We start from the raw sequence: 72,089 nt of genomic DNA, 5'->3' as shown, positions 1-72,089 counted from the left end.
TGCATAAAAAGAATTATTATTTAAGAAAAACAAAGGTTATTTAGAATTCATAATTAAAAAACGGTCATTTTATGAATATCCCAAAGATGGAACTCAGAAAATTAGCCAAAATTTTATCTTTGCCGACACTTCCTCTTTCACAAGAGAAAATTGCAAGAATGGTCCATGTGGTTACGTCGAAATTGTCACTTTAGGTCAAACATGTTTGGACTAGCACTCATGGTTCAAAAGTTTTCATTTTCTTTCAACTTTGGTCTAATTCACTTTAAACTTTTTGGTAATGATGATTTTGCCCTTGGTTTTCCTTTTTCAGTTTATTTATTTATTTATATAGTTTAATAATTAAAAAAAAATACCTCTCTCTCTCTCTCTCTCTCTCTCTCTCTCTCTCTCTCTTAACCCAGCCCACCTCTTATCATTTGCAAGAACAAAGACATCCATGCATACCAGAAGGGCTCGAGAAGCATTTTCTGATACCAACAACCACCTTGGTGATAGTGGGAACTCTCTATTGTTCAAACTCACAAAGATTTGTATGTTTTATTGCCTCACCCTCGTAACCAGCAACCACCAATGCCTCCGCTGTAGAATTTGCTACCTCCAGCACCCTTTGTCTTCACTGCCTCACATCGTCAAGATCGATCAACTGCCCTCATCATCTTCTACTTTTATTTTGAACATACAAACCATGCACAAACTACCCCTTTTAGTCACTACATGAAGCAAACCTTATTTCCATTCATCCTCTTTCACCATCACTGTAAAAATATGATTTCTGCAACATTATCTTAATCTTGGTCGATTTCGGATGTGAAAGCCCTATGTCTTTCCATCTCTATCACCCTCACTGAATCTCTCCATTTCTCTCGTTTCTCTTCAACTTACGATTGGAAGAATAGCGAACTAGGTATCGAATGATTTTGTTCTTTCCGATGAAAAGTGTGGTTTAGGGCTTTTTATGATTTGGGATTTATTCCCAATTTGTCCTCTATATTTCTTTCAGGTAATTTAGTATATCCCAATCTAGGTACATGATCGAAAAATTTCATTACTACTCTGTTTTATTCTTATTTCATTGCATATCTATAAATATGAATTTTATATGGGTTCCATTCTAAACCTTTTTAACTCTCTGGTTAATGTGTCTCTGGATTTGTGTATGATTTATTTATGTCTTGTAAACTAGGTTGAACTTCCATATAAGGTTATGAACAAAGCAAAATGGGTGATATTAGCAGCCATGCAAGTTTGGAAGTCGATGGAGGGGGTTGTTAGGGTTTAGCATCTAGAGAGAGAAAGAGAGAATTTTCTTTTAATTATTAAAGTATATAAATAAATAAATAAACTGAAAAAGAAAAACCAAGGGCAAAATTGTCATTATTGAAAAGTTTAAAGTAAATTGGACCAAACTGGCAAGAAAATGAAAACCTTTGGACCATGAGTGCTAGTCCAAACCTATTTGGCCCAAAGTGGCAATTTTGACCTAACCACAGGGACCATTCTTGCAATTTTGTCCTTTCATAATCAAGCCATCAAAAACTAATAGAAAAAAAAAGTGATGGCAATCAACCAATCACACATCTAAACCAATGACAATCACGTAACCTAGTTTATGCATAGTCGCAAAAAACCTCGAAGTATAAAACAAAATTGGGATGACGACTTAATAGTTTAGTAGTGTAAGACCGGATGGAGCCGGTTCACGAAGGAGGGGCGCGGAGTTTTCCACTCCGATGAACACCACATTAGGGGTGCGGGAAGCGTTGTGCTGGGAGGATGTGGGGGAGGGTTCGCCACGTTCTCGCTGTGCTGGGAGGATGTGCAGGAAGCTCCTAAGGTGATTGGTTAGATTTTTTTAAACAACCATTAAAAAATGGTAAATTTTGATTGCTTTTTCTTTTTTTATTTCCAAAGATTATATCATTTAAAATGTAATTTTTTTTACTCTCTACAACCTCTATAAATACACATACTCATTTACCTTCAATCAAAACCCAACCTCTAGTTTTTTTTTTTTTTTTAAATCCTGGCAATCAAACCACAACCTCCGATAGAAGGAAAATAATTCGTGTTTCGAGTTTAAGCACCCCTACTTGAAACATTTTTTGTATCGATTTATCATCACAAGGAGTTTATCGGCCTCAACTCAATACTCCCATTCAATGTCCACTATAATTGCAATACCAAAATGTTTGACAATATTACCTGGTCCAAGTTCCAAATGTTACTCCGCAAATGTTTTCAAACTTTGTTGTTTTTCTCAGTCAACATTCGCCAAATCAACCTCAAAACCAAACCCAAACCCAAACTCAAACCTAAACCCAACAACAATTCCAACTTGTCGATGAGTTGGATGACTTAGAAGAAGAAGAGATGGTTTGCGAAACTCAACCCACATCACCCCCACAACGACATAAATGAAAACAACAAGCGTGCGAGGGTGTCGCACAACCAGGAGGACAAAGGTCGATACCATGGCCTCCATAAAAAGAGCTAGTTTTGGTAAAAGTTTAGGTTGACATTTCTGAGGATTCGAAAACGGGAAATGCACAACCGGAAGATCGTTTTTGGCTTCGCATTTTAGAATGGTTTCTGGAGGAGCTAGGAAAATGTGGCGATTATCGTACGAAACACCAAATGAATTCGAAGTTTCGAGAAATAGCAAGGAGGGTTTCAAAAATAAACGGGTTGTACAACAACCTAAAAACCCAATGAAGAAGCGGCCAAGGCGACGAAGAAATACTTCAAGAAGCTTTGTAATTTTATCTTGAGGAAGTCGGAAAACCATTCAAGTGGCACGATTGTTGGAAATTATTGGTTAAAAGTCCTAGGTGGAAAAAATACGAGAAAAAATTTATTTTTGGAGTACAACAATCAAAGTGAACGAAAATGGGCTCTAGTGGTTACACAATTTCCTCCGATGCTCGGGTCGGTCTACATTTAAGTAGGAGGACAAATTTGAACTAGTAGAAATTGTCCGACCGATGGGTTGGAACAAAGTAAAGAGGAAGGGAAAAGGAACTTCTTCAACATGGAACTTGACGAAATGCGGAAAATAACAGTGTCGTTTGATCGATATAATCTTAATTTCGCTGAACATTTGGTGTTCGACAAAGAAAAAGAAGAAGCAATGCAGAAGGATTGTGCGGAGTGAGAATAAATGGAGGATATGAAGTTTTTGATGGAAAACATCGACCAGCTCTTGAGCTCGTGATGAAAAAGATGGAAAAAATTATGAAAAAATAATTTTCATAGGTTGTTGTTGGTTTGTTTGATTTTTTGTTTGTGTTTTTGTTTAATATTACACTTTTTTAAATCTTAGGTTTATTGTAATTTTTATTTTAATTAATGAAATGCATTTTCTTTTTAATTAAATTTTATGTTTATTATTAATTTAAAAATTAAAAATCATAAAAATGAATTTATTTTATTTAAAAAAAAACAAATAGTAAGGGAAGTTTCTCACTCATTCATTGGGTTTAGGTGAAGGAAAGGAAAGTGAAGGAAAGGGTGTTGTGCCCCAAAAAAAGTAAGAGAAGTTTTTCACCCACACCTTCAGTCTAACGTAATTTTCATTTTGTATATAGTAGTCAATGATTTTTTTTGTCATTATTTCACCATTTAAATTGTTTTTTTTGTCCACATTAAGTGTTTATAACAGGCTATTCCAGATTAAATCGAAAAAATGATTCAAAAGAGTAATATAATTTTCAGTTTGTACACATTTACTCATTAATGTTTTTGTATATATTTAGTCGTTATGGCCGGTTTGTTTAGGTTTTGTTAACATCATCCTACATGGGACAATCATTAATGAGGTGTTTTCCTATGTGGTTCGTCCCCCACTTATATCAATAACCTAATTCATGAATTGATCAAATGATGTTGGTGTCTTAGTTTTCTCCAAGCATAAGATGTATTCGGGTTCTATTTCATCTATCTCCATAGCAGACAACGAAATTCTTTGTGATTTCTTCCTTACAACTCGAATTTGCATTCCAAAAGAAAAGAATTAATGAAGACGCTAAAATAATTTGCATTCCAAAAGAAAAGAATTAAGGAAGCGCTGTACTGGGAGGATGTGCGGGATGCTCCTAAGGTGCTTGGTTAGATTTTTTTTAAACAACCGTTAAAAATGGTAAATTTTGATTGTTTTTTCTTTTTTATTTCCAAAGACTGTATCATTTAAAATGTAATTTTTTTACTCTCTACAACCTCTATATATACACATACTCATTTACCTTCAATCAAACCCCAACCTCTATTTAAAAATATATATATATATATATAAAAATAAAATAAAAATACTGGCAATCAAACCCCTTCCTCCGATAGAAGGAAAATAATTCATGTTTCGAGGTTAATTAAGCACCCCTGCTCGAAACATTTTTTGTATCGATTTATCATCACAGGGAGTTTATCGGCCTCAACTCAATACTCCCATTCAATGTCCACTATAATTTCAATACCAAAATGTTTGACAATATTACCTGGTCCAAGTTCTAAATGTTACTCCTCAAATGTTTTCAAACTTTGTTGTTTTTCTCAGTCAACATTCGCCAAATCAACCTCAAAACCAAAACCAAACCCAAACCCAAACTCAAACCTAAACCCAACAACAATTCCAACTTGTCGATGAGTTGGATGACTTAGAAGAAGAAGAGATGGTTCGCGAAACTCAACCCACATCACCCCCACAACGACATAAAGGAAAACAACAAGCGCGCGAGGATGTCGCACAACCAGGAGGACAAAGGCCGATACCATGGCCTCCATAAAAGGAGATAGTTTTGGTAAAAGGTTGGGTTGACATTTCTGAGGATTCGAAAACGGGAAATGCACAACCGGAAGATCATTTTTGGCTTCGCATTTTAGAATGGAATCTGGAGGAGCTAGGAAAATGTGGCGATTATCGTACGAAACACCAAATGAAATCGAAGTTTCGAGAAATAGCAAGGGTGGTTTCAAAAATAAACTGGTTGTACAACAACCTAAAAACCCAATGAAAAAGCGGCCAAGGCGGCGAAGAAATACTTCAAGAAGCTTTGCAATTTTATCTTGAGGAAGTCGGAAAACCATTCAAGTGGCACGAATGTTGGAAATTATTGGTTAAAAGTCCTAGGTGGAAAAAATACGAGAAAAAATTTAATTTTGGAGTACAACAATCAAAGTGAACGAAAATGGGCTCTAGTGGTTACACAATTTCCTCCGATGCTCGGGTCGGTCTACATTTAAGTAGGAGGACAAATTTGAACTAGAAGAAATTGTCCGACCAATGGGTTGGAACAAAGTAACGAGGAAGGGAAAAGGGACTTCTTCAACCTGGAACTTGACGAAATGCGGAAAATAACAGTGTCGTTTGATCGATATAATCTTAATTTCGCTGAACATTTAGCGTTCGAAAAAAGAAAAAGAAGAAGCAATGAAGGAGTGTGCGGAGTGAGAATAAATGGAGGATATGAAGTTTTTGATGGAAAATATCGACCATCTCTCGGGACCAGCTCTCCAGCTCATGATGAAGAAGAGGGAAAAAATTATGAAAAAAATAATTTTCATAGGTTGTTATTGGTTTGTTTGATTTTTTGTTTGTGTTTTTGTTTAATATTCTACTTTTTTAAATCTTAGGTTTCTTGTAATTTTTATTTTAATTAATGAAATGCATTTTCTTTTTAGTTAAATTTTATGTTTATTATTAATTTAAAAATTAATAATAATAAAAGAGAATTTATTTTATTTAAAAAAAAAACAAATAGTAAGGGAAGTTTCTCACTCATTCCATGGATTTAGGTGAATGAAAGGAAAGTGAAGGAAAGGGTGTTGTGCCCCAAAAAAAGTAAGAGAAGTTTCTCACCCACACCTTTCAGTATAATGTAATTTTGATTTTGTATATAGTAGTCAATGATTTTTTTTGTCAATATTTCACATTTAACTTGTTTTTGTCCACATTAAGTCCTTATAACAGGCTATTCCAGATTAAATCGAAAAAATGATTCAAAAGAGTAATATAATTTTCAGTTTGTACACATTTACTCATTAGTGTTTTTGTATATATTTAATCGTTATGGCCGGTTTGTTTAGGTTTTGTTAACATCATCCTACATGGGACAATCATTAATGAGGTGTTTTCCTATGTGGTTCGTCCCCCACTTATATCAATAACCTAATTCATGAATTGATCAAATGATGTTGGTGTCTTAGTTTTCTCCAAGCATAAGATGTATTCGGCTTCGATTTCATCTATCTCCATAGCAGACAACGAAATTCTTTGTGATTTCTTCCTTACAACTCGAATTTGCATTCCAAAAGAAAAGAATTAATGAAGACGCTAAAATAATTTGCATTCCAAAAGAAAAGAATTAAGGAAGCGTTGTACTGGGAGGATGTGCGGGAAGCTCCTAAGGTGATTGGTTAGATTTTTTTTAAAACAGCCGTTAAGAAATGGTAAATTTAGATTGTATTTTCTTTTTTATTTCCAAAGACTATATCATTTAAAATGTAATTTTTTTACTCTCTACAACCTCTATAAATACACATACTCATTTACCTTCAATCAAACCCCAACCTTTATTTTTTTTTTTAAATCCTAGCAATCAAACCGCAACCTCCGATAGAAGGAAAATAATTCATGTTTCGAGTTTAAGCACCCATACTCGAAACATTTTTTGTATCGATTTATAATCACAAGGAGTTTATCGGCCTCAACTCAATACTCCCATTCAATGTCCACTATAATTTTAATACCAAAATGTTTGACAATATTACCCGGTCCAAGTTCCAAATGTTACTCCACAAATGTTTTCAAACTTTGTTGTTTTTCTCAGTCAACATTCGCCAAATCAACCTCAAAACCAAACCCAAACCCAACAACAATTCCAACTTGTCGATGAGTTGGATGACTCAGAAGAAGAAGAGATGGTTCGCGAAACTCAACCCACATCACCCCCACAACGACACAAAGGAAAACAACAAGTGCACGAGGGTGTCGCACAACCAGGAGGACAAAGGCCGATACCATGGCCTCCATAAAAAGAGCTAGTTTTGGTAAAAGTTTAGGTTGACATTTCTGAGGATTCGAAAATGGGAAATGCACAAGCGGGAGATCATTTTTGGCTTCGCATTTTAGAATGGTTTCTGGAGGAGCTAGGAAAATGTGGCGATTATCGTACGAAACCCCAAATGAATTCGAAGTTTCGAGAAATAGCAAGGGGTTTCAAAAATAAACGGGTTGTACAACAACCTAAAAACCCAATGAAGAAGCGGCCAAGGCGACGAAGAAATACTTGAAGAAGCTTTGCAATTTTATTTTGAGGAAGTCGGAAAACCATTCAAGTGGCACGATTGTTGGAAATTATTGGTTAAAAGTCCTAGGTGGAAAAAATAAGAGAAAAATTTTATTTTTGGAGTACAACAATCAAAGTGAACGAAAATGGGCTCTAGTTGTTACACAACTTCCTCCGATGCTCGGGTCGGTCTACATTTAAATCACGAGGACAAATTTGAGCTAGAAGAAATTGTCCGACCGATGGGTTGAGACAAAGTAAAGAGGAAGGGAAAAGGGACTTCTTCAACATGGAACTTGACGAAATGCGGAAAATAACAGTGTCGTTTGATCGATATAATCTTAATTTCGCTGAACATTTGGTGTTCAAAAAAGAAAAAGAAGAAGCAATGAAGAAGGAGTGTGCAGAGTGAGAATAAATGGAGGAAATGAAGTTTTTGATGGAAAATATCGACCATCTCTCGGGACCGGCTCTCGAGCTCATGATGAAAAAGAGGGAAAAAATTATGAAAAAATAATTTTCATAGGTTGTTGTTGGTTTGTTTGATTTATTGTTTGTGTTTTTGTTTAATATTCTACTTTTTTAAATCTTAGGTTTATTGTAATGTTTATTTTAATTAATGAAATTCATTTTCTTTTTAATTAAATTTTATGTTTATTATTAATTTAAAAATTAAAAATCATAAAAATGAATTTATTTTATTGAAAAAAAACAAATAGTAAGGGAAGTTTCCCACTCATTCCTTGGGTTTAGATGAAGGAAAGGAAAGTGAAGGAAAGGGTGTTGTGGCCCAAAAAAAAAAGGAGTTTTTCACCCACACCCTTCAGTCTAATGTAATTTTCATTTTGTATATAGTAGTCAATGATTTTTTTTTTGTCAATATTTCACCATTTAACTTGTTTTTTTGTCCACATTAAGTCTTTATAACAGGCTATTCCAGATTAAATCGAAAAAATGATTCAAAAGAGTAATATAATTTTCAATTTGTACACATTTACTCATTAATGTTTTTGTATATATTTAGTCGTTATGGCCGGTTTGTTTAGGTTTTGTTAACATCATCCTACATGGGATAATCATTAATGAGGTGTTTTCATATGTGGTTCGTCCCCCACTTATATCAATAACCTAATTCATGAATATCAAATGATACTGGTGTCTTAGTTTTCTCCAAGCATAAGATGTATTCGTCTTCGATTTCATCTATCTCCATAGCAGACAACGAAATTCTTTGGATTGGACGTGTAAATTAGAGTTGCAAGGAAGTAATCACAAATAATCTTGTTGTATGCTATGGAGATGGATGAAACTTTTTGCCATGATGTTCTTTTGTCTTGGAGTGTAAATTCTTTTAGCGTCTTCCTTAATTGTTTTCTTTTGGAATGCAAATTCGAGTTGTAAGGAAGAAATCACAAAGAATCTTGTTGTCTACTATGAGGATAGATGAAATCGAAGCTAAAAACATCTTCTACTTGGAGAAAACTAAGGCACCAATATTATTTGACCGATTCGTGAATTAGATTACTAACATAAGTGAGGGACGAACCACGTATGAGAACACCTCATTAGTGATTATCTTGTGTAGGTTGTTGTAAGCAAAGCCTAAAGAAACGCCTCATTAGTGATTGTCTTGTGTAGGATATCGTGAGCAATACCTATAGAAACCAGTCATAAGGACTAAATGTGTACTAAAAACATTAAAGACTAAATATGTACAAACTGAAAATTATATTAATTATTAATTCATTTTTTTCGATTTAGCCTCCAATAGGCGGTTATAAGAACTAAATGTGGACAAAAAAAATAATAAGTTAAATGGTCAAATTCTAACAAAAAAATCAATAACTAAGTATATACAACATGAAAAATATAGGGTAAATGACACAAAAAACCCTCTTTTTACACAAAAATTCGATTTTGACACCGTGTTTTTTTTGTGTCAATTTTGACACTGTGTTTTCCAATTTGTTACAATTCTGACCACTTGACCGGTTAACCAGGTTACATGCTGATGTGGCATGATGACGTGCCAGTTTTGATGACGTGGCATGCTGACATAATATGCTGACATGTCAAAATTGATTTTTTTTTTCCACAAAAAACACTAAGTTTTTATTTTTTTTCGATTTTAACACTAAGTTTAATTTTTTATCTCAATTTTGACACTATGTTTTTTTGTTCCAATCGAACATCATTTATCAAATTATGTTCAATTTTGTCTATTTTCCATTTGAAACCGTATAAATATATTTTTTTATTACATTTTAAACCGTATAAACATATTTTTTTCGTTAAAAAACCATATTTTTATTTAAATACAAGATGTTTTTTTTTCTTACATTCAAAACATTCGTTATATCATGAGAATCAAACTAACCATAAGCTTCTAATAAGATGTAAAAATTTGATGGGTTGCAAACTTGATATCTGAGTTTTGGTCGACTACACGCCTCCAAACCTCCAAAAACATTTTAAAGTTACATATTTAATATAGAATACAATTTTTATATAACTAATACATACATATATATATATATATATATATATATATATATATATATATATATATATATATATATATATGGTTTGAGTGTAAAAAAATGTATTTATACAAAACTATGGTTTTTAAATGATATATATATATATATATATATATATATATATATATATATATATATACGGTTTAAATGTATTAAAAAAATATTTATATGGTTTCAAATAGAAAATTATCAACATTGAACAAAATTGGAAAAAATGATATTCGATTTGGAACAAACAAAAAACATAGTTTCAAAGTTGAAAGAAAAAATTAAACTTAGTGTCAAAATTGAAAAAAAAAATGAAAACTTAGTGTTTTTTGTGAGAAAAAAAATCAATTTTGACACGTCATCATATAATGTCAGCATGCCACGTCAGCATGTAACCTGGTTAACCGGTCAAGTAGTCAGAATTGTAACAAATTGGAAAACACAGCGTCAAAATCGAATTTATGTGTAAAAATAGTGTTTTTTGTGTCATTTACCCAAAAATATATTACCCTATTAAATCAGTATCCCAAAAAAATTCAATGGTTGAAATTTGAGCTCCGTGAAAAAAATTTAGCAATTTGAATTATCTTCAAAACAAAATATAAGGTTCGAAATATCGTCTAATAAAATTTTGTCATTATATATATATATATATATATATATATATATATATATATATATATATATATATATATATAGAGAGAGAGAGAGAGAGAGAGAGAGAGATGAAGAATTATTTGAGAACTTATAGTTCCCGAAAACCTGAAAACTAAAAGTAAACAGTTAGATAAAAAATTTTAACAGCTTAGATCAAATATAGCATAATTATAAATATCAATAACTTTAAACGTATTTTAGACTTTTTTTAAAATAATTATAGGGGCATATTTGGTATTAACAAATTTATTTTTTAATATGGAATTTAATTAATTTAAGAAATAATAGTTTCTATCTGTATCTCTCTCCTATCTGTATCTCTGTCACACACACATCTTTGTTCAACGTTGCTCCGACGATTCGATTCGTATCTCCAACGATCGATTTGTATCTTGATTGATCAAAACTTGAGATTGATGATCAATGCACATGCTTTTTCAGACGAATCAATCTCTAACTCATGTTTAACAATTGATTTGTATTTCTTTCTTATCTACGACGACCGATTTATATACCGATTGGTCAAATGTTGAAATTGACGATCAATTTACATTCTCGATTGATCAAAAGTGTAGATTGACAATTAATTCCTAGGATTAGAATAGATTTTTATATAGTAAGGAGAAGTAAAAGTGAATATCTTTATTGATAAGAAATCAACTGATTTATTCGCTAATTAATTTCATATTTTTCATTTTAGCGTTGTATTTGGTTTTAACTGATCCTTAATGGATTACATTAATGTGATTTACATATGAATCACATCTGATTTATGTATATCACATTTGTGATTCACAATTTGTGATTCAAAAGTGTAGATTGACAATTAATTCCTAGGATTAGGAGAGATTTTTAGATAGTAAGGAGAAGTAAAAGTGAATATCTTTATTGATAAGGAATCAGCTGATTTATTCGCTAATTAATTTCATATTTTTCCTTTTAGCGTTGTATTTGGTTTTAACTGATCCTTAATGGATTACATTAATGCGATTTACATATGAATCACATCTAATTTATGTATATCACATTTGTGATTCAGATTTTATTTTAAATCACATGTGATTTACATGTAATTCTCTTGTCATTCAAGTATGATTTGTATATGAATCACATATGATTTACATGTGATTGATTTGCTTTTTAAATGTTATTCACAAAAAATTCATATTTTATTTTAAATCACATGTGATTTACATGTATTTCCCTTGTCGTGCATATGTGATTTACATATGAATCACATATGATTTATATGTGATTGAGTTGTGATTTAAATCTGATTGACAAAAAGGTTCAAATATTATTTTGAAAAAGCATGTGATTCACTAGTACTTGATGCTTTTGTTAATAATTATAAAAGGAAAGGGAAAATGGATCAGGCTGGTTTATTTTTTAAGAATACGATATTTAAAGGACTTGATATTGGGAGTTGCAGAACCTATTGTTATAATTTACACTTACTTATATCACATTACTAAAGGGAGAAAATACTTGGGGGCAAGAGTTGTTCTTGGCATGGATTAGATGGTAATTTTGTAACGACCCTAGTAGTAGTATTTGGTCATATATTTCTTAAGTCTCAACACCATTAGATGTTAACAAAATTTTATAATTTTTTTCAGGGTATTCACCTGGAAAGCTCTGATGTTGTTCATTCATGCAATTTTCAATGCATGTGTTATCATAAATAGGTTGACAAGGATTGCAGGGGAAACTTTTAGGATGTTAATTCCAATTCTTTTCCTTCAAGAGGCCATTAAGGTAACTAAAACTCACTAATACTTTGTTAATTATGTTTCATGCTTCATATTTCATAACTACTTGCTTTTTTTTGTTGTTGTTTAGATACTTGTGAGCGATTTCAGGATTCCTAAAAATGAGGACCCAAATAAGTGAAGTATCAATTTCAATGGTTTTATACCAATGGTATTTGGCAGTTGTATTCTCATTAAAATAAAAGAAAGCAAGATCATGGTGGTTTGGAACAGGTGAACGAAGTAGATTTTAAACTTTTTTCCAAATTTGTCTTGTTGTGGATTTTTATTAATCAAAAACAATTTTTGCAATTATTTTAAAGTTGGTGAAGTGTCAGCTGCTATTGGAATGGCTGAGGAGATGACTAAGAAATATTTAAAGTTTGATGTTGTTGCTTATAATATTATATGATTTAAATAAGATTTGATTTGTAATTTTATTATAATTGATGTATGATATTTAAAATCATGTGATTTGTATATATATATATATATATATATATATATATATATATATATATATATATATATATATATATATATATATAAATCACATTTGAATCACATGTTAATCATTTGTAATTTATAGGTGAATTGTATGAAAATCACATGTGAATCACATATGAATGATTTGTGATTCATATTTTAATTTACATGTGATTTACATGTAATTCCCTTATCATTCAAGTGTGAATTATATATGAATCACATGTAATTCCCTTGTCATTCAAGTGTGATTTATATATGAATCATATGTAATCCCCATGTCATTCAGGTGTTATTTACATATTTTTGGTAATGAATGTAATCGGATTATTAATATAACAATTGGATGTAAGGTATATTTTTTAGTAATGAAAAAATGATTTTATGTATACATAGTGTTTGAGGAATATCCAATTGTATCTATTGCGAATATATGTAATTCACTTGCATGTTTTTTTAGCTAACATAATGACTAAAATATGCGGGTATAATGTAATTTTTTTACGATAATATTATTACCGAATTGGATGTAGCTTTGTACATCACCAAAACATGCATAATTTACCAAAATTGACTAATTTAGAGCCAATGTGTTTACAATCCTAAGGCCTAACTAAGCACATCTCAATTACAATCGTCTGAGATACATTATATATCATCATAAAAAATGCGTCATTTGAGACATTTAATCTTAACTAAATCTAGATCCAATTTAAGTTGTATATCAGATATTACAAAAGTTGGTCACTTCCTCTCTTTTACTAAATCTTGAGCCAAATGTAAAATCATTTAATACAACACATTGGTCTAAATGCAAAGCTATGGCAATCAAGTCAAAGATACCAAATATGAAGAATCTACATTTACAAATATATCATTTCGTTTATATAAATACTAAGGGCGTATTGTATAGTTTTTTACAAAACAAAGGGCATACTAACAAATTTGCCTAAATAGCCCACATAGTTACTTAAATCCTAACATTTTTACTTAAAACAAAGGGAATACTAACAATTCTAGATCTAACTCTTTTATCAATTACATCAACTCATTTTTTGATTGCCTGAGATTATTTCACATCCTAGTATAGAAAAACAATAGAATTGAGTAATGTTATTAAAAATTAAAATTCACTGTTGAAGTTAAAAATATACCTTTGGAAATTGTTTTGAGTTTTTAAGCAATGCATCAAATTCATTAAGTTGTGTTTTGGTGATATTAAGACACGAAATGATATTTTCGTCACTATATTTTGATTGTCTTTGATCAAGTTCGTCACCTTTAATCTTAACCTCAGCATATGTTTTATTAATAGCTTCACCTTCTCCAACTATTTTCTTTACTCCATCTTTTTTAGCTGAATCAAATTCAGATAACACTTTTTCTCATTTCTTAAATCTTCATTTTTTTGGAAATTTTTCATTTGCTTCTTTTAAAGTTGACATTAACTTATTTTTCTTCTTATAAAGACTTCCAAACGTTTTTTTGTCAAAGTTTTCAAATAATCATATATAAAATAAGAAATTTAATTATCAATATAAAAATTCATATATTAAATAGCATAGTTTTTTTTTTTATGTTGATCACATTTGATTATAAAAGCATATATATATATATATATATATATATATATATATATATATATATATATATATATATATATATATGTGTGTGTGTGTTTGTGTGTGTGTGTGTGTTTACCTTAATGGTTTTATCTATTGTAATTTCCAATCTTTAAAGAACTTTTTCTGTTCCAAACATTCTAACTTTCATTTTACTAGTTTCTCGCTTTCTCATCTTGATAGAATCCTAATTTTTTATGGTTGTACGTAATATTGAATCATCTTATTCATCAAAGACAACATGGTCAACATACAATAGCTGCATATACAGAAAATAATCAAAATTTTATGTTATAGTTAAAATTTTAAAAAGAAATATTACCAATAAGTATGTCAGTGGACCATAGAAGTAATCTTTATAATTATGTGCTACATATGATTGTGTCTTATTAATCAATGAATCAATTATTTAACCACACCAATCAATTTTTGAAAAAATATGTGTTTCTTGAAATCTTCTTTAACATACTCTCGTTGATTTTTCCTATGGTTGTACCGTCAACTAGAGTGTTACAAAACAGAACAATGAAATTGAATTTTAAGTTAGAATCATCCTCTTTTGCTGATATAATTGCATTTTTGATATCATTCAGTCTAATGTTTTCTGGTTTATCAAATTGGCTTATCTATTTACTGTAACATTCATCTTCTTCAGGTCGAAAATCAAGCTCTTCCACTTGTTGTGATCCATTGGAATTCCACGCATCTCATTCACGCTTTTCCTGTCAAACTTAATTTCTCCATTTCTAACTTTGAGTACCATTTATTTTTTCAATCTAAGTTTTTAACAACAAATAAATCAAGTGTTGAAGGCAACTCATCAAGTTCCAATTTCAATAAACCTTTAAATCTCATTTCTTTAACACAATTCTTTTGCTCCATACTAAGCTTCTTTATAATTTTAAGCAATGATTTGAGTGATGACCTATTACATATTGTATTAAAATACTTTTCTTTTCCAGGAAAAACTATATTTCCATAAGCTTCTTTTTTTCCCTCTTTTGTAAATTAGGCTACTCTTCTTCAAAATCAGATTTCTCATTAACAATATCACTTTTCTTCCTTTTTGAAATATTAGTATTCAAAGAAGCTGTACTTTTTTAATAATTAAATTAATAGTATATTTTATATATTAAAAATAAAGAAATAATTCTACTATTTATTACCCTTGTAATTTTGATTTTTACTTCGTCTCTCACGTGTTTATGATGATTGTACTTTTTCTGAAATTTTAAAATTTTAAATAAGATACAAATAAGATTATTATACACAAATTATATATTAACGTAATGTATATTTATTTAAAAGATAAATATCAAACACATACACAAAAATTCTGTAATAATATATAAAATTAGCTTTTATATTTTTTTGATAACAATTTGAAGAAGTATGTTGTTGATCGATCATCTTCGAAATTGGATAACGCTTTGAAGAAGTACCTTTTTGATCATCTTCGAAATTCATGTAATCCACATGTTGTTAATTGTCTGATTTAAATCTTCGATATTCATAGGTGAAACACTAGCTGTCACATGTTGTTAATTGTCTGATTAACAATATTCGATCATCTTCGAAATTCAATGTAGTTGTCACATGAGAATGTTTGTGGTGTATGGCAGATCCTGCGTACTAACTGAAAAGTTGGTTGTTATCTGAAAAGCCAGCTGATAGCTGAAACACTAGCTGTTAAATAAAAAATTAGCTAATAGCTAAAAAACTAACTGATAAAAAATAACGTTTGGTAAAACTAGCTAAAAAGCTAGCTGAAATATATAAAATTACACAAAATGACATTTAAAATATGTGTTTCTATAATGAATTAAATGGTGTATTTGGAAAATTTAAAAAAAAAACTCCTAAAAAGCTAGTTTATAAACTAATTTTTAGTTTACCAAACACGACAACATAATATATATATATATATATATATATATATATATATATATATATATATATATATATATATATATATATATATATATAGGATTAGGATCAAATGAGAACACCTAAAAGGTTGAGAATACGAGAACTGATCTACACCATCTAAATATTCAAATCTAAGGCTATTACCAGACGGACCATTTATGTAAATTCTGAAAATTTTTGGTATTAAAGTGTAACTTTAAATGGTGAAAAGGGTATAATAGTAATTGAATGTTTATTTAATTGCTATAACTTCTCACACACTGATATATTTCCTTTTAATTTGCTCTCTCTCTCTCTCTCTATACCTAGGGCACGCTTCGTCGCCTCCCTCATCTATACACCATCATATAACCGAGAGAGTACACGAGGATTCAGAGTGAGATCGAGAAGGAGGAGGGGGAAGCAGTGGTGATGGAGTTAAGATGGCGGCGAACAGCGGCAGACCCCAGCGATGACTTTCGTTCTTCATCATCTCGATGCAGGTATGTGAGCAACATAAAAAATGGCGAGACCCACTTCCTCTTCTTTTCTGATTCGAATCCACTATTCATCTTGTTCTTCAGATTTGAATTTCATGTCTAGAGATGAATATATTAATTACATAAATTTATGAAAGAGGTTGCAGGAAAATTCAATAGGTACATTCGGAAGCTTTAGAAAGGCTTATGGGGCTCTCAAAGACTCCACCACAGTTGGCCTTGCAAAGGTCAATAGCGAATTCAAGGTGTGTTCTAGTTCCAGCTATTGATATAGTTTTTCATATATAGTTATATTAGTTTTATTTTTCTTTGGGTAATTTTAATCGTATCCTCTGAGCTTTGTAACCCTAGAGTAACAAAATCACCATTAGATTCGATGGTAAGTTAACACAACTTTTTGATCAATCACTCCGTTTCTCATCTTAGTTCCTGTCCTTGATATTCACTTCCATGGAGTTTAAATTTATTTTTGTGCGTATCAGCCACCTAAGAAAGAGAAATCCCCTCCACTGTCATCTAAGCCCGCCAAGTCCGACGGCGAAAAGCAGAAAAAGAAGGTCAATTTTTGATTTACTTAAAATTTCTATTGTTTGAAATGTCACGTTTTTGTTGGATTTATCATTTATTCGCTTAGTTTTTGTGGTAATTTACTCATGATTTGGTATACTTTGAGTTATAATCTCTTGTTCATGATTTGAGTTTCTGAATAATAGCAATGTAATTCTTCATAGTTTGATTCTCAGTCTCCAATTCTGATCAATTTCGCATATGCAAGTGCTAATTTTCTTCGTTCTGCATTTGATTCTACGATTCAAGCAAGCAAACAAACAGATCGAGTGACAACAAAGGTTGTGAAGGGTATATACATTTAATATTAGTCATATTTTACTTATATATTTATCAGTGAATAATATTGTTTTGGTTTCTTTTGATTGTCAGTACCTTCAACCAAATTCATCACACAGTCGACCTTCCCCTTGAAATATAGCCAAGCAGACTTGGAATCATATTCACAGGAAAATATTATGCACAGAAGTTGATTAAACACGATGATATATGGGTATTTGAATATGGATTTTTATATAGGTCCTTTGGAGTTGTTTAAGAAGATGAAATTTGAAGAATTTGAGCTAGAGGAGAATTAAAAACTGTATTATGTTCTATATTTTTCATATGTAAGTTATACTATATTTTGATGAATTCATTTATGATAAAATGTATATTTTATTTATGAATAGCAGTGTATTCATTTGTGAATAGCAGTGCATTAATGTGTGAATGAATGTACTTATTTATGATTAGAGGTATTCATTTATTTATTTGTGAATACCAAGGTTTTAATTTGTTAATGACAATGTATTCATTTGTGAATAAGAGTGTAATCATGTGTGATAAAGTATATTTATTTATGATTAGTGGTATTCTTTTATGAAGAAATGATAATTTTTACACTCCTTTTATTTTCAGTTGTTTAAAAAAGAATTGGATTACTTATAAATTAGTGTGTATTCATTTGTAATTGGAGTAGTATCAGATTTTTTAAATTAAAAAAATTTGTTTATGAATACAAATATATTGATTTGGGTTCGATTTCTATTTATCTTTTTGAAAAAAAAAAACTTGAAATAGGAGAAAAAATTTAATTTTTTGAAGAAAAATAATTAATCTTTTTTCCAATTTTAAAATATTTTTTGGTAATTTTTCATAGATTCCATTAATAAGAAAAATAAAAAATCGAATAATTTTTTCTTTTTTGGTAACTGATCCTAAATTTAAGGGAATTTGATTGAAATTAATTTAATTAAAATATACAATTACTAATATGCTCATATATATTGATTGGTCCATAATTGTTCTCGCGTTCTCAACCTTTTAGGTGTTCTCATTTGATATTCCCATATATATATATATATATATATATATATATATATATATATATATATATATATATATATATATATATATATATATATATATATATATATATATTAGTCGTGGCGTGCCAAATATAACTTAAGTGTCTTTTGTGATAAGGTTTTTTTTTAAGTGATCTCTAAAGATACATTTTTGTTGAACGGTTTTTAATGGGCTTAAAAGTTTATATTGCATCGTGGCCCTCGTTTTTTTTTATAATTATTTTTTTATATAATATTCTTCATAATAAATACTTATGTTTATATATGAATTATAACTTATTTTTTATTACTAATAGCATGTGAAATCTTTTTTTAATAAATAATTTAATTTTAGAAATTGTATTATAATTTTTATTTTTTTATTTATAGTTCATTATACCTTAATTTATTTTTATATTAATAAAATTTTATAATGTGTTAAAGATTAAGAAAATATTTTTTTAACAGCATATAAATAAATATATTTTTAAATATGCATTTAAATTACCAAATACATCAAATAAATAAGTATATTTTTAAATATGCATTTAAATTAATAAATACATTATGCATTTTATATATGACTAGTACATGTTAATCACTCATTTAATTTGCTTAAAACACATTATATCATTTACAAATTTTTAATACTAATACAGAAACAACGACTTTCATATGTAATTAGAGAAACAACGACTTTCATATGTAATTAGTATAATTTAAATCACAAATTGTTTGACTTTAATCGTTGTGATCTCATCACATTTTCCCCAATTCATACGATTAGAAGTCAAATATCTAGTTCGTAAAACCAACAACAAAATTTTAATGAGTTTTATATTCGGATCTCATCAAAGTTATACACTTCATAAAAAAAAAGTTTCATGTTTTTACTTTCATGCATTACACTTCAAAACATAAATTTTCATTACTGTTAATATGTCTGTAACGTTCTAAAAATGCGAGTCAAAAATTTCGTTTTTTTTTAAACATGTACTAAGTAAAACATTAGGAATAATTCATTCAACAAACATTTCATTTCACCAAAAGATGTTGCAGGTCAGAAAACATTGTCATAATCATAAAAATGTCAGAGTACAATTTTCCCGGTAAGATATCGTAATGCGGAATACGAGCAGGTGTGTGTGTGATGTACCGCTACCGCGCCAGCTCCTTCCCCTTCGAAGAAGAGGTACCTGAAACCAAAACTAAAAACTTTAAGCACGAAGCTTAGTGAGCTCCCCCATAATACCTCATACCATGCAAGCATACAATATGCAACTAGGAGATACGGGCCTTGCCCACACTCCGCTTGCCGGAAGATACGGGCCTCGCCCACACTCCACTATCTGGGAGATACGGGCCTCGCCCACACCCCACTCTCGGAGAGATACGGGCCTAGCCCACACTCAGCCGCTAACCCATATCATACAAGTATCACACAGACAACAAGTATAGACAACTCTACCATACTGGCATGTATCATAATCAACTCAACTAAGAGATACGGGCTCGGCCCACACTCTAATACTAATGTCTCATCTATACAGGCCGACCTTGGTGCCTTAGACCCGTTACTACTGGAAGGAAAACTCACCTCAAAGTAACTGCCGATCTGTGTGGAAATTGACTGTCTCTTGCTGCTGCCGCTCCGGAAATCCTCCGGCTATAATTCCCACAAATACTCAGTCAAATACTGCTAACCGCCTTCAGGGTAAATTGTCCATTTACCCTTAACAAGTCATGAGTCAATTCACAGTCAACTGCCAGTTGACCAGACTCGCCGAGTTGGCTTGCTAACTCGCCGAGTCCCTTTCTTTATACCCAAGTCCAATAGTCCTTCATCCTACTCGCCCAGTTGTATGAACAACTCACCAAGTTCGCCTTCATCCGAAGAACACTCTAAGCTGTGATTCGCTGAGTTGTATGAACAACTCGTCGAGTTGTTCTTGAGACAAGAAGATTGCCATGAACTCACCGAGTCATGGCATTGATTCACCGAGTGACTTCATGAGTGAGTCTGGCTTCCAACCCACTGAGTCATACCCTATGACTCACTACTGCAACTCGCAAACACAAAAAGGGGAACAACCCGGGGACTCGCGACCCGACTCGCTGAGTCAGATGAACGACTCACCGAGTCTGCCTCATGCAAAAACTTTACACGCGATTTTGCTTGAATCCAGTCCATGCCATTCATAGATCTGGGTTCCTAGGGCCTGGTTTACACGTAAAGTTTCCAACTTTACGTGTAGATAATCACCAATGAAGGTTTTAGGGCTCAAAGTGCACCAAAAGGGGTAGATCTAGGACTTTCATGCAATATGACTCCATAAAGGCAGTAAATCCAAGCTCCATGGACTAAATCATGCCTAGATCTAAAGGCTAACAACTTATTACAACCCACAAAGCACAAACAAGCTTGGAGGATAGTTCAAGAAGGACTTTCATGAAGCTATTAGGGACTACAAGCTTGAAAACAGAGGGGAAATGAGCTATACCTCAAGGAAAACGTTGAGATGTCACAAAAATGCTTGGCCTCCTTCTCCTCTTCTTGATCTACTCTTCTTTCTCCGCAAAAACTTTAAGAACACACCCAAAACACTTCAATCTCACAAGGAAAAGGGCAAAAACGATGTTGGGAGCTTTGAGGGTGAATGGGGGCGAGCTTGGGGCGGAAATGAGGGTTTAAATAGGGTGCAAACCCTTTAAATTTAGGGTTTCATCAAACAGCGGTGACTCACCGAGTCCAGAATATGGATTCGCCGAGTCGCCAACTTAAACGCACCCCCGGACCGCATCCCTACTCGGCGAGTCGGACCTACAACTCACCGAGTCCAAGGCTAAAATGACAAATACTTAGATAAATTTTACGTACCAGGAACCAGGTGCTACCAATCTGCCTCGCTTATTTTAGACTTCGTCCTCGAAGTCTGCCGCTCGATCCTGAAACAGCTCGGAGTAATGCTCCATCATTTCTTCCACCGGCTCCCAAGTCCATTCTGAACCCTTGCGGTGCTGTCATTGCACTTTCACTAGCTCCACCCTCTTGTTTCTTAGATCCTTCGACTTCCTGTCGAGGATTGCGACTGGGCGCTCAATGTAATTCTGGCTGTCGTCACCCTGTATATCCTCTAATGGCACCACCGCTGAATCATCCACGAGACACTTCCGCAACTGGGAGACATGGAAGGTGCTGTGGATCTGGCTGAGCTCAGCTGGCAGATCCAGCCTATATGCCACCTTGCTCACCCGGGCTACAACCCTGAACGGTCCAATGAATCTCGGGCCCAACTTGCCCCGATTCCTTAATCGAATGACGCCTTTCCAAGGCGACACCTTCAGGAGAACAATATCTCATACCTGGAACTCCAGGTCTGATCGATGCTTGTTGGTGTAACTTTTCTGCCGACTCTGCGCAGTCTGAAGCCTGCTCCGAACCTGTTGGATTCTCTCGGTCGTCTTGAGCACCACCTCGGTGCTCCCCATAACCCTCTGGCCAACTTCACCCCAACATATCGGGGTCCTGCATCTCCGACCGTACAACATCTCGAATGGGGGACGGTCAATACTCGCGTGGTAGCTGTTGTTGTACGAGAAGTCAGCCAAGGGAAGATAGGTATCCCAGCTACCATCGAAATCTAACACGCACGCCCACAACATATCCTCCAAAGTCTGGATGGTCCGCTGACTCTGACCATCCATCTGCGGGTGAAAGGCGGTGCTAAAATGCAGACGAGTGCCCAACTCATCATGAAACCTCTTCCAAAACCAGGAAGTGAACCGCACATCTCGATCTGATATCACTGACACTGGCACCCCGTGCCGCGCTACTATCTCCCTGATATAGATATCGACCAACTTTTCGGCCGAGATGCTCTCCAGAATCAGAATAAAAGGGGCGCTCTTGGTCAACCGATCCACGATGACCCAAATCGAATCTACTCCTCGCGCCGTTCGTGGAAGCTTAGTGATAAAATCCATCGTAATATCCTCCCATTTCCACAATGGGATATCCAACGGCTGCATCTTGCCGTGCGGTCTCTGATGCTCGGCCTTGACCTTCCTGCAGGTCAAACACCGCTCAACGTAGCACGCCACATCCCGCTTCATGCAGGGCCACCAATACTCTATACGAAGATCCCTATACATCTTCGTCGCCCCTGGATGAATAGAGAATCGGGATTCATGTGCCTCCTCCATCAAGATCTGGCACACGCCTCCATGATATGGCACCCACACCCTACGGTGTAGTGTCAATAACCCCCAACTATCATAATCGAAGGAGGTGAGTTGACCCACTATTTGCTCACTCTTGCGATGTTCCTCCTTCATAGCCTCCTGTTGAGCCTCCCAATTCTGCCCCAACAGGGGAGTCACCACAGTCATCCTCATGCAAATATCCATGATTGGCGCCGCCTTGCGGCTAAGCGCATCGGCCACAACATTGGCCTTCCCTGGGTGGTAAAGGATCTCGCAATCATAATCATTCACCATGTCCAACCACCGACGCTGCCTCATGTTTAGATTCGGCTGGTCCATAAGGTACCTCAAACTCTTGTGGTCCGTGTAAATGGTACATCGAACCCCATAGAGGTAATGCCGCCATATCTTGAGGGAGAAGACCACCGCCCCCAACTCCAAATCATGCGTCGGGTAGTTCGCCTCGTGAGGCTTCAGCTGCCTCGAGGCATAAGCAATGACATGCCCCTTCTGCACCAACACTGTGCTTAAGCCTGAGATTGACGCATCGCAATATACCACAAAATCCTCCACGCCCTCGGGCAGGGCTAAGATCGGTGCCTCGCACAATCTCCGCTTCAGAGTCTCGAACGCTGCCTGTTACTCAGGCCCCCATCGAAAGACCACGGCTTTCCTAGTCAACCGTGTCAGGGGTACGACTATCTTGGCGAAATCCTGAATGAACCTCCGATAGTAGCCTGCTAATCCTAGGAAACTTCGAATCTCGGATGGAGACTTCGGAACCTCCCACCTCATCACGGCCTCCACCTTGGCCGGGTCTACTGAAATCCCATTCTGATTGACGAGGTGCCCAAGAAACTGCACCTCGCGCAACCAAAACTCACATTTGGAGAACTTGGCATACAAGCTTTCCCTCCTCAGGGTCTCCAAAACCTCTCTCAGATACTCCTCATGTTCCTCCTGAGTCTTGGAATAAACCAAGATGTCATGAATGAAAACTATCACAGACTGATCCAACATCGGTCTACACACACGGTTCATGAGGTCCATGAACGCGGCAGGAGCATTGGTGAGCCCAAACGGCATCACCACGAACTCATAATGGCGATAACGCGTCCGAAACGCGGTCTTCTGTATATCCTCCTCTCTAACCCTCATTTGATGATAGCCTGAATGCAAATCGATCTTGGAGAACCAAGATGCTCCCTGTAACTGATCAAAGAGGTCGTCAATCCTCGGGAGTGGGTAACGGATCTTCACCGTTACCTTATTCAGCTCCCGGTAATCTATACACATCCGATACGACCTGTCCTTCTTCTTCACAAACAGGATCGGGGCTCCCCTGGGTGAACTGCTCGGTCGAATAAACCCCTTATCTAGCAGCTCCTGCAGCTACGTAGACAACTCCTGCATCTCGGGAGGAGCCAACCGATAGGGTGCCTTGGCTATTTGAGCCACACCGGGAACTAGATCGATCCTGAACTCTACCTGACGTTCCGGAGGTATCCCAGGAAGCTCCTCCGGGAACACATCAGCGTAGTCTCGCACCACTAGAACCTCGCTTGTCGCCGCTTTACCCGTCTCCCGAGTATCCATAACATACGTGACGTATCCTGTGCAACCCTGCTGAAGGTAGCGCCTAGCTCTCGCTGATGAGCATACAGCACGTCCGTGCTATGGCCTCTCGCCGTGAATCACCAACTCTCCCCCAATTGGGGTCCTGATCCGCATTAGCTGTTGTGCGCAATCTATCACCGCCCCATTAGGGCTCAACCAATCCACGCCTACAATCACCTTGTTCCCCCGCAACGGGATGGGAACCAAATCCACCAAATAGTGCTCCTCAAATAACCTTAAAACACAATCCCTGAACGATGCTGATGCTCGCACCGATCGATCATCGACAATCTCTACCTCTAAAGGGCAATCCAACATGCCGAAGACTCAGTAAACCTCTTGCTAAGCGCAAGGGAAACAAATGACCGGGTGGCACCCGAGTCAAACAACACCTGGATAGGAATACCGTTCACATGGAACGATCCTAATGCATATACACAGAGCACATATCAATATCATAACATCATATAAATTAAAGTACAGGGAAAGAATCATACCCATCACCACATCGGGTGTTGCGCGTGCCTCCTCTGCCTTCAGCTGGAATGCCTGGATCCGCACCACTGGAGCCTCTGCCTTACCCTGTTGGCCATCTGTAATCCGCAGGGTAGCTGGAGCCGGCACCCTAACCGGCGCTGCTGCTGTCAACTGGAGGCAATTGGCCTTCTTGTGGCCCCTCTGGTTGCAGTGAAAACACAGCAACTCTGATGTCTGAATAGCCGAGACAGGAGTAGTACAATCCCTGCTAAAGTGCCCTACCTTGCCGCACTTGTAGCAGCTTGCTGATCCCATCCTACATGCTCCCTCATGCTTCCTGCCGCATTTCGCGCAACGGCCCAGACCTCCTTGGCCTTTCGGTCTCCCATATGATCCCCTGGGCTTCTTCCCCGAAGCCCCAACCACCTGCCCCGCCTCTGCCTTCTTCTTCAGAATGTGCTCTAAATCAATCTCCCTTTCCCTCGCCCTGGTAATCATGGACTCCAGGGTAGGGCAAGCTGAAAAGCTAACATGCTCCCGGATGTCAGCCCGTAGCATGTCATGATAACGGGTCCTCCTCATATCCTCATCACTCGCATACTGGGGCACCAACAATGCCCTCTCCCGAAACTTGGCGATGATCTTCGCCACAGTCTCTGTCGTCTGCCTCATATCCAAAAACTCTCTGGCCAGCTGCTGAAGCTCGACAGCTGGCGCGAACTCCGCCCTGAACCTGGTCGTAAAGTCCGACCAAGTCATAGCCTCAACAGCTGAGGGTCCCAATGAGTCCCGCACGGACTCCCACTAATCCCTAGCTCGATCTCGTAAACACCCTGCTGCGAACCTCACCTTTGACCCCTCAGGGAAGAAGCTAATCATCTGTGCAGACTCAATGTCGGCAATCCATCGTCTAGCAGCTATGGGGTCCTTCGCCCCGTGAAAATCCGGTGCACCACTGCTCCAAAAGACCTTGAAGAACAGCGTGCGAGATCCCGACTTGTTAGATGCCATGTCGCACCTGAATGCCTGGAGGCGATCCTCCATCAACTCCAATATCCCTTCCTTGATCGACCCGAAGATGATGGGGGTCGACTCAAGGATGCCTCTGGTGATCTTGGACGCGAAGAACTCGCGTAGCCCCTCATCTATTGGCTCGGAACCTGATCCCGAACCTGATCCCTCTCCTGTACTGCCAACTGCTGGCCTCGAACGTAGTACCACCATTCTGAAATACAAAAGAAATGACAACTGTTAGTGATACTGATACCTCTGGAGGGATCACACTTACTACAAGTTCCTGGGTTTTATCTTGCCATTCTTCGATTTGGGTACGGATCCTCTGCTTTCAGTAGTACGGGCGCATACTACCTTCCACATCTATCCGTACCTTCTCCAAGGACTGCCTTGTGTAACGACCCAATTTTCACGTCCAAAAATTTCGTTTTTAAAACATTACTTTAGAAAGCGTTACTAAATAAAAACATTGTTTGATCAAACTACATCACAACATAAACCATGTTCAAAAGTCAAGTCATACAACCAATCGAAACATCAGAGTATAAATCCCAGAGAAATCTAATAGATGCAGAAACCAGTGTGTGTGCATGATGTGCCGCTACCGTGCCAGCTCCTTCCCCTTCGATGAAGAGGTACCTGAAACCAAAACTGTAAACTGTAAGCACAAAGCTTAGTGAGTTCCCCTATCGTACCACATACCATACAATAAATATCATACATACTACCAGGCTATTCTGGGGTGCCTGACTACCCGGTACGGCCATTCTGGGGTGTCGACTACCCGTGCGGCTATTCTGGGGTGCCGTCCTACCCATGTCAAGCCATTCTGGGGTGCTGACCTACCCATGTCGAGCTATTCTGGGGTGCTGACTACCCTTCGGTCCTAACAACCGAACCTCGGGGACTATTTCACCCCTACTACTACCATCACATATATCATAACACAAACGTAATATCAGACATATCTGGGGTGTCTGACTACCCTTCGATCCTAACAACCGAACTCTACTACTATCACATACAACATATCACGCCAATATATAACATATCAAGTAGTAGAAACCCTAGATGATATCACAACGACAATCATCTAACATACAACTCCTACTGGTGGGTCGGCATTGTGGCCTTAGACCCACCACTACTGGAAGGTAACTCACCTCGGAGTAGCTGCTGATCTGTGTGGAAATAGTCTATCTGCTGCTGCTGCTCTGGAAATCCTCTGGCTGTAACTCCCACCAAACACTTAGTCAAAAACTGCTAACCGTCCTTTGGGTAAAATGACCATTTTACCCCTAATCATGCCCTAAGTCAAAGTCAGAGTCAACTTCCAGTTGACTCAACTCGCCAACTCGCCGAGTCCATGTCCAAACGGTTGACTTGGATTCTGTTTCTACTCATCGAGTTAGGCATTGACTCGACGAGTTCTCCTTCCAAACTGATGTTCAAGTCCTTCATCCTACTCGCCGAGTTGTATGAACAACTCACCGAGTTCATCTTCATTCGATGAACAAGTTATACTGTGACTCGCCGAGTTGTATGAACAACTCGCCGAGTCTGAACTTGATCTAAGGAGATTGCCTTGAACTCGCCGAGTATGGGCATTGACTCGTTGAGTTCCATTATGGGTGAGTTTTGGCTTCCAACTCACCGAGACCACCCTGGACTCACTACACATCTCGACACAGCAAAAAGGGGACAATCTTGGAGACTCGCGACTAGACTCGCCAATTCAGATGAGGGACTCGCCGAGTCTGCTCCATGTAAGAGCCATATATGCGATTTTGCTCGAATCTAGTCCATTCCATTCATAGATCTGGGTTCCTAGAGCATGAATAACACGTAAAGTTTCCAACTTTACGTGTAGATATTCATCCATGAGGGTTTTAGGGTTCAAAATGCACCAAAAGAGTAGATCTAAGGTCTTCATGCAATATGGGGCCATAAAGGTAGTAGATCTGAGCTCCTGGAGCTCAACCAAGTCTAGATCTAGAGGCCAATCAACTTATTATGAAATATGATGCACATACAAGCTTGGGGAAGGGTTCAAGGAAGACTTTAATGGAGTTATAAGCATATAGACAGGGGGAAACGAGTTTTACCTCAAGGAAATCAATGAGAGGACACTAAGATGCTTGGCTTCCTTCCCTTCCTCTTGATCTACTCCACTTCCTTCTCAAAATCTTCAAGAACACACTCTAAAATGCCTCAAACTCACAAGAACAAGAGCTAGGACGTATGGAGAGCTTCTGGGGGTGAATGGGGCGGAGTTGGGGCGCAAGGGTCTTTAAATAGGGTGGAAACCCTTGGAAATTAGGGTTTCATCAAACAGCGCAGACTCGCCGAGTCCCTAATATGGACTCGTCGAGTCGCCATCTTATCCGCACCCCTAAGTCTCGTCTCTACTCGGCGATTTGGGCCTCCAACTCGCCGAGTCCACGGCCACAAACACACATACTTAAGGCAAAACTCATGTACCCGGAACCAGGTGCTACACCTTGACTCCACCGGGTCCCTTCCACTACCGTTGATCATTGCTACTCTTATCCTAGGCTCTCCCTAGGAAACCTCTGACTCCACCCAACCCAGTCCTCAACTGCTGAAGGTCTCTTTGTGATGCTAATTAGCTATTACCTGAATACAATCACATGTGACGAGGCTCTGATAATCCTTCGAGTACGGGGCTCATCCCTACCACGGTTAGGGCTCAAATAAGAGCTACGCAATAGGGTCAAATCCAACACTCTGAGATTATTCAACCCTGATCACATGAGACCTTAGCGTATTCACCTAACAGCTAACTCCCATTACTCAAAACCCACATAGCACAAAGCAAAAAACATTTGGACAAAAAGGAAACAATCTTAAGAAACTCTATCCTCGCAGAGAAAAACTGAACTAGCATACAATGATAACTCGTACTATCAGGCATAACCTAAACAGGCTATCCTACTGTTGTCTACTCAATTCTAGCATGCAACTTTTCATACACTGAATCACATAAAGCAGGCACATAAGGCATCACTCCTAGATCCTTAGTCCTATTCTAGCATGTTGCTCTACTGAAACCGATAAGCATAATATAAGCTTGTATGGGTACTTTGGGGAATACTTACTTGAGCTTGGCCGGTCGTGCACATCACGCACTTTGTTCTTTCTTAAAACCCTTTAGTGAGCCTTTTAGAAAACATTTTCTTTTTCCAAAATCTTTTAGTCCCTCGATTTGAGTTCAAACACCCCCGAAGGTGTGTCCGAATCCCTCAAACCAAGGCTCTGATACCAACTTGTAACGTCCCAAAAATGCGAGTCAAAAATTTCGTTTTTTTTTTTTTTGAAACATGTACTTAGTAAAACATTAGGAATAACTCATTCAACAAACATTTCATTTCACCAAAAGATGTTGCAGGCCAAAAAACATTGTCATAATCATAAAAATGTCAGAGCAAAATTTTCCCAGGAAGATATCGTAATGCGGAATACGAGTAGGTGTATGTGTGATGTACCGCTACCACGCCAACTCCTTCCCCTTCGAAGAAGAGGTACCTGAAACCAAAACTGAAAACTGTAAGCACGAAGCTTAGTGAGCTTCCCCATAATACCTCATACCATGCAAGCATACAATATGCAGCCAGGAGATACAGGCCTTGCCCACACTCATGGAGATACGGGCCTTGCCCACACTCCGCTAGATGAAAGGTACGGGCCTCGCCCACACTCCACTATCTGGGAGATACGGCCCTCGCCCACACCCCACTCTCGAAGAGATACAGGCCTAGCCTACACTCAGCCGCTAACTCATATCATACAAGTATCACACAGACAACAAGTATAGACAACTCTACCATACTGGCATATATCATAATCAACTCAACTAAGAGATATGAGCTTAGCCCACACTCTACTACTAACGTCTCATCTATATGGTGCGACCTTGGTGCCTTAGACCCGTTACTACTGGAAGGAAAACTCACCTCAAAGTAACTGCCGATCTGTGTGGAAATTGACTGTCTACTGCTGCTACCGCTCCGGAAATCCTCCGGCTATAATTCCCACAAATACTCAGTCAAATATTGCTAACCGCCTTCAGGGTAAATTGTCCATTTACCCTTAACAAGTCATGAGTCAAGTCAAATACTGCTAACCGCCTTCAGTGTATGAACAACTCGCCGAGTTCGCCTTCATTCGAAGAACACTCTAAGCTGTGACTCGCCGAGTTGTATGAACAACTCGTTGACTTGTTCTTGAGACAAGAAGATTGCCATGAACTCGCCGAGTGACTTCATGAGTGAGTCTGGCTTCCAACCCACTAAGTCATACCCTATGACTCATTACTCCAACTCGCAAACACGAAAAGGGGAACAACCCGGGGACTCACGACCCGACTCGCCGAGTTAGATGAACGACTCGTCGAGTCTGCCTCATGTAAAAACTATACACGCGATTTTGCTTGAATCCAGTTCATGCCATTCATAGATCTGAGTTCCTAGGGCCTGGTTTACACGTAAAGTTTCCAACTTTATGTGTAGATAATCACCAATGAAGGTTTTAGGGCTCAAAGTGCACCAAAAGGGGTAGATCTAGGACTTTCATGCAATATGACTCCATAAAGGCAGTAGATCCAAGCTCCAGGGACTAAATCATGCCTAGATCTAGAGGCTAACAACTTATTACAACCCACAAAGCACAAACAAGCTTAGAGAATGGCTCATGAAGGACTTTCATGAAGCTATTAGGGACTACAAGCTTGAAAACAGAGGGGAAACGAGCTATACCTCAAGGAAAACGTTGAGATGTCACAAAAAAGCTTGGCCTCCTTCTCCTCTTCTTGATCTACTCTTCTTTCTCCTCAAAAACTTCAAGAACACACCCAAAACACTTCAATCTCAAAAGGAAAAGGGCAAAAACGATGTTGGGAGCTCTGAGGGTGAGTGGGGGCAAGCTTGGGGTGGAAATGATGGTTTAAATAGGGTGCAAACCCTTGAAATTTAGGGTTTCATCAAATAGCGGTGATTCGCCGAGTTGCCAACTTAAACGCACCCCTGGACCGCGTCCTTACTCGGCGAGTCAGACCTACAACTCGCCGAGTCCAAGGCCAAAATGACAAATACTTAGATAAATTTTACGTACCAGGAACCGGGTGCTACAATGTTGTTCCTTTCCATTATTTTTTCCATCATTTTTCTTCAACCCCTTATGCAAAAGAGTTCTTATCTCTTCATCAGATTTCTTTGCAAGTACTTCAAATTGTTTTATAATTTTGTTCTCGTGAATATTTATATCACACAAAAGAATCTTCGTTAGATATTTGTTTGTCATGTTTTTCTATTGAAAACTTTGATTGTTTTTTGCTGATTCTTTTTGAAATCCAAAAATCCAATTTCCTATTCGATCACCTATATAGACATCCATATGTCTCATGAGAAAAACACTGCAATTAACCTTGTTGTTCCTAGTCCTTCAATCCATTTTCAAGCTCTCTGGCTCAACATCTTGTATTTGTAATGCTAATGTGTGACTTACATTCACTAGATATCTACTGAAAAGTAGTTTCTATAAAAATAAATTAATGAATTTAAAAATTATTTCTCACATTAAAGTCATCATATAAATTTATATATTACTTACCAATTCACCTAGAACATCACCATAAGACCTCCGTATCTTAGTTGTTGTTATCTTGTTATCAATAACATCAACTTGTTTTACTTTTAAATAAAAACATATTAGGTAATAGTTTTCTTCACAGAGAATATGGAAAAATACCTATTTTGATCATGCAAATTTTAGCTTTCATTAATGTTTATAAGAAAAATTAAAATGAATAGTTTTCTATTATAGGGAGAAAAAAATATTATCAAATCCAACTTTTCAAATGTCATGAGTTGCTATTGATCTTTCATTGCTTCTTTCATTTTTGTCTTAAATTCTTGAAACCTTTCAATGAAAGGTTTTTTTTAATCATATATGCTACCAAAAAATATTAACATGTGAATTTCATCAAATGATTATATATATATATATATATATATATATATATATATATATATATATATATATATATATATATATATATATATATAAAGCATCACATTCAATTTAAATGTGAAATGTATGTAATAGAAACTTATCACTGATGTACTAAAGAAATATCTATGAATTTGTTGTTTTGAACTTTTTTCTTCAAAGTTTAGAACATGAATCCATGCATTGATCACATTTAGATGAATATTTAACTATTGCTGCAAAGTTTCAATCATCCATCATCTAAGAACCACAACACCTTTCTTCACCTCAAATACATTTTCACCTTTTTATCATTAAAAAAATGAATTTTTAGTTACTAAATAATAATACAAATTTTAATGAAAGAAAAACAAAATTTCAATAGTTACTTTGGAGCTCCATTGCTTGCAAATATGCGGTTTGAGACTTTTTTTTTTCAGCATCTTCTAAATTTTTTTTCGTTAAAACAAACTTTTTAACGTAAGGAGAACATATTAAATAAGATGGTTTTGTCCTCTTTTTTGAAACTTTTCTTCCGACTACTTGATAATGTTCAAGTTCTAAGTTTTGCTCCCTATTTTGTTTCTTCTACGCCATTATCTTCATCCTCAACATCATTTGCTACATCTTCAATATTGTCTTTTTCATTACCTTGTTTTCCCTTGGTTTTCATAAAATTTTGTGTCAAACCAATTGATTAACTATGTCATGAAATGTTAAATATACTTCTACAAGTAATTGGCTTTTTTGTGTGTTTTATATTAATTTAAAAATTAATCCAAAGTGTCTAAAAGTTAGTTACATTTGGATTGCTAAAAATATCATCCTATGGCAACATCAGCATTCTCAATATTGGACTTGGTGTTCTTTCATTCTCTGTAACATTTGTTGTTTTTCTTTCACCATTTTTTTTGTAACGCTTTGTTTCCAGTATGATTTTATTTCAAATTATTGCATTTTTACCGGAGGACTCATCGAGTTGGAAGCCTTAACTCTACGTGTTGAAGTTGTTTTGGTCGCGGAGTTTAGTGAGTTAACTCGACGAGTTGAGGTGTCTCAACTTGGCGAGTTGGCAGCACGGGTGGAAACCCTAATTTTAGGGTTTTGTACCCTATTTAATCGCCTTAAGTCCCAGGTGTTGGACTCATTTTCAGCCTCCATAGCCCTTAACCCTAATCTTGAAACCCTAAAGCCCTTTGAGTGTTGTGAGTTCTTTGGGAGTGTATTTTGGTGTGTTTGAAGCTCTTTGAAGGAAGAAAAGCTTGGTACAAGGTGGAGGTTCAAGAAGGAGCTCTTAGATCTTGATTTTCTGCTCCATTTCTAGCACATTTCGGGTATAAAGTTCTAACCTTGCTTCATATTGGCTTAGATATATTTTTGGGTTAGTTGTTATACTTTTGGCCATATTTTGGTGGTCGATGGGGGTGTAGGATGTCCCACGTGCTATTCTTTTAGATCTATGATCCCCATGAGCTCTTTTAGCATAAAGGTTCCAACTTTATGGTCTTAAGGGCTCCATGCATTCATTAAGTCCATCTTATGGATTCTTTTGGAGCATAGGAGCTTCTTCTAAGCATACTTGAAGGTAAAGTTTGAAACTTTATGTGGTCTTTCGCCTTTTAGGGCCAGATCTACAGTTTGGGGTTATACCTTTGGTGTTTTAGTGCTTAATGAATAAGTTCTTACCATTTTTAGCCTAGGGTTTGGGTTTTGAACCCATTTTGGTGGTTCTTAGGGGTAAAGTTGGAAACTTTATCCTTCTTGAGGCCATTTCAGTTATGATCTGAGTCATGAAGCTCTTACTTTCGTTAAGGACGACTTAATGGACTAATATGTTGGATTTCTGGCGAACTCGACGAGTTAATGGATGAACTCGGTGATTTGGATCGTTTTCTTCCTGACTTTGCAGAATAATGGATAAACTCGACGAGTTGAAGGACAACTCGGATTGTTAACTTTGACTTTGACTTTAGTCTTTGACTAAGTTTGACCAATAAGGGGCTTTTAGGGCATTTTGTGTTGTACTCAAGGAAATCTTTTATGTTTAGAGGGTTGAGTAGAGTCGATATTCAAAGTCGAGGTACGTTCAACTACCTTTCTGTATTCGAAGTGAGTCTCATTACCAGGTTTAGAGGGTCGAAGGCACCAATGCCAGACCATGTTTATGTCATGTTGTTAGCATGCTAGTTGTCTTTGTGACTCTCGCATGTGAATGTGTTTATATGTTTTTTGGGCTAAGGGTTGATGTCGGGCAGGTCCTAATGGATATTTGTATGCTATGTATCTCTGTGATTATTGCATGTGTATGTTTTTATTTTATATATGTTACTGTACATTGGGCGAGGCCTGTTTTACCGAGCTTAGCTCGATACCGGGCGAGGCTAGATGCCAAACAGGGTCTGATGCCAGGCGGGGCCCAGTATCTGTTTATTGTATGTTGCTATATGGTATTTTGGGGGAACTCACTAAGCTTTGTGATTACGATTTTCAGTTTATGTTTCAGGTACTTCCGGTTCCAAGGGGAATAGCTCGGGATGATTGCATCGCACACACCATTGAGATTCTGTTATGATGTTTTACTCTAATATATGACAAATTGATACATTGGTTTATTTCAAATGTTTGGATCTTATGGGAAAAATACTATTTTATCTATTATTAAATCGAAATTTTTGGGACCATATTTTTTGGGTTTTACAAGTTAGTCTCAGAGCCTTGGTTTGAGGGATTCAGGCACACTCTTGGGTGTGTCTGAACTCAAAATAAGGACTTGGTAGAAATTTTCAAAATAAAAACATTTTATAAGAAAGGATTTTTAAAAGAGGAAAGGGTGTGGTGCGTGAAATCAGTCGAGCTCTAGTAAGTTATCCCAAAATACTCATACATGTTTATATATGATATGAAATGTGAAATTGTGAATCGCATGCTAGATTAGGGTTAAGGATCTAGGGGAGATGCCTTTGTATGCCTGTTATATGAGCTTATAGATGTGCATGCTAGTACTGATCAGTCAGTGATAGGATGACATGATTAGGTTATGCTCAATTCGGATTACTTGATGCTCGAATGTTGTTGGCTTTGTGCTTTTAGGAGTTCTTACTAATCCCAGCTAGTTAGTAAGAGAATATCCTAAGTTACATATTATGGAAACTAAATAATTTCATAAGGTTAGGTTTAGCTCTATTGCGCAACTCTTGTTTAAGTCCAACCGTTGTGGGGAGAGACCTCTCACTCGAAGAATTATCTAGTTTTTGTAATATGTAATTGTATTCGTGAGCCAGTTAGAGGAGGTTAGCGTGAGTTCCTTCTGTAGCTGATGGCGGATAGTGGTGTGGTGTTACCCTAAGACGAGATTTAGTGCTACAAGCCTTAGGCATGAGTGGTCTGTAGAGCAATTTGGTTGAGTTAAGGCACTTCTTGAGGAAAGTACAGATAGATGTGGAAGGTAGTATGGGCCCGTACTACTGGAAAGCAGAGGATCCATACTCGATTCAAGGAGGGATGCAATGAAGCCAGAGAGCTTGTGTAGTTATGATTTTCCCGATATTCATTTTGATGTTTATTCTGATATTTTGCTGGTCTATTTTCAGTATGGTGGTATTGTGAGGCAAGCCAGTGGGCAGTTCCAGTGTTCGGGAGGGTTTAGAATCGGGTTCTAGAGTCGGGCAGCTTGATGACCAAACGAGGGAGTTCATCTCGTTTGAGATTATGCGTAGTATCCTTGATCAGACTCAAGTGATCTTTGGCACGGTCAAGGAGGATATTCTGGAGATTCTTGATGAGAGGTTAAGCGCCTTTTGGGCTGAGATTGTAGCATTGATCGGGACGTGCTCTCTGACCTTCATAGAGTTTCGGATATGTGGAGCGCCAGCTATCATGGGGCTAGGGACCCCATTGCGAGCAGCAGGTGGTTGGCAGATGTTCTCAATGTCTTTCGTACCAGCCGTTGTCCCGAGGGGGACAAGGTCAGACTAGCATCTTGCCTCCTGAAGGACAGGGCACATGATTGGTGGGAGGGGGTAAGGCATGATATGGGAAATGATGCTATTGATTCGATGTCCTGGAGTGATTTCTCGACCAGGTTCCGAGCTGAGTTTTCACCGATGATAGAGGTGTAGCAGCTGGCGCGAGAGTTTCAGGATCTTTGTTAGACTATTGAGACGGTGACTGAGATCATCGCTATGTTCAAGGAGAGGGCACTTTTAGTTCCGCAGTATGTGGAGGATGAGGAGATGAAGAAGGCCTAGTATCACGAGATGCTGAGGAGCAACATTCGATAGTTTGTTAGCCGATCCAGCTATAAGACACTAAAAGACATGATAGCGAGGGCTAGGGAGAGGGAGATTGACTTGGTGATGGAGAGAAAGAGGAATCCGTATTCTGCTTCAAGTTTTGAGGGTTCAGGAAAGAGGCCCAAGGTATCTGATTCTAGACTGAGAGGCCAGCATGGTCATAGCCGTTGTGGAAAATGTGGCTAGACGCACAAGGGGACGTGCAAAGGGGTGGGTTCTAGCTGCTTCAAGTGTGGCTGGAGTGGTCATATTAGCAGAGATTGTACTACTACCATCCCCATCACTCCGATGTTTGATCTGGTTTACTTTCAGTGCAATCAGAGGGGCTAAAAAAGCCCAATGTTCGAGCTTGGCTACAGAAGGACTGGTGTCAGCACCTGCTCCTGCGACATTGAGGATTACCGATGACCGGCAGGGTTGGGAAGACAACGAAGAGCAGGGCATTTCAGCTGGCAGCAGAGGTGGCACATGCAGCTCCCGACGTTGTGATGGGTATGTATCTTCTCCTTATTTCTTTTATTATATTGAATTGTTGCTTATGTTTATGTATTTTATTTTAGGATTGTTCCTCGTGAACTACATCTCTGGCTTGGTATTGTTTGATTCGGGGGCTATCCGATCTTTTGTATCTCTTGTGCTTAGCAAGAGATTTGCTTGAGCTCCAGGGGAGCTAGATTGTCCTCTTGATGTAGATATTACTAATGATAGGATGATCAGGGTTATGAGGGTTCATCGGGATTGTACCCTTCAGTTTTTTAGTGAGTAGTATCCGATGGATTTGGTTCCCATTCCTTTTTGTGGGAACAAGGTTATCGTGGGCATGGATTGGTTGAGCCCTAATGGGGCAGTGATCAACTGTGAGCAGCAGTTGGCTCGGGCTCAGACCCCAAGTGGGGGAGAGTTATGTTAGGTATTTAGCATTCAAACACTCCTAAGTGTACATGCAACCCTAAATACCTTGGATCTATGTTTTCTTTACTATACATGAAAATATGAACTTTCCAAGGTATTCATCCTAACTAGCATAATAACATTGATTCAAATATCTCAAGTTAGAATTACATACCTCTTTGATGTAGAATGTCTTCATGAAGCTTGAGTGCCTAGTGCCCCAAGTGTGATACCTCAAATGGTTCACACAACACCAAATACACTTGGAATGACTTGATAGAATATACACACTTCATGAAAATCGGCTATCCCTTTCACATATACTCTAGTGTCCGATTTTGTCAACAATAAAATGCTTATATAGTTAGTGACAATTAGGTAAACCCTAATGTCTTTCATTTCCTTGGATCCATGGGTTTAAATATACTACGGAGCATCCATGGAGCATACTATGGGTTTTAGCCCAACTTGATAATCCATGGAGTCTTAGCCCACTATAAAAGTATGGATGATTTACACAATCAACCCATATATTTAATTAGTCTTCTTTTGATCACTTAATTATTTGTAGATTAATTCTTGATCAATACTAATTAAATAATCTTATTAATATATTATAACTTATAATATATTACCAAACCTTAAGTGTTATTTCTCTCATTTTAGTCAATCCAAATGCATGATGCCATGCAACCCAAATGGACCATGCCGGGTCGTGTCAAGTCTTACCAATTATATTTATGGACTTAGACATTAATCCAACAGTCTCCCACTTAGATAAGTCTAAAACTATTATTGCATATGACTTCAGGAACCGATCAACAATCGTAGCTCTCAAAAGCTTCTGTCGAACTCTGACCTTGTTGATGAACTCTGACCTTTGTTAATGACTTGTCCATTAGATAAGGGATCATATATTCCTCCATTCTAGATATCATATGGACTGAGACATGGATTAAAATCATTCTCTCTTTCCATTTGTTGTTTCCCGATTTCCGATTCATGATGACTGACTGAATGAACATATCAAATCAGTCCTGGCATGGCCAAGGACTCACATGTATCATCATTAAATCATCTAGGGGCCCACAGATATCGCTTTTAACCCGAAGGTAAAAGGAATGGATAAATTTCCACTCATATGGATTGTTCTACTACTTGTTGAATCATACACAAAGGCACATTTTATAACATCGAGTTACCAATGTGTTTTCATGCAATCAATGTATAACCAACTCGCAGTAACAACTTATATCTCTATGTTTGAAGAATATACGATATTACTGTCTCATGATCACTCGTGACAAAATCCATGAAGTGATTCAAATGAGCGTTGGTTGAATCCAATACTCAGAACTTATGAGTACTCATGAGTGTTGTAGCACCACTTTGTCCAACATCTTAGACCTCTACAAGCCAACCCATGATAGTCTTGATTCATATCTACTTCCAACATATGACCGACTATGGATGGTTTGAATAACTTAGTCATTCGGGAAGAATGATCTTGTTTATTCTGGGAGTCAAAACATGCAAAATGAAACACAATAATAATTGAATACCATATCGTCTTAGAACTTATGAACATAAATAAAACACCTTTTATTTATCACATATTGATTACATAGTATTCATTGTATACTGTTTCAAACTATCAACTTTATACTTGAATTAAAAACACTAGTTGTCCCATGTTCCAAGCATGTACACTATGTTTTTCTAAACAATAGCTTTGCCAAACACCAAGTATGCACTCTATTTTTGTCTACGATCCTTACTTTTTGAACTAGATCGATTGAAAATAATTTCAATGATTCTCTTTTCACACTCCCAAATCCTTATCGAAAACGTAAGAATTCCAAATTCCTATCATTTATCGAAATCTGTTAGATTTTAAACTTATATGCATTGATCCTCTTGTAATGATTATGCACAAAGTCAGAAAGACTTGTCAACAGACATTACAGAGTATTCCAATGGAGATCAACTCCATGGAAACATCCTTCTTGCATTAAGTTTTCCTAATCTTACACAAATTGAACAACTTCCACCTATGGAATCATTTCCATATTCCCATTTTGACTATCACTTCTAAACATGAGTTTCCTTTTTTCAAAATATGTCAATATGGTCCTTCCAAAATTTAACACTATACTTCCAACTACCCCTAAGCAACCAATCTTTGGTAAACCTTAGATTTTCCTCGACAATTGCTTAATCATTTTAGTCATATCCAATTCTAGACCTTTTCCCTTCTTAATTCCCCAGGCATTTGGAAAATTTTAGAAAGCGTGAATATTATAGCACATGCAATGGATCCTATATCCGAAGCATATTGGACACGATTCATGATGTCTCACATAAAGACATGATACTAGACCCGTCCTTTTGCTACAATATTTCTATTTTCCAAGTTCTCATAATTCAGATTATGAAAAGGGATGCCGTAATCATAATCGAATTTTAGAACGCAAATAATAGACCCATATATAGAATTTCCTTATGTTGAGCCATTCCAACACAAAATTCATATATATCCTTGACTAAAGATGATTAAAACCTCAATCTAAGCTTTTAGAAATGAAATGAAGTATAATTTCCTCTCCCTTAATTATAGCAAAACAACTTTTCAACCCCTGCAACTCCACAAATTGAAACTTTTGTTTTCTATAATTAACATTGCTAACTTGCAACCTTGATCATAATTATCATGCTCCCACTAACATGATGATTATTAGCATAACACTTATGCTCCCACTAGCTTTGGCATGTACTAAAAAATCAGTTGGACTTCTAGAAGTCAATACTTTACTAACTTTCTTACCAAAGTTCAGATTTTTGAGACGAGATTGCCTTGATAAGACTTTGTCAAAATCATACACCTTATCTTAGATAGCTCACAGGTGTGTCTAAACAATTTTAGAACTATGAAAAGGGATGTCTTAATCATACTCTCAGTTGTTTAGATCCTTGCTATCTGCTTCAAATCTACTTGGTGGAAGTGTTTCCTCCCCATCATTTTCATGAATCGGAGAGAAACCTTATGACCCTTAGATTTTATGGTGTATGTGTTCTTATCCATGTGAATTGTCAAAACCATAGTCACAAGAAAGGGATAATGACAAATCCAAACTCATATGGACTGAACTTAATCTTATTTTCTTGCCACCTGGAAGCTCAAGGGCTTGGCATTGGTTCCAAGTTGTTATGCAACAAATTAAGAACTCTAAGAACTCATATGAAAAGCCAACTTTAATGAGAATGGGCACAGAAATAGAAATATGTTAACACGATAGGTTATAAACATCACGTCGTGTGCTAATGTTAAACTACAGGTTTTTATTCTTGATTAGATCTTGAAATTCTTCCAGGATATTTAAGACTCCCACTATCCTCTTGACACATAAGACTCACTTGCCAAATATTCAATAGATAGTTTGGATTCTTTATCAAGACAAACACTTCACACAATTGGTCTTAGTTGGTCTTTGTTTTATCCAAAACATCACAACTTACAATTTCAGATGTACAAGAGTAGGATACTTTTACTCTTACATTTGTCTAGTGTTAATAAACCTTTCTTTAAGATATGTCACTCAACTTACAGGGAGTATGACTCTAAGACTTTTTTTGGAACGAGGTATGAATCATCTTCTTGATTTGACCACTTCAACAATTCATATCTCCTCTTCTTAGCTATCAAAATGCACTTTAGAGGATGAATTGTGATAAGCTCTCTTAATCATTAAGATGATCATATAATATGATACTAAAGTACTCTCCCATCTTTTCAGATTTGAGAAACTTTTATCCTTTCTTCCTAATTTGATTCTTCTCATTCGTTCTGCCATACATCGAACATTTCCAAATGTATCAGAATTACACTTTAACTTGTAAGTGTAACCATATTTACTAAACTTTAGTAAAACATGACGAATAGGCTTATAGATCTTTTTTGGTGGAATTGATCAGTGCACAAGAGTGTGTACTCGATCCTGTAGTCCTTCACTTGATTCACTTATCCGTGTGAACAAGTAATTAGTCTTAATTTTCCAATGCTTGAAAGTTCTCATTCATCATACTATACAACTTGCATGATTCCAAGTTTCGGTCCAATTGAAACTTGGGTGAAAAGAAACTTTCCTTATTTGGTAAATTTAGACACTACCACAAATGAAAGAATCAAATACATATTTCCAGTCTTTCTATTAATGGAATCATATAAGCAACATTTTTTTTCACAAATGCCATTGTAAGGATATTTTAAAATAAATAAAATCAAAATGTTTTTCTTTTATTTTAAAAAACTTTGCGGAAAAACTATCCTTGCCGTGAAAAAGAACGTGAAAACTTTGCTCTTATCTATTCCCAAGCAATATATCATAACTCCTTAGAAGTAGCTCAAGAATCCGATCTTCAAACTATGTGATAGAAATCCATCTACGCGATCAGATTCAACATACTCTTTATTTAAGTTTCTTCACTTTTCTTTGATTCGTACAACATTAACATGTGACCCAGTCACATCATGTAACAAGAATCTCATAATAGTGGACTTTACCTGAAGTAGAGTCAATCTTCTTGACTTGATCAACCTTATGATCTTTCAGGTAAATATGGCAGCTTCACAACCAATGCCCCTTCCTTTTGGAAATAGAACCATATGGACCCTTTGGGAATGGTACATGAGACAATCTCAGACTTAGCCTTTCTTTTTACCATTTGGTTGACCGAGTTGACTATGGTCAATCCCTTTCCTTGGAAAGAGAAGGTTTTTCTAGATATCCAATGCAACCATTGGCAATGTCCATTGAAGGTTTGGAAAACTGATCTACTAATCAAATTTGTTTTACTAAAGCTCAAAATCATTGTTGATTCAGCAGTACCAAGCAAATAGATAAGATCATTAAGGGTCATGTCATAGTCTGTTCCATAGTAGTCCCAAACGAACTCACTATGTGACATAGAAAGTGATTGAACATCCAACTTTCTCAAGACTTTGACACCTAACTCTCCCGGCTTGTCAATTTGTGACTTCATCTCCAAGATGTGAGCACACATAGACTTTGCTTGCCAATAGGGCTTGAGTGACCTTGAACTTGTGGGTTAGGTAGAATAATTGGAGGAGATGGAGGAAGTGAAGTTCCAAGAGATTTGGGAAGTTCATAGATGTCTGAATTAGACATGTTTTGGGAGATATTCAAGATAGTTGATTTAAAGTCCTTAATATAACACCCAATATGAAATATTAAGGCTAGGACCCAACATAATATTTTATAACTTGGAAGAGGGACGTCGTAATCCAAGCTATAGAATATTTGAAGGTAGGTGAATGACGATTCACCAATTTCCACCATGTAAACGAAATAATTTAATTAGGTTTTACTTGGATTTGAAACTCCTCAATCTTTTGAGATTCATTGAACTGTTCAATGGCATGTTTCAATCTCGAGTGTGCCCATCAGGTTTTGTGACTGAGATGCCGAGGATCACAAAACAAGGTGTGAAGTAACCATGCAAATTACTTGGTACCCTTAATTGTTTACCCCTCAATTGATGTGTCGGTTAACCACATATTCTCCACCGATACTATGATAAATATTAAGTTACCCTTTGCATATCTTGTTAAATACGAGTTAGTGTGTCGGTTAACCACACACGCTCCACTAACCGACTTAAACAAAGTGCAAAGTGTAATTTCATGGATTAGCACCAAATTCACCTTTTCAAGTAACTAAGATTGGGTATTACTAAGAGTTTAGTTACTTAGTATTTATCATTAATACTTTTAATGAAGGGAGAATTATAGTCCTTGTCCTACCCGTTCGGCTAACGACCCTCCACCAGTCAAGGAAGCGGTGGGTGAGAGTGGACACCCATTAAACTGCCATTTTATAGGTAGTAACCTTATACCCCCCTATAGATTAGCTTCGTGAATGAGGCCTACTAATGGTAAGACGACTTGCTCTTATATATATATATATATATATATATATATATATATATATATATATATATATATATATATATATATATATATATATAACTTATAATATTATAAATTATAAGGGTTGAATTTTAACTTTTAAAATTCTAAGGGCTTAACATGGAATTAAAGTATTCATGGGAAAACGTTTCAAATTCCAAAACCTAAGGGCAAGTTTTGAAACTATTCAAAACTATTTAATTTTATAACTTATGTGTTTAAAGTAGTTTTAACTAAAAAACTCTTCAAGTTCCATAACTTGAGGAAAAGTTATGGAAGACTTTAAACTATTAAAGAATGTAACTCTTCTTTTTTGTAACTTATGGAACTAATTAAGGTTACACATTTTTATTATTTAATGAAGAGACTCTAGAACCTCCATAACTTGAGGACAAGTTATGGAGTCATAAAACCATTTAATGTGGACAAGACTCTTCATTTTGTAACTTTTCCCAACTTTTATGACTTTTAAGAAACTTAAATGTGACCTTTCATGTAACTTGAGGACAAGTTACACAAATACATTTTAGAATCAACTTCTTAGATTAAAATGAATTAAAGACACATAATTAATCAATTTTTCTATTAATCTAAGCAACTCATATGAACAAGGATAATTCACATCAAACTTTTTCATGTAATTAGCATAACTCTTAAACTAATACAAAAAATGAATCTATTGACAATTATCTTTGAAATTGGATTAGTTTGAACATTACCAAATCAAAAATAAGTTCATAAGTCCAAAAATAGCTTAGGGTAATGTTCCTATTCCAATTCCAGCCAAAACAGTCAAATATATGCTATCAAGGGGTCCAACTCGTCGAGTGCACGATCAAACTCAACGATTTGGATGTTTTTTACCTTGGACTCGTCAAGTCCCTTCATGGACTCGGCGAATCTGTTGTGCAGACAGCACCAAACTCTTTTTTTCAGCCAATTTTGCAAGTATAACAACAAAACAATCCTAGGCTCTGATACCACTGTTGGGTTTTTAGCATTCAATCAATCCTAAGTGTACATGCAACCCTAAATACCTTGGATCTATGTTTTCTCTATTATACATGCAAATATGAACTTTCCAAGGTATTCATCCTAACTAGCATAATAACATTGATTCATATGAATATCTTAAGTTAGAATTACATACCTATTTGATGTAGAATGTCTTCATGAAACTTGAGTGCCTAGTTCCCCAAGTGTGACACCTCAAATGGTTCACACAACACCAAATACACTTGGAATAACTTGAGAGAATATACATACTTCATGACAATCGGCTAGCCCTTTCACATATACTCTAGTGGCCGATTTTGTCAACAAAAAGATGCTTATATAGTTAGTGACAATTAGGGTAAACCCTAATGGATTTCCATATCCTTGGATCCATGGGTTCAAATATACCACAGAGCATCCATGGAGCATCCTATGGGTTTTAGCCAAACTTGATAATCCATGGAGTCTTAGCCCACTATAAAAGTATGGATGATTTACACAATCAACCCATATGTTTAATTATTTTGATCACTTAATTAATTCTTGATCAATACTAATTAAATATTCTTATTAATATATTAGAACTTATAATATATTACCAAACCTTAAGTGTTATTTCTCTCATTTTAGTCAATCCAAATTCATGATGCCATGCAGCCCAAATGGACCATGTCGGGTGCGGTCAAGTCTTACCAATTATAGTTGTGGACTTAGACATTAATCCAACAAGTTGGTGATTCAGGGTCATAGACCGCAACTTAGACTGGTTATGTGCTCTGCAGCGAGGGCTAGACGCTACCTTCATATGGGATGTGTCAGTTTCGTTGCTTATGTCATCGATACCCGGGATAAGGGTAAGGCAACCGTGGATGATGTGCCGATTGTACGTGTGTATCTGAATGTCTTCCCAGAGGATTTTCCTAGGGTACCTCTGGAAAGGCAAGTAGATTTCAGAATTGATTTGATTCCAGGTGCGACTCTAATAGCCAAAGCATCGTATCGGTTGGCTCTTCCTGAGATGCAGGAGTTGTCTACATAGCTGCAGGAGTTGTTAGACAAGGGATTTATCAGGTCGAGCATTTTGCCTTGTGGAGCCCTTATTTTGTTTGTTAGGAAGAAGGATGGGTCTTATCGGATGTGTATCGACTATCAGGAGCTAAATAAGGTAACGGAGAAGAACTGTTATCCCTTCCCGAGGATTGATGATCTTTTTGACCAACTTCAGGGTGTATCTTGGTTCTCCAAGATTGATCTGCATTCGGGTTATCATCAGATGCAAGTCAGCGATGAGGATGTGAAGAAGACAACTTTCCGAATTTGCTATGGCCATTATGAGTTCGTGGTGATGCCATTTGGGCTCACCAATATTCCTGCCGCGTTCATGGATCTCATGAGCTGCATGTGCAGACCAATGCTGGATCGGTCTGTGATAGTCTTCATTGATGATATCTTGGTCTATTCCAAGATGCAGGAGAAGCACTAGGAGCACTTAACGAAGGTGCTCAAGACATTGATGAGGGAGAGACTTTTCACAATGTTCTCCAAGTGCAAGTTATGGTTACGCGAGGTGTAGTTCTTGGGGCATCTTGTCAATGAGAAGGGTATTCTGGTCGATCTAGCCAAGGTCGAGGTCGTTATACAGTGAGAGGTTCCGAGGTCTCCATCTGAGATTTGGATTTTTCTTGGCTTGGATGGGTATTATCAGAGATTCATCCAAGATTTCTCCAAAATTGATGTTCCATTGACCCAACTGACCAAGAAGTCAGTAACATTTTGTTTGGGGCCTGAGTAGCAGGCAACTTTCAAGACTCTTAGACAGCGGCTATGTGAGGTGCCGATTCTGACCTTACCAGAGGGTGTAGATGATTTTATGGTCTAATGTGATGTTTTTATCATAGGTTTGGGTACCGTTCTTATGCAGCGGGGTCGTGTGATCACATACGCTTCGAAGCAGCTGAAGCATCATGAGGCAAATTATCCGATGCATGATTTGGAGCTAGGGTCTATGGTTTTCGCCCTTAATATTTGGCACCATTACCTCTATGGGGTACGATATACTATTTAGATGGACCACAAGAGACTAAGGTATTTGATGGACCAGCCAAATATGAACATGAGGCAGCATCGTTGGTTGGATGTGGTGAAGGATGATGATTTTGAGATCCTATACCACCCGGGGAAGGCCAATTTGGTGGCCGATGCTCTCAGCCACATGGCGGTTGCGGCTCCGATTCAAGATATATGCTTGAGTATGAAAGTGATTACTTTATTGCTGGAACAGATTTAGGAGGCTCGGGTTGAGGCTATGAAGGAAGAGTGCTAGAAGTGTGAACGGATAGTCGTTCAGGTAGCTTCCTTCGATTAATATAGTCTGGGATTGTTGACTTTGCATTGGAGGGTCTGGATTCTGTATTGGGGCAGGGTACGCCAGGTTTTGATGGAGGAGACTCACAAGTCAAGATTCTCCATTCATATCCGGGTGACGAAGATGTATAGGGATCTTCGCCCTGATTACTAGTGGCCATGCATGAAGAGGGATATAGCATGGTTTGTGGAGTGGTGCTTAACTTGCAGGAAAGTCAAGGCAAAGCATCAACGACACCATGGCAAGATGCAACCGTTAGAGATTCTCGTATGGAAATGGGAAGACATCACGATGGATTTTATCACGAAGCTACCCAGGACTGCGTGCGGAGTGGATTCTATTTCGGTCATTATGGATGGATTTTATCACGAAGTTACCCAGGACTAATTAAATTATGGGGATTGATATTCCAATTATATGATAGTTGCAAGTTAGGCTTATGGATCCCTAGGAAGGGTTGGACAAAATTATATGTGTAGCCCACATAGAATTCGTGCAAGGGGGCCTTCTGGAAGGATCTATTGGATTGCTTAAGCAAAGAATTAGGGTTCCAGTAAAAAACCCTAGTAGCTCAGCTATATAAGGAGCCCCTTGGCTCCTTGAAATCGGCCAATGATTCCAAGATAGAACCCTAGCCGATTTTGAGAGCTTCTCAGCATCTCTCATATTCTTCCAATTGCTACTTGGTGTTTGTGACTCACTAGAGGTACAAACATTGAGCCACTAAGCTCTTGAAGGTCAAGATCTACAAGCTAGAAGGAAATGTATTCATCTAACTTTTTTATGTTATAGATCTCGAAAATTGTATGCTAGATAGTGTTCATGCTTTGGATGATTAGAATTGCATGTATAACTTGAGAAAAACCTAGATCTAAAGCATTAAGGTTACATATACACCATAGGAATGTTGTAGTGCTCAAAATCCATCAGCGGTATCAGAGCTTAGAGTGTTTTTGTATTATATTTTGATGCCATGGTTAATTGTTCAAAGCTGAAAACAGTTGAAATCTGGACTCTACCAGATGAACTTGACGAGTCCAATGTGGGACTCGGCGAGTTGAGGCAACTCGACGATTCCAAAGCCTGACTCGATGAGTTGACTCGTCTGATTGTAGGATTTTTGAATTTTAAGCGTAAATTAGATTTGGATAATTACCATAAATTTTTTTGACTGGTAAAATTTGGTTTTTCTATTATGGTAAAGATTATCCTCATCTAATTAAAAGATTATGGTCAAATTTTAAGATAATTACAAGATTATGTGATAAAATTAACTATTTGTAAAATTTGATTTGTATTTATCTTACCAAATTAATTGGATTAGGTCAAATTTTGATAAGGATAAAATTATATGAATAATTTAATTGTATTAAATTTGATCTAGAAAGTTTTGAAAAGTTTCATAACTTGCCCTCAAGTTTTGGAATTTAAAACTTGATTAAAAAAGTTTTAATTTTGAAATATTAAATTCTAAAACCCTAGTATTTTAAAAGTTTAAAATACAACCCTTATACTATTATAATATTAAAAGCTTAATACTTATATATATATATATATATATATATATATATATTTATAAGATGACTCAGTCTTACCGTTAGTAGGCCTCATTCACGAAGTTGGTCTATAAGAGGTGTTTAAGGAAAGGGCCTATAAAATGACCACCATTAGGTATCTACTCTTACTCACCGCACTCTCGACTAGTGGAGGGTCATTAGCCAAACGAGTAGTATAGGACATTAATCTCTCATTAATAAGTATAATGAAAGTTAGAAAGTAACTAAATGTTTTTCATAATTTCCCAAACTTAGTTACTTTAGGAAAAATGTGAAAATGATACTATTCCATGAAATTGCACTTTGCACCTTGTCAAAGTTGTTAGTGGAGCGTGTGTGGTTAACCGACACACTAACTTGGACTAACAAGGGTGGCGAAGGGTAGCTCGGAATTATCATAGATCAATGGAGCGTGTGTGGCTAACCGGCACATTGATTAGGTGGTAAATGACTCAAGAGTACCAAGCTAACTCGCATGGTTATTCACACCTTGTTTGTGATCTTGGGTAACCCAATCACAAACGTGAAGGGCATAATCGAGATTAAACATGCCATTGAAAAGTTCAATGAATCTCAAAAGAATGTAGGAATTTCAATTCATTTAAAACCTAAGTGTTCATTTCGTTTTTCATGGTGGAAATCGGTAAATCGTCATTTACCTACCTTCATATAATTTGCAATTGGATTACGACATCCTTCTTCCCAATTGTGAATTGCAGTATTGGGTCCTAGCCTTAAGATTTCATTTGGGTGTTATATAAGGGTTCTTATCTAATCTAAACTTTGTCTCTTTTCTTTTTCAAATGCCTGGCTCAAATAACGCTTCAATCGAACCCCTTAAGCTCCTTTTCTCTTATGAACATTTGTGGGAGGGTCACCTTCAATGGGTCCAATTTCAATGATTGGATCCGCAACATCCGCATGGCCCTCCGATAAGAGGAGAAAGAATATATCCTCGATGAAAAGCTCAAAGAGATAGACGAAACCAATGCTTCTGCAAAAGAAATAGCTGAGTATAGGGATCACGAGAAAGACGCGGAAAAGGTGTCATGTATAATGGTAGCCACTATGACTCCTGAGCTACAACGGTTCTATGAGGACTACTGGTCGTACGAGATGTGCCAAGATTTGATGGAAAAGTACCATCGAAGCACGCGTTAAGAAAGGTACGAGATTATCGCCTCATTAATCACAACCAAGATGAAAGATGGAGAGTCCATCACGATCCACTTGCAATGAATGCAAAGGTATGTGGATCGTTTGCTCAAGTTGAATGTCAACTTTGATGAAGAGTTGGCGATTTATATCATTCTCAACTCTTTTCCTCCATGTTATGATGAGTTCAAGATGACTTATCATATGAACAAGGAGGAAGTCACATTGAGCAAGCTTCAAGGGTTGTTAAGAACTCTGAAAGTGGGTTGAAAGGAAAAGTTATCGCAACCACTCCTACTATTGCTACCCTAATCTTGGCTATTGGACATGGGAAGGGAGAGAAGAGGAAAGCTCCCTCTATGAATCACAAGGGAAAGTATCATGATGGATCTACTTCAAATGGGTCCAAAGGAAAAGGTGGTTTTACTACTCCCTCATCCGATCCAGAAGATGCAGAGTGCTTCTACTGTCATGACAAAGGGCATTGGAAATGAAGCCGCCCGAAGTGTCTACAAGATATCAAGGATGGAAGATAAAGCCCACCTTCATTGGTATTTACACTATTCAATCTAACAACCCATCACATGCTAGTTCTTGGGCCCTTGATATAGGATGTGGTTTTCACATTTGTTCTGATTTGTAGGTGCTAAAAAGAAGTAGGGATATGGAGCATGGGAAGATGAACTTGATCATGGGGAATAGGAGATCATCTCATGTCACCAAGATTGGAATTTATTCTTTAGTGCTTAGTAGTGGGTTAGGAATAGATTTGAACAATTGTTGCTACTCGTCATAAATGACGAGGAATATTATTTCCTTACATGGTTTGTATAGACAAGGTTTTAGATTTTGATTCAATAATGAAATTGGTTCTATTAATGCTTGCTATAATGGTGCTTTTTTTGAAGCATTGCCATGTAATGGTATATATGAAACAGTGATGGTTGTAGACAACTTAGGAAATAATGTGTTGCGTATTGATTCAAAATGCATGCTTGTGGCATTGTTTTCTTGGACATGTCAACAAGAAGCGCATAGACCAACTCCAAAAGGATGGAGTGTTGGAGTCATTTGACCTAAAGTCGGATGACACGTGCAAATCTTGTTTGCTTGGAAAGATGACTAAATCACCTTTCACTAGTACTTGTGAAAAAGGTGAGGGATTGTTGGATCTTATACACACCGATGTGTGTGAGCCCTTCAAATCCACCACAAGGGATGCTAATTGCTTCTATGTTACGTTCATCTATGATTGTAGCAGATATGGGTATATCTACTTAATCAAACACAAGTCAGAAACTTTTGTAAAGTTTAAAGAGTTTAAACAATAAGTAGAGACTCAATTGTGCAGGAAGATAAAGATGCTCAGATCTGATAAGGGTGGTGAGTATCTTAGTATTGAGTTCCACGAATATCTTAGGGATTGTGGATTTTTTTCACAATTGGCGCTGCATAGGATCTGCAGAGAGGCGCAATCGAACCTTTTTGGACATGGTTCGTTCCATGATGAGTCAAATTTCTCTAACTATCTCATTCTGGGGGTATGCCTTAGAGACGGTCACCCATATCCTTAATCTAGTCCCAGCTAAGAAGGTTGCCAAAACACCTCACGAAATATGGACAAGGAAGATTCCCTCGTTGGTAGGGATGAGAGTGGGTCTAAACCCGGACCGGTAGACCTGGACCTGGAAAACCCAGGAACCAGTTAACAAGATTTTGTAGGACCGGAAACCGGACCGGTATAAAGGAACCGGTTCCGGTTTGGTTCCAGGTAAAGCGGGTTTAGAACTGGAAAACCCGAAAATATCAAAGTGGGTCAGGTGGAACTGAGTAAAGCGGGTCTATAACCGGAAAACACGGAAAAATTGAATTTTTTTGGTAATTACTTAGTGATTGAACTTTAAAAATTTTCAACTTTGATATCCCAACTTCGGGGGACTGTAAGTCATTGAATATTAAACCAAAAATGACACAATTATAGTATAAAATCATGTACATACTCTAAACTACATGTTGCAAAAAAAACTCATGATAGTTCGACTTCAAACGAATTAGATATGCATGTTTTAGAATTTCACAGAATACAAAATAAAGATGAAAAAATCGCAGCTTTGATATCCTGACTTTGGGAGACTATAAATAAAAGAATATGAAACAAAAAATTACAAAATTATAGTCTAAAATCATGTTTGGAAAAAAACTCATGCTATCCCAAATTCAAATGAATTAGATATGTGTGTTTTAAAACTATCACATAATACAAAGAAAGTTGAAAAACATAAAATTTCCAGCTTTGATATCTCGAATTTGAGAGACTATAAGCCAATGAATATAAACCCAAAAATGACAAAATTATAGTCTAAAATCATGTACAAACTGTAAACTAACCTCATGTCAATACGAATGAGATATGCATGTTTTAAAACTATCACAAAATATAAAAAAGTTGAAAAACATAAAACTTCCAGCTTTGATATCCCGAGTTTTAGAGAGTGTAAGTCAATGAACATAAACCCAAAAATGACAAAATTATAGTCTAAAATCATGTACAAAATATAAAATACATTCTGGAAAAAACCTTATGCCAATTTGACTTCAAACGAATGAGATATGCATGTTTTAACTTTTCATAGAAACCGGTTCTGGTTCCTAACACGGTTCCGACTCTTACACCCGGTTTACCCGGACCCGAAGGAACCAAAAACCTGGATTACCCAGAACCTGGATAAAGCCATTCTTTAAACCTAGGACCTGGACCGGTTTTACGTATTCCAGTTCTAATGGCTCCGATTCCGGTCCGATTCTGGTTCCGGTACGGTTTTCCGGTTCTAAATCTCATCCTACTCGTTGGCATATATCAAGGTTTGGGGTTGCAAGGCTTTCGTAAGACGAGAGACTCACATCAAGCTTGAACCTCATAGTGAGTGATGTATTTTCATCGGCTATCCACAAAATTCTTTTGGATATCTCTTATGCAGACCGAGTGACAATGTTGTCTTCGTTGCGAGGAGAGTGGATTTTCGAGAGAGAGAACTCATATGCCAAGAGGATAGTGGGAGGAAAATTGACCTTGAAGAGCTTCAAGATTCAAGAGATGAAGGAACCTCTCACACTAGCACTCATCATGAAGAAGAGAATCATGTTGAACAAGTTGACAAGTCCTTGAATCTGATATGTTCCAATAGAGTTAGCATTCCCCCTGTGTTGTATGGTTTCTATATAATAGCTGAAGGTGATACATTTATTAGCGATAGTACACTAATAAATTATGGATGAACATAACAACTATAAGGAATCCATTGTAGGCCCATAGTTTGCAAAAATGGAAAGAGGCTATTGGCAGCGAGATTCAGTCCATGTATGACAATCAATATGGAACTTGGTTGACAATGTACCGGGTCACAAGACAGTTGGGTGCAAGTGGATCTTCAGAAGAAGACCAACATGGATGGGAAAGTGCATACATTCAAAGCATGATTGGTTGCGAAAAGCTTTACTCATACCCCGGGGGTTGACTACGATGAGACCTTCTCACTAATGGCCAAGATGAAGTCTATTAGGGTTATGTTGGCTATCGCTGCGTTTCATGATTATGAGATTTGGTAGATGGATGTCAAAGCCGATTTCCTTAATGAGAAGTTGGCTGCATATGTTTACATGTGTAATCTAGAAGTTTTTGTGGATGCCAAATACCCCAATAGAGTGTGCAGGCTAGAGAAATCCATTTATGGATTGAAACAAGCATCTCGTAGATGGAATCTTTGTTTCGATGAGAAAGTCATAGAGTTTGGATTTTTGAGAAGCGAGGATGAGTCATGTGTGTATGTCAAGGCTAGTGGGAGTATAGTTAGATTTCTAGTTTTGTATGTTGATGACATATAGTGCTCATAGGAAGCGACATCCCGACCTTGCAGGAGGTTAAGTCCTGGCTTAGGAAGTGTTTCCATATGATGGATCTAGGAGAAGTTGATTATATTCTAGGGATAAGGATATTGAGAAATAGAAGTAGAAGACTAATAGGACTTAGTCAAAGTACTTACTTGGACAAGGTGTTGAAACACTTTATCATGGAGAATTCCAAGAAAGGGTAACTGCAGATCCAAAGAAACACCAAGCTGAGTAAGACTCAAAGCCCGAGTAATGATGTCGAGATAGTAGAAATGAGTCGAGTGTCATATGCTTCTGCTGTTAGCTCGATCATGTACGTTATGACGTGTCACGTGTACTCGACGTGATGTGGCTTTTGCGTTGAGCATGGCCAGCCGATATCAAGGGAACCGAGGTAGAGCTCATTGGATCATAGTGAAGAACATTCTTAAGTACCTGCGAAGGACTAAGGACTGGATCCATACCCTTGGTGGGAGTGATGACCTGAGAGTGACACAGTACAGATGCCAACTTTCAAACTGACCAAGACAACTTCCGCTCTCAGTCGGGCTGGTTATTTACCCTGAATGGAGGGGCAATCACTTGGAAAAGTTCCAAGCAGGAGACTGTGGTTGATTCAACATGTGAATCAGTGTACATAGCAGCGAGCAAATCGTCGAAGGAGGAAATATGGTTGAAGAACTTCATTGGAGACCTCGGAGTTGTACCAACCATAAAGGAGCCTATAGAGATTTTCTATGATAACGAAGGAGCGTTATTGTAACCAAGGAACCAAAGGATCAAGGTAGATCCAGACACATCGACAGAAAATACCACTTCATCAGATATTGGGTAGAAGAGGGACATCTCGTAGTAAAGAGGGTATCGTCATAGGAGAACCCAATAGATCCCCTCACAAAGGGTCTGAAAATGGTTAAGTACTTACAACATGCGAGGAGCATTGGTATGAAGGATGACATTAGTTTTAGTGACTAGATAGTTTTTTAGAAACTTATGATAGATAAAATGTAATTGACATTTGATGATTAAATAAAGGAGTTTTATTTATGAGTAAAGTTACTATATTGTGTAAATTGTTTACTATTGTTTCACTTTTTCATGCTTTGACTTCTTGAATAATGGGATTACTCGAATTACCCAAAGTCGATCATACTTTGGGAGTAAATTATGAGGTTACACTATCATGAATTGGTTTGTCGATTATCTAAGTGTTTATACATAGAAAAAGTTTGCTACAACGTTCGTGAGTATTTCTGAAATAAGATTTGAATATTGGATTAAACTCACACTCATTTGAATCAATTCATGGAATTTATCATGAGTGATTATGAGATGATAATATCGTATAATCTTTAAACCGAGATATATGAGTTGTTGTTTACAAGTTGGTTGTGCATTGATAATGTGTAAATGCATCCGTAACTTGATGTTATAAAACATGTTGTTGTGTACGATTTGATGAGTAAATAGTACAAGCATATAAGTCAAATATTATCTATTCCTTTTATCCTAAGAGGGTAAAAGCGATATCTTGGGCCTCTTGATGATTTTGTGTAGAATTATGTCCCAGGCCCGGTTAGGACTAAATTGATGTGTTAAATTAAGTTCTATGTCAAACGAACCAGAAGTCGGGAAACAAATTATTGGAAATTTAGAATGATTATGTTCCATGTCATTGTCCACACGATATCTTGCAGAACGAAGGATTATATGATCCCTTATGTAAAGGACGTGTCATTGACTAGGTCAAAGTTCGACAACGACTTTTGAGAGCTATGATTGCTAATCGGATTTTGAAGTGGCATTGACAGTTATAGTTATTAGAATTATCCAAGTGGGAGACTATTGGATTAGGTGTCTAAGCCCATAACTATAATTGGGATGTACGTGACTCGATGGTAGCATGGTCCTTTTGGGTTGCCTTCACCATAACAATTTGATAGGATAGAATTATGGAGAAAGAGGCTAATTGTGATTTATTAATATATTATTAAAATAATATATTAATTGAGAAATCATTATATTTAAGTAGTATTGATCAGAAATTAATTTGGAGTTAATTTGGTGATCAAAAGAGACGAATTAAATTACAGGGACTGATATTGCAATTTTATGATTGTTACAAGTTGGGCGTATGGATCCCTAAGAAGGGGTGGACGAAATTCTATGTGTAGCCCATATAGAATTCGTCCAAGGGGGCCTTCTGGAAGGATCTACTGGATTGCCTGAGGGTTAAGCAAATAATTAGGGTTCTAGTAAAAAACCCTAGCAGCTCAGCTATATAATGAACCCCTTGGCTCCTTGAAATCAGCCAATGCTTCCAAGATAGAACCCTAGCCGATTTTTAGAGCCTTTCAACCTCTCTCATATTCTTCTAATTGCTAATTGGTGTTTGTGACTCACTAGAGGTTCAACAATTGAGACACTAAGCTCTTGAAGATCAAGATCTACAAGCTACTGTTGGATAAGGTGTCTAAGTCCATAACTATATTTGGTATGTACTTTACCCGGAAGTAGCATGGTCCATTTAGGTTGCATTTTAGTGGAACAATTTGAAAGGATGGAATTTTGAGAAGAGGTTATTATGACTTTGTTTGAGGAAGTTATGATTTTTCTAAGATTTTTCATAGTAATATACAGCCCTTAAATCGAATTTTAGATCAATCAATTTTTAGCCGACACAACCTAAACGAGAATCGAAGATCTCGTTAATAGGAGCTCAATGATATAAAGACAGTTAAAAATGGACGTCGTATGACAAAGTTATGAATATTTAACGGACTTTGACTATCTAAGTTTGTTAAAATATAACTTTAAAAATAAAGTTAAAAATTAGCCAACGGAGTCTAAACGAAAGTTGTAGATCACCTCGCTACCTACATGTAGATATAAAGAACGTCAAAAATAGAGCTCGTATGCGAAAGTTATGGATATTAGAAGATAAAAAGTTTTTAGAGTAACCAACAAGTGACACGTGGTGCGATCTGGACCTCACCTTCTTCCCCATGGCTTGCCACCATATGGTGACACGCGGCCACATTATGCCCAACATAATGCTAGAGTGCGCCCAACGTACGACCCTTTTTCAACCTATAAATAGAAGGCGCAAATTACTCTTTTCTTCCCACCTCTTCAACCCATTCTCTATCAAACACCCTCAAACCCTTTATTCTTTCCCTAGCACCTCCTAGGTGTTAGAAGCAAGTCCCAAATCGCCAGAAATCCCCAGAATAAGAGCTTTTGGCTTAGAAGTTCTGCCCGTGTAGAGCCCGGTTCGTTGCTAAACCCCCTTGTAAGTGAGTTATGCTTACCCTACTTTAAGTATAACTTATGTTTAAGTTCATTATCGTTATTATGAACCTATAAACAAGAGTTATACGCGATTCAAAGTCGTCATACTAATTGATGTACTTACGAAGATGATGTCTAGATTGTGATTTAGTGAGGTGTTTAAAGTTGGATTTCCAAACAGTATACTCCGATATGATCCTACCTGGTTGTTCCTTACTTGATAGATCATGAAAGTAGACTTTGGGTTAATGATAAATCTAGACTTTGGGTTAATGATAAATCTAGACTAATAATTAGTCTCAATAAATATTAGACTAAAACTTGGTGATAATAATATTAGGTATTGTTAGAAGCGAAGCGCTGCCCGAATCTCGATTCGTCACTTTAACAGGTGAGTGCATAGTTACTTTCAACTTACACATAGATATGAAGTATTTAATATAAATTATGTTCTATAAGTGCCTATTATCTATGTTCTTGATATCTATGTTAGATGAACGGTTTATACATGTTTATTTGATTTAAACGGAATATGTATTTTGTACCTATAAATATGTTGGGTAAAGATGGGTAGATGAAATAAAATGATGAAAGGCCTCGATGTATAAGTTGATCCAGTCATCTAGTGGGGTATAGATGACGACCATGGACTATTCTAGATAGTCCAGTGGAATGCTGACAGGCTCGCAACCTGTAGGTGTTCTTGAACTACGTGTTCACCAAGTGTACTCCATCCCCATCATGGTTGCCTTATTGACATATATTCATGAGGAATCCCCTAAGCAGTATCGTCTTCCTGATAATAATCCATAGGATAGGTCCATTAAATTAGATGCTTTAGGGACAGAAAGTGAGGATAACGGGAACGAGTAATCGAGTTAAATGATTTGATGAAAATAAAGAACTTAATTATTGTGGTTTGAAAACCCTGTGTGTCAATTAAGAAAGTTGAGATAATGATTGAAAAACAACTTAAATGGCAAGGTAAAAAGAATGTAGGTCTTGGGTATGATAGTGTTCCTCCTCAATTTAATGACAACTACACTTTCACTCCACTGATTGAGGAAGAAATAGCAACAGAAACACACCTACAGTATGGAAAACCTACTGTAGTTGAGCCAGTGAATAATGATAGGTTGAACGATACTAACATTTCTACCTCATATGCAGATGAATCCCTAGTGCAAGACAGGAAAGAGGATGGAGAAAGTGATTTTGTTTTGAAAAACGACCCTATTTTTTAAAAATAATGCTTTGAAAGTTGATACTATTGTTTTCGCTAATTCGGTTAATTGTTCAAACAATGTCGCCTTAAAAACTGATACCTCTTTTGTTTTAAATATTTGTGATGATGTGGTTGTGAATTCTAATACTAATAGACTCGTTGTTAGTAAATATAGCCCACCAAAACAAGTCAAACAGACTGCAATCTACATGTGTACTTGTGGACAAAAAGCTAGACATGCAACCAGGGACAAGTAATAACGGCTTTTTCATGAAGAAACATACTTGTTTCCACCATGGAACACCATGACATATTTCCAGAACTACCCAACTCTTGAATATGTTCCATACTATGCACAACGTAGGCCGAACGTATCACGAGGAAGATCTTTCAAAAGAAATCCCTCGAGGTCATATTCCAATGATGGTGATTGGAATGTAAATAAGGAAAGAAATCAGGCTGTTAAAGAAAATAAAGACAAAAAGGTTTTGAAACAAAGTTCAAGAGATAGTTTGGTGAAATTTAAATTAGTTAAACTAAGATCAACGTCACCAAAGTTGTCTCGTGGGTCATCATCTAACCAACTATAGTAACCCAAGACGTCCAACACAAAGAAAAAAAAAATTCAAAATCAAATGTCAAGTCCCCCATCTATGCTAGTAAGAAAATTCTTAAACCTGATTATAGATGGGTGCCTAAAAGTCTTGCGGCCCAATCACCACATCGTCCTTTAAAAACTTCAAGTACCTAATTTGATTCAAAGGATATGATATGGCAATACGTTTTGTATATAAATGAAAATGGTCAACCCAGTGTCACTATGGACTCGATTCCCAAATCTAACTGATCTTGCACATTGTGCAGGAACAACTATGGAGGAATATCATCAGGCATTGGTATGTTGATAGTGGTTGTTCTAGGCACATGACAGGAGACATCTCTCAACTACATGACATTCAAAATTTTAATAGAGGGTATGTTTCTTTTGCAAGAGGAGGAGGAAAAATCACTCAAAAGGGTACCGTTACAGTTTTAAGTTTTGAAAATGTCAATTTGTAGAGTTGAAACACAGTTTACTGAGTGTCTCTCAGATCTGTGACAAAGGGTTTTCAACTCATTTCACAAAAGAAGGAGTGTTTAATTTTGAAGCCTGGTATCTTCATACCAGAGGATTGGATCTTGGTGAGATTTGAGCGAGAAGGGAATGCATACATCATCAACATGAACCAAAATTTTCTCGAGCAAGTTACATGTGTATTTTCAAAAGTCTCAAAACATAATGCTATGCTTTGGAATCCTCATCTCGGTCATGCAAACGCTAAAAACCTAAATCTTCTTGCAAAAATTATATTGTTCGTGGTCTTCCAGCAAAGGATTTCATTAACTTTGAGAAATGTGTGGCTTGTGCTCAAGGCAAAAATCATCACAAGCCACACAAGCCCAAACTGGTCAACACAATCAACAAAACTCTCCAACTGCTTCATATGGATTTATTTGGTCCCATCAACGTTCTAAGCATCAATAGGAACTCTTATTGCTTGGTGATAACCGATGACTACTCATGTTTCACTTGGGTTTTCTTCTTGTCTAATAAGAGTGAAACTATTGAACTTATCAAAAGGTTTATTGTGCTCATTGAAAATCAAGCCAACGAGAAGGTGAAGGGGATTCAAAGTGATAATGGCACTAAATTCAAGAATGTTGTTTTGGATCACTTTTGTGCCGAAAAGGGCATACTGAGTCAGTATAGTGCTGCTCGGACACCTTAACAAAATGGTGTAGCGGAGAGGCAAAATCAAACTCTGATTGATGCAGCAAGGACCATGCTTTGTGACTCTAAAACTGAGTCAGTATAGTGCTGCTCGGACACCTTAACAAAATGGTGTAGCGTAGAGGCAAAATCAAACTCTGATTGATGCAGCAAGGACCATGCTTTGTGACTCTAAATTATTGGTCTTCTTTTAGGATGAAGCCATTAACATGACATGATATGTTCAAAACTATGTTCTGATCAACAAACAGCAGATGAAGACTCCATATGAAATTATATATGGTCATAAGTCGACGGTTGCTCACTTCAGGATCTTTGGATGCCCTTGCACACTACTTCACCTAGAATCAACTCCTAATTTTAATTCAAAGGTCGATGACTACTATTTCATGGGATATGCGGAACATAATAGTTATCGAGTCTACAACAAATCCACTAAATAGATCGTGGAGTCATTTGATGTGCACTGGCTGGAAGAAAACACAACAGACGCTTGAGTTGGACCAGATTGGTTATTTGATTACACTTATTTGTTTAAATCTTTTAATATGTTGTCATTGGCTGATTCAAACCATCTGTGGTGATTCTTGAATCTCCTACGGTGGATGCAACCACACCTAATACATCTTCTTCACCTGTCCAAAAGTCTATATCCGACACCGAATCCACTCCCTCAACTCTCGAAGAAGATGAGGTTCTCTCACGGGAAAATGTATCTGCCACTCAAACCTTCATGGAGTCTCTCTTTCTAGAGCCATTCATAAAAGAATTTGTGGCAAGTACTTCACATGATTACAGATAGTCAGATGGAGGTGATTGGGCAGCAAGAAGATTTGACAACATTACAAATCTTCCAGTTTCAGCAAATGATATCATCCATTCTATCCTAACCAGATTTCAATATGATCGACCTATTCAGAACATTATTGGTCCACTAGTAAGCGGAGTTCAGACTAGAAGTCAAAGCGGAGATGTCAATGAATGTCTCTACTCCTATTTCATATCCCAAATTGAACCAAAGAATGTGGACATGATGTTAAATGAACCGAGATGGGTAGGTTCCATGCATGAAGAACTGAATCAATTTGAGAAGCTGAGAGTATGGCAGTTGGTGGAGCTACCAAAGGGGAAGAAGTCTTTGGACACACATTGGGTTTTTAGAAATAAGAAAGATGATAGCGGCATTATTGTGAGCAACAAAGCTCGTTTGGTCGTCCACAGATTCAGGTAGATAAAGGCTCTTGACTACACTGATGTTTATGATCCTATTGTATGTTTGGAAGCCATTCGTTTATACCAAGCATATGCTTCCTACATGGGATTTACAATTTATCAATTGGATGTCAAGGAATCCTTCTTGTATGGAGTCATGAAGGAGGATATTTATGTTGATCAACCACCAGGGTTTGTCAATCCAAAGTTTTTAAATCATGTATATAAACTAGATAAGGCTTTATATGGTTTACATCAGGCGCCTAGAGCTTAGTATGCTACTCTAACTGAATATCTTCTTAAATATGGATACATAAGGAGAACGATCAATCAGACATTGTTCATCAAGAAAGTGAATGCGGATTTGATTGTCGTATAGATCTATGTAGAGGACATCATTTTCAAGTCGACTAGCATAGAGCTATGCAAAGAGTTCGAGGATGTAATGAAGAAATATTTGAAATGAGCTCGCTAGGTGAGATGACAATGTTCCTAGGGTTACAGGTTAGACATGATTAAGCTAGAATTCTATTACATCAAGGAAAATATGTGGAAGACATACTAGAAAAGTTTGGTTTTAAAGATTCAAAAATTCCTTCAACTCCAATGGCAGAAAGACCATTGTTGACACCAGATCCACATGGGGAATCCGTAGATCAAACTGAATATCGATCGATGATCGGATCTCTAATGTATCTGACTGCCGGTAGACCTGACATCATGTTTGTCGTCTGTCAATGCGCTCGTTATCAGGCTAATCTTTAACTCTCTCATTTAATTGTTGTTAAGAGAATTTTTAGGTGCCTTAAAGGTAGCCCTAAGTTGGGTCTTTGGTATCCTAAAAATGTCGATTTCGATTTATATGCTTTTGCTGACAGCAACTATGGAGGGTGTGATCTTGACAGGAAATCTACACTGGGTGGATGTCAGTTTTTAGGTGATCGATTGGTGTCATGGAAATGCCAGAAACAGCAAATGGTGTTGACTTCAACAGCCGAGGCTGAATACATTTCCGCCTCAACCTATTGCTCTCAGGTTATCTGGATTCAACACCAATTGCTGGATTATGGTTTGAACTTTCTTGATACTTCCATATTTTGTGATAATCATGTGGCAATTCAAATTGCTAAAAATACGGTTCAACATTCCAAAACCAAGCACATTGACATTAAAATTCATTTTATTCGAGACTGTTATGAGCACAAACTCATTCGTTTGGAACAAATTCACACTGATAGCAACATGGCGGATTCGTTTACCAAACCCTTAAGTAAAGCTCGTTTCGATGTACTTGTGGGCTTTCTAAAAATGATACGTTTTGAATATTAAATTTCTATTTCCTATTTTTTTGTGAGTTTGAATTTGTGCATTTTTTTTCTCCATGCACAAATTTAGGGGGAGAAATCAAAAAAATTATAAAAGATTATAAAATCAAAAATACAAAAATATGTTTTTTCTTTTGTAAATACTTTTGGGAAGTGATATGAAGTCTAGTGTTAAAGGGCAATTTGAAATGCGTGTAATGCACTAAAGCTAAATTGTTTAGACTTTATGTTCATTGTGCTGGTAGACACGAAGGATTGAAAATTAAAGGACTACACATAACTGACAATGAAAGGACTTGATTGTGTTAATTTATATGGACTTAGATAGTTACATTTGGACTGACCATATGACGCTCGGATAGATTGAGCAGTGAGATAAACAAGGGAACCTACCAGATACATTAAAGTTACGTATTATCTAAAACTGTGGCTCAACACTTATTCGGCATACGGACTTATGTCCTTAATTCTGGTGTTGATAGAATGACTGGGGAGTTCTGATAAAGTTGGTATGTGTGAAATTGTTTTTCTTTCTTATCCTCTCTATCGGTCATATGTTGCCGTCTGTGTGCGATCAAAAGATCCGACCTGGGACGCAACATATGCAACTTTATCTCAATGCACCTCTTTATCTATGCAATTCTTCCTATCTGTCAGTCATATATTGTCCCATTTGCATGATTGGAAGATCCGACCTCGGACACAGTATTGGAACCTTTCTATCTCTCTGACCCTCCATCTATGTTAGTCATATGTTGTCCCTCTGCGTGATTGGAAGAGATCCGACCTGGGATACAACATATGCATATCTATATCCATCTTCTCTCTCAAATAAAGCACTCACCTAAAGTAAAGAGATCTTTGGAATTCCTTAATTGCTAGGGTATGTCGTGAACTGGGGAACACGTTCTAGTGTACTTCAAATTTGAATTAACTAAAGGTTGTCTATAGATCTCGCTGCTGAATTTAAGTAGACAACAATATCATTGGTCGTCATCAGCAAAATGGTCTGTTTAGGAATATAATCACAATGTCTTGTCATTTATTATCTGTCTATTTTGTCAATATCTTTTATGTTTAAGTGGACCACAATACCAGTGATTGACCAGAGTTATTCATACAAGTGTGTGCTTATAAAATTTATTAAATTGCTCAACAACTTTTGATCCCAAAATATTGGAATTTATTTAAGTGTGTTTATTTTAGTTTAAATTTTTATCTTACTTTATTCTTAATTTTATTTGTTTTCATTTTAGATTATGAAAATTTTAAACTTCATTTTATTTTATTTTATTTTATTTTACTTCAATTTTAAATTTATTGTGTTGATTGTCTCTGAAATGAATCATTTAAATAAAGCACGTCAAACTTGGTGGCCCAAGAGGCCAAAAACCCAAATGCTGGGATATAAAAGATATAATTTTTGGATTGAAATTTTCTTTGGTTTCTTGAAATTTTCTTGAGTTATACATAGTTCGAACATCATGATTTATATTTTATTGTGTTTTAAGTATTTTTCAAGTGGCTAATAGAGTATTTCCGGCGTGTTGACGGTGTTTTCCGGTGTAACGGTCAAGGAGATGATTCGTCGGGTGTTTCTCAGGTTTTCGGCTTGATTCAGATCCGACTGAAAACCATTTCATTTTGACTGTAAATGTTTCATCTGACCGCAAACAACATGTTTGACCATAAACGTTTAATCTGACCGCAAAAAAATGTTTGACTGAAAACGTTTGGTCAAAAGTGTATTCACCGTAAATTATGAAAAGAAATGATCTTGACCAAAATCACTAATTGTTGAACAAATTTCAAATTTTTAAAAAAAATAAAGTTAAATAAATTTTTAATTTAAATTTTAATTAAACTTTATTGTTCTCAATTAATTTGTTTGGTGTAGATAAATGGTGGAGTAGTTGAGATTTGTTGATACTCACAACATCACAGGATATCTTTCGGATCCACATGTGGTGCATAATGAATTCAAATCCATGATCGTGGGTTTGAACAACTGCAGGATTTCTCATGCCTTGCGTTCTAATCTAGTTATTTACAAGGACCTAGTTACTGAGTTCTGTAAGAATGCCTCAATTAACAAGCATGGAGCAAATGGAGCTGGTACTATTGAATCAATGGTAAAGGGAACCCAAGTAATTGTTTCTAAGCAAATTATCCGAGAGGTGCTTGAGTTTGGTGATGTATATGTATTTGCAATTGATTATATTCCTAATCAAGTAAAGGGAGTTCTTTAGAAGATGTGTTGTGAAGGAACTTATCCTCCCACCATCAAGAAATTTTTGCCTCTTTTCTGGAGGTTTTTGGCACATTGCTTCGTTATCTGCATTTCGAGAAGGAAGGGAGGAGCTGATGAGATTAGTCAGACTGCAACCTCCGTCATTATAGCTCTTGCAATGGAATAGGATTACAAATTTCAAAGTTTTCTTTGAAGAAATGAAAAGCAATCTTCAAGGGAAGAAGAAGGACATGATCTTGATGTATCCCAAGTTCCTTCAAATGATCTTCAATAAAAAAAAAATATCCCCAAATTGATAGGTCATCTGACATTTTAGATATGAAAGTTTTGGGTCCCAACACCTTTGGGCTCATGAAGCAATCAAGAAAATCAGCCAAAGGCACTTTTCAAGTATTGAAGGATGTGGTTAAATTTGGAAATTTTGCAGAGACGGAAGGTGTCCAAGCTTCCAGTACTCCAATTGCTATAGTGGATGAAGAACATGTAACACCATCAAGATCAAATATCAGTAGTTCGGTTGAAGTCTCTAATGATGATGATTATGACTCCAATGATATTGGTGATATGAGTTTTTGTTTGTCTGTTCCACCGAAGGAGCCAGTCAATGAAGTTGTGATTATTCCAGCTGAGACTGAGACTGAAATCAATATTTTCAGGCAACCGAATATCCTAACGCCCGAACAGATGGATGCACTTATCAAAGAACTACAGTCTACTGCAAGGAAGCCTCACCAAGCAGTTTATGTTTCGGTTGAATCTCCATCTGAGAGTGATAAACATGAACCTAATGCCTCCTTGGTTCCAAAGAAGTAAAGATGGAAAGATCCAAGGCCATGAGTGCTTATCACTGAGCCCATACAACAATCAGTTCCTATAGTTGAACCATCCCAGGTTCAAGAAGATGTTCAAAGCCCAATCATTGAACTAGCCTAGGTTCAAGAGGATTTTCATGTACTAATTGTTGAATCACTCTAGATTCATCAAGACGCTTAGAGCCCTGATTTTGAAGATAAATTTAATTTCGTAGTAGATGAGGGAACCTTTGCCTCAGGAAGTTCTTTTGTTCCACCACCTCCAGAGCATGATGTTGCATCTATTAAGGCTTCCAAGATTCTTGCTTTTAGAGACTCTATTCCTCAGTTGAGAGGAAAGGGTATATGTATTGGTGATGAGGACCCCCCAACATACTATCTCTAAGCTTAGACAAGAGATATTGATTTTGAAGCAGGAATCCATTGAAAAGGATTTTCTAATCGGGAAGTTGGATATGAGAGTTTCAGAGCTAGAAAAGGAATACTCTCAAAAGAATAAACAGATCTCAGAACTCCAAGCTAATCTTGGTGGACTAACAACTTTCAACTTTGATTTCAAAGACAAACTAATTTGAAAGTTTGGTGATGGGTTCAAGCCATCTAGTTCTGAGAGTGGAAAAGCACCTAAGACTTCTGAGAGGGTGGTGATTAGACCTGCCCCGGACTCCAACATTGATCAACACTTATCTTCTGGTCCTGCTACAGTTGAAGAGAGAAGGGAGAAACAAAAAAAAGTAAGTGTGTTAAAGAAAGATAAAATGCTTCTGATGAAGAATTCTGATCATAATGCAATTGGTGATCAACCTCAGATGTTCATCAAAGAAGTTAGGAAAAGAAAATTTGCTGACATATATTGAAATTATTTGGGTATTCGCATGTAGGGGTTTGAAGTTGACAAGAACATGGGGGTTGTGAAATGGAGTAGCGGTAATACTGAATACTAGGAGAATAAGGTTGACATTTTATCATGGATTAAGGTTGATCTTGCAGAGCTATTCCATGTTCCCTTTCACAATCCTACAAATGATCCCAATGCCTGGGCGTTTAAGAACTTTCTAGAAGACAAATCAAGGCATAAGTTTGCAAGCGTGTCGACAGCGTCATCATTCGTTAGAAAGGTCAAAGGTATTATTGATCCGTGCACCAACAAAACCATGGTAAACGTCATGCGGCTGCCTACAAGGAAAACGAAAAAGATTCCTCTTTCTCAGCCTATACCTGATGGTTCTATAAAATGATCTTCAATTCTGGGTATATGATGAGGCAACAACAACGGGGGTGACCAAGACTAAAAAGGACCAGTTTTGTCTTGTTGATCATAAGGATTTGCTGAGACTTGGTAAGCATGACATTCACACTTTATCCAAGAATCAGCTCATGGTGCAAAACCAAATGTTCGAGGTTGCCGCAAAAGAATTTATGGGCATGATTGCAAAGATTATTGATCAAAAGTTGGGGGCGAGAGCTTCGGCTGGTTCGGATGTTCATCTTGTAGATAAACCATAAAGCTAGCCAGCTATAAACCAAAGGGTAGATTCTTGAGTGATATTTTTGTGGTTTATGCTGGGCTTATATTGTTATTTGTTCTTGGGCTTAGAATATTATTTTGTTAATGGGCTGGTATGTGTTCTCGGTTAGTTGGACCGAAATCACCTAGTGATTTCGGTCATGTATGGGCTTGAGGCCATAATAGGCTATGTATTATGTTCATATATATAGGTTTAGCCGTGTAGGTTTTTATTAGTTTTTCATTCTTTAGTTCACTGCTATTTTGGAGTGCTTATGTACCAGACGGTTTATCTAACAGATTCATGTACATTTGAAGATATATTTGTGTGTTCTTAAATCATTCCTTGATTAATATTCCGCAATCTTTAAGCAATTAGATTGATATTGTTAAGATTCATTTATTTGGGACCTACAAAGGGGCTTATAACGAAGAAGTTTTGGCCTTCGAAAGTTTGGTGATTTTAGGATTTAATTGAGTATACGGGGCATACACATGTGTACGCATGGCATACTAGTGAGAAGGCTGATATGCTAGGCGTACAATGATGTACGTTCGGCGTACTAAGTAGTGTGATTGTGGGTACTCTAGGGAGTATGTTGGGCATACCAGAAGTACGTTGGGCATAATCCAGTCAAACTCAATCCCTAATTTAGTGTCTTGGACCCTATTTAAGCTCCTTAACTCACCACCAAACCTTATTACCTTTAGCCTCCATCATTCTAAACCCTACAATCGAAAACCTAGCCCCCATTTGTGTGGTTTTTGAGCTTTTGGTAGTATTTCATGCTTTTTGGTGTTCATAGAAGAAAAAGGAACTTCTTGGAGAAGTGTGGGATTTCTTGAAGCTTTTGGATCCAAGCTTGTTGCATCTCAGTTGACATTTTAGTGGTATAAAGTTTGTATCTTGATGAATCTAGGTGTTAGATCTATTTTAAGGAGTATTTTGGGTTCATTTTGGTCTTTAGAGTCATCCTTGTGAGTATAAGCTAATCCAAGAGCTTAGAATGTTGGATCTTGGCCTTTAGGATGTCCGTTGTTCATAAAAATGACATCTTTATGAGTTATTGTGGTGCATGCATGAGTTTAGGTGATTATAATGGGTTATATTAAGGTTTTGGTCCCATTAAGACTTGCAAAGGAGTAAAGTTTCCAACTTTACGTGTTAAGACATCTCATTACGGTCATATCCAAGTTTGGAAGTCATTGTCTTAAGCAATAAGAGCTTATTTTATATTTTTGGACCCTGGAGGAGTACATTAGGCGTACGTAAGTCTATGCTCAACGTAATGCGTATTTTATGCATCAGGGGCTTGTACTCTATGCTTCGATGGTGAGTATGTTACGGGTACCATTCGGGTACGTTGGGCGTACTCCCTGGTTTTGCATCTTAGGCTTTTTAACACTTGGTTGGACCATTGGATTTTGGACTTTAGGCCATAGATGGACTTAGGGTTTTCTATGAAGTAGTTCCATGATGGTTTTGGGGCCCAATCGGGTTATTGGGCCATAATGGGCTTTGTTGCTTTTGATTTGGGCTTTGGATTGCCATTTTGGGTTTTGGGCTTTTTATGCATTTTAGGTTGGCCTTTGTATGGACTAGGTAAGAAAAGGGTAAAAGACCATTTTACCCTTTAGGAAGTTTGTTTATGGAGTGAGCCTCACATTTTGTGTTATCGGGTTAATTATTGATTAAGATTGTATTTATTGATTAGTTGGCGTGAGGTTATCCGGTTCACTGGTCCAAGCAGTTATTTAATTATCGGCGGATTGAGGTGAGTTTCCTCACTATGATTAGTGGGTCAAAGGCACCAATTGCAGCCCATGGTTTCGTTATGCTAGGATGCTAGATGTCTGCGTGACTCTTGCATGTATTATATGCTTGTATGCTTATGGAGCGGGGCCTAATGACGGATAGATCTGTATACCGAACGGGGATCGATGTCGGGCGGGGACCATTTTGTGTTTATTTATGTATGTATGGTATTTGGTATTTTGGGGAACTCGCTAAGCTTTATGCTTTCGGTTCTCAATTTATGCTTCAGGTACTTCTAGTTCCAAAGGGAAGAGTTTGGGATGATTGCAGAGCACACACCACTCAATTCCTAATTTTGTGATTTACTCTAATGATAGTTGATGTATTGATACAATTTGTTTATCTTGGTCTTATGCAAATGACATGGTTTACTATTTTATTAATCTAAAAATGAAAAAAATTTAGGTCTTATAATTAGGAGGTTTCAAGTTGGTATCAGAGCCTTGGTTTGAAGGATTGGGGTACACTCTCGAGTGTGAATGAACTCAAACTAAGGAATTGGTAATTTTTCTTAAAAAGAAAACGAGTTTTAAAAAGATTTTTGTAAAAGGAAAGAAATTTCTAGAAGGGTTTTTTGTAAAGACAAAGGGGTGTGATGCATGCAATCTGTCGAGCTCAAGTAAGTGATTCCCATAATAACCATACATGGTTGTTATGATTATATATCATGACAATTGCATGCTAGATTATGGATAAGGATTTGCTCAGGATTTCATGCTGGGAGAGATGCCTTTATATGCCTGATTATTGAGCTCTTAGAGTTGCATGCTAGTATGGTTTTCAAATAATCGGATAAAATGGCTTGATTAGTTGGTATGCTAGTTATATTTTCCATGCCCGAATGTTGTTGCTTTGTGCATTGTAGAACTCTTAAGTGATGTGAGTTAGCTGTTAAGTGAATATGTTATGTCACATGTAACAAAGGTTAAATAATCTTAGAGTGATGGATTTGACCCTATTGCGCAGCTCTTGTCTGAGTCCAACCGTTGTAGGGATGAGTCATTTATTTGAAGGATTATTTATGCTTTGTTGAATATGATGGTATTCATGATGTGGTTATTTGACATTATGGATATTTCTTCAGCAGCTGATGGCGGGATGATCTTGGAAACTTAGGAAATCCTAGGAAGTGCTTCAGTGGGTTTATTTGTGCAGTTCAGCGAGCATTTGGAGTATCAGTTTGAGAAGGTGACTTAGAGAATTTCAGATGATTCTTGAGGAAAGTATGGATAGGTGTGGAAGGTAATATTGGGCCCGTATTACTAAAATCACGGGATCCATGCTCGAATTGGGGAGAGTCTTAGAGAATCTAGGAAGCCTGTGGGATGTGGATTCTTGGGTATGTTCTGATTATTGGTATGATTATTTTATCTCAATGTGGTGATGAGTACACTAGGAGGAGGTTCAGGTTCTAGTTTTGGCTTAGTTGCATGTACTGAGTTGATTGATGAGCAAATAAGGGAGTTTATCTCGTCGGAGATTACCCGCGATATTTTGGAGTAGACTCATGTGATATTTCGTATGGTCAGGGAGGGGATTTTGGAGATTTTGGATAAGTGACTGGGCACTTTACGTGCTGAGGTTATAGTTATTATGGGAGTTCGCAATCGTTCTTTACATCAGTTCCGTACTTGTAGAGCTCCTGAGTTCTTTAGGGAGAATGACCCCATTGCTAGTAGTGGATAGTTAGCGGTTATGGCTAACACTTTTAGGACGATTTTCTGCCATGAGGGGTCAAAGTTCAGATTTGCCTCCTGTCTTCTGAAGGACAGAGCCAAGATTGGTGGGAGGAGGTAGACTTCGCTATGGGAGGTGAAGCCCTAGAGACGATGACTTGGGATGTGTTTGTGACCCGGTTTAGGGCCAAGTTTGCACCAGCTTTTGAGGTGCAGCAGTTGGTGAGGGAATTTCAGGACCTTCACTAGACGACTGAGACTGTAGTAGTGATCATTTCCAGGTTTCGAGGGAAAGCTTTTTTGGTTCTGCAGTATGCTGCAGACGAGAAGATGAAGAATGTGAGATATCATGGCTTGTTGAGGGATGACATTAGGGAGTTTGTGAGTCTGTTAGAGTGTGAGACCTTAAATTATATGGTTGCTACAGCCCGAGAGCGTGAGATTGATTTGGATCACCTTGGGAAGAAGAAGCCAGAGCAGACCCAGATTTCAGTAGGTCAGGTGAAGAGACCCAAGACTCAGGATTCATGTTCGAAAAGCCATCATGGTCGGGGCCATTGTGCCATGTTCGGGAGGACCCAGGAGAAAAGAGGTAGGAAGTTAGGTCGAGGATGCTCAGTTGTGATCAGATGGGTCATTTTAGTCGGGATTTCCCAATGAGTCGGATTCGATGTGTTTTCACTGCAATCAGGTGGGCCACAAGAAGGCCGAATTTCCAAGGTTGAGAGGTGGAGAAGTGAGGGAACCTACTCCAGTTACTTTGAGGATCACTGGTGGTCATGAGGGTAAGTTGGGATTCCTAGAAACGAAGATCCGAGTCTTGCAGTGTCAGTCAGTGGATGCCAGAGTTTCATCAAATGTTGTTGCCGATATGTTACCTTTTTCATTCTTCATGTTTATTATCAGTATATATATATTTTTCCTTAGGATCTTCTTTTGGTATGGGTAATCATTATCTTTGGTTTAGTTCTCTATTATTGTCGGTTTTATATCATTAATAATTGTAATATGCCATTTTTTGCATGCCAAGAATTATTAGAGGTCGTATCTTGTTGAGGGGGATTTAGTTGTTCGATTGTTGTTCCGGTTCTTTGATAGGTTCAATTCATGGGTATTGTTTCGAAGATCTATGTTCGAATCAGCAGGAGTAGTCCCTCTGCAAATTCAGAGTTCATAAGTTTTAGCATTTGTTCTAGTAGGATTGGCAGCCTTCTATGGTAGGACCTTTGGGTCCAAATCACTACCATTGCTTGGGAAGGAGCGGTAGCAAGAAGTAGGTGGTTGTATTTGCATGAGGTTGTTTGTCATTGGAATTCCTAGGGGGAAATTGCATAATCGCAATGGTTGAAGATGGTTAGAATATATAGATCCTCCTAAGGATGGGAAATTGAAATGAATATTTGCCAATTCATATTAAGGGTTATAGTCTTTATCTCCAACATAAATATGGGAAGTGATCGGGATTATCATGTTTGTGAGGTTTCGGGGAGTATTCATCTGGATTTTAAGAGTTGTGCAATCATCAAGATTGGCTAGTAATGGAATGTTGGTAATTGTAAACTCAAGTTGTCATCAGTTTGAGGTGTAAGGTTGTAAGATGAATTGAAAATCCATCAAATCTTAAGGATTGGAATATCGCAGTCGGATCCAAGTGAAAGAGAATCTTCTGAGCTAAAGGATTGCACAAGAAAGGATATTCATGTTTTGTCGCACATCAGTAGTGGCATACAGTGAGTATATGGATGGACTCAGGTCGAGGTTGGTGTTAGAGCCTCTCTGTTTGTTCTTGTCTGATTAAGGCTTTAGGAATCAAAGCATGACCTGAACACCTGATTGGGGTTCAGACAGACATGGGTTCGACACCGGATGATTGTGGTTGATATGGTAGAGGTGTGGTAAGACCATGGCAGGTTAGATGTCTCGTAAGACTATGGGGTGGTCGTAGCATTCATTGGATCGACAGATAGTATGAAAGTGTTGTAAGTTTGTGATGGGATCATAGCATTCACCTGATTAAGGTAGACCATCATTGGGGTGGTCATGAGTATTAAGGAGTATCAGCTCGTGCCTTGGGCAAGGAGGATAATGGGGTCAGAGATCATATCTCTGTTATGGGATTAGGACCATTAG

The sequence above is a fragment of the Lactuca saligna genome, chromosome 8 (assembly GCF_052625555.1).
Source record: "Lactuca saligna cultivar CGN05327 chromosome 8, ASM5262555v1, whole genome shotgun sequence".
Lineage (NCBI taxonomy): Eukaryota > Viridiplantae > Streptophyta > Magnoliopsida > Asterales > Asteraceae > Lactuca > Lactuca saligna.
The sequence above is the reverse complement of the archived record's forward strand: the minus strand, read 5'-3'. Positions refer to the sequence as shown.